The 66,270-nt window shown below is 35.6% G+C and overlaps 4 protein-coding genes across 13 annotated transcripts in view; 1 reads left to right on the top strand and 3 right to left on the bottom strand.

Annotated features, from left to right (window-relative positions):
• Nucleotides 1-11,054: 11,054 nt before the first annotated feature.
• Nucleotides 11,055-23,478, bottom strand: LOC125646393 (uncharacterized). The gene is made up of 10 exons (XM_048872638.2): nt 23,113-23,478; nt 20,047-21,935; nt 19,668-19,812; nt 18,665-18,851; nt 17,075-17,168; nt 16,841-16,996; nt 15,994-16,100; nt 15,202-15,384; nt 14,637-14,877; nt 11,055-13,559 (listed from the first exon to the last, which is right to left on the bottom strand). Exons 1-10 carry the CDS (start codon nt 23,410-23,412, stop codon nt 13,328-13,330), a joined length of 3,534 nt encoding a protein of 1,177 aa, XP_048728595.2. The 5' UTR covers nt 23,413-23,478; the 3' UTR covers nt 11,055-13,327.
• Nucleotides 23,479-32,359: 8,881 nt separating this feature from the next.
• Nucleotides 32,360-35,797, bottom strand: LOC125646937 (uncharacterized). Its single transcript, XM_048873597.2, has 3 exons — nt 35,175-35,797; nt 33,654-33,791; nt 32,360-33,080 (listed from the first exon to the last, which is right to left on the bottom strand). Exons 1-3 carry the CDS (start codon nt 35,389-35,391, stop codon nt 32,842-32,844), a joined length of 594 nt encoding a protein of 197 aa, XP_048729554.1. The 5' UTR covers nt 35,392-35,797; the 3' UTR covers nt 32,360-32,841.
• Nucleotides 35,798-45,053: 9,256 nt separating this feature from the next.
• On the bottom strand, nt 45,054-50,402 carry LOC125646902 (uncharacterized). 2 transcript variants are annotated; one of them, XM_048873502.2, is made up of 5 exons: nt 50,265-50,377; nt 47,251-47,328; nt 46,945-47,161; nt 46,586-46,796; nt 45,054-46,353 (listed from the first exon to the last, which is right to left on the bottom strand). In XM_048873502.2, exons 3-5 carry the CDS (start codon nt 47,155-47,157, stop codon nt 46,088-46,090), a joined length of 690 nt encoding a protein of 229 aa, XP_048729459.2. In that variant the 5' UTR covers nt 47,158-47,161; nt 47,251-47,328; nt 50,265-50,377; the 3' UTR covers nt 45,054-46,087. The 2 variants fall into 2 exon arrangements, with proteins under 2 accessions (XP_048729459.2, XP_048729457.2); XM_048873500.2 differs by lacking the exon at nt 47,251-47,328 and having other exon boundaries at nt 50,265-50,402.
• A 6,758-nt stretch (nt 50,403-57,160) lies between these two features.
• LOC125645862 (steroidogenic acute regulatory protein-like) overlaps nt 57,161-66,270 on the top strand; it is a 25,124-nt gene continuing 16,014 nt past the window's right edge. For 2 of the 9 annotated variants that reach the window (XM_056140197.1, XM_048871738.2), the window contains exons 1-5: nt 57,175-57,338; nt 59,257-59,360; nt 64,729-64,888; nt 65,799-65,882; nt 65,980-66,057. In XM_056140197.1, the coding sequence (XP_055996172.1) occupies nt 57,333-57,338; nt 59,257-59,360; nt 64,729-64,888; nt 65,799-65,882; nt 65,980-66,057 (432 nt within the window). In that variant the 5' untranslated portion in view covers nt 57,175-57,332. Of the gene's footprint in view, nt 57,339-57,501; nt 57,522-59,256; nt 59,361-64,728; nt 64,889-65,798; nt 65,883-65,979; nt 66,058-66,270 lie in introns of those variants that run through there. The other 7 variants (XM_048871737.2, XM_048871740.2, XM_048871739.2 and 4 more) reach the window with 7 other exon arrangements.

Raw genomic sequence — 66,270 nt, 5'->3', positions numbered from 1 at the left:
ATGGAGCATTATCATGAAGTAGACGAACATGCCTAAATCCTGACACAGGGCGTCGTTTATGATAATATTTCTTGAGTTTTTTAGGATAACATCCCGGTAATACCGACCTCACCTGTAACACTAGTACTTTTGCCCTTCGGCACCGGAATTTGTACGGCTATACCATGACATGAGAAGAATATGCAATAAAGAACCTTCTTTGTGCTTATGGTTCTTTTGGCAACTACAGGCCTTCTACCGTGTTTAGTTAGCCATATTTTGTTTCCAATTTTTCTTACTGGTTCGAAATAGTGAACTCATGTTTCGTCACCAGTAACAATGTTTGTAAATTGTCTTTGATTGAATTTGGGAAACATTTTGAGCAATTGCTTATCGGTTTGTACCCGTTTTTGGTCATGTGTCAATAAATGCGACAGAAATCTTTCGTACTTTCAAAATACGCTTATGAAATGCACCCGCGATAGCGATATGCCAACAGCTTTGGTAATATCACGAATCGTGTATCTGCCATCATTTTCAATTTTTTCCTGACTTTTGAGACATTTGTCTTGTCTGTTACAGTCACAGGTCGGCCAGATTTTGCTGCATCTTTGACGGACTCTGTGCCAGTCAGAAATTTCTTTCTCCACCTACGAACTGTCTCATAAGATACCTTTTCAGACCCATCAACTTCCCCCAATTCAGTAAAAATCTGCATTACCGAATGATTGAGTTTTGTGCGAACTTTTCAATAAGCTCTAATTTCTTCAATATTCTCAATCCGTTTCCCAACCATTTTTACAACAGTGGTCAACTATTGGCTCTATTGAAATGACTTTAAGCAGGGCCGTAAATTACATGGAGGCGGAGGAGGCAGCTGCCTCCTCCAACTTTTGAGCCAAAAAAAAATTAAAATTTAAAGTTCATTAGAATTTATGTTGTTTCCAATAACTAAGAACATGATACCTCCCTTAAAAAGCATTCCAAATCTTTCTTTTAGAATGAGTTAGTCAAGTAACATCTTAGAAGGCCCTAGAATCAAGGATTTTGCACGAAACGTGTTCAGTGTGCACAAAATGTGCTCAGCGTCTGGGGGCCGCCCAAATTGAAGGTTAATTTACGGCCCTGCATCCCCTATACAATGCAATTTATCATCGTATTTTCTCTCTCCATCTTTATACATGTATTATAGATTAAACAATCAGAAATCAAACAATAATAATAATAAAAAAACAAACAAACATAAGTTATTGGAATATTTTCTATTAATGATTTATTGTGGCTTTATTCTTTATTGGCGCAGCACATCAACTTGTATAATGGTTATATTGCCCATGCGTAAAACTGTTACAGTAGTTTAAAAAATGCTTCTGTTTGAGATACCACATGGATTATAAATGACACAATCAGAAATCAAACAACAGTAAAAAAGCATAAAGAAGTTTAAAACTATGTGGAGCTGAAGGCTCGTGTTTATACCGTTGGAAAGGTATTGAATAGAGCTATTCACGAGTATCATCATCCACGAAAGCGTTATCGCGCTGTGGTACAATACACATTACATATCGAACAGCCCTCGTATAGGTTATAGACAGGACCACAATGTAAACTAGTTAAGGTCTTCCGTAACAACGGAAGACCTTCTACTGATTGCGCTGGTTAAGATTATTCTTATTATTCTTTTTTTTCTTCTTTTTCCTAGACGCTAACTTTGAAGCTTCATATCTCGCTCATTTCTGCATGGATTTTGCTCAAATTTTCAGGGTTTATAAACTTTACAGAACGATTTTAAAATAATGTACTTCATTTCAGAAATTCCCTTCTGTTCACGAGTTATTCTCCTTTGAATGAAATTTTAGGGGCTTTGGTTTCCAGACAAAGGCTCCGAGACTGTATAAGCTTGAGAAGAAAATGCATTGAAAATGAAAAGTAGGAGCATTGTAGTTGTGCACATCGTTTTTTGGTTTTTTTTATTACAGCGTTCGAAATGGTGGTTGTAAGGGTTCAAAAATTAGGACGCCTAAAGGAGCAAAAAATTACACACATTTTCCTTTGTATCTTTTAAACTAAAAATATTTTGTTAAGACGTGTAGAACAAAAGTTGTGCAAAATGTTAAGAGCTTTCTTTTGATATCCCTCAAAAGGGGCTGGCCCCTTAAATTTGGGATCTTCAAAGTTTTCGCTTTATAACTCAAAAACGGTAAATATTTCGATATGGCTTTCGCTGGAAAAGTTGTTCCTTAACATCTTATTGATCTCATAAACATAATATTTTGCTCGAGTATTGTGTTATATATGAGTAAAATGCTTGACCCGCAAACAGGTAACCGTATCATTAGGTAGGTGAAGGGGGAAAAATATGTGTATAACTTACTTCTGCACGTGCCCCTGGCGTGAAATTCATACGCGACTTCAGTGCGCACTGTGTACATAATATACCTACATGTATTTACGCAGATAGATATTAAAGTTTAATAAAATATTCAAGATTTGAGAGCAATTTATTTGATTTGTATGTATAAATAATTCAAACTCGGTGAATTATTCTCTTCAGTCTGAATATTATGCTATCATAATTTTGTTGTATGATAAAATATTGGTAACAGCTATAAACCTTTATTGTATGTCCTGAACCATGAATTTCATAAATTTAAATAGTAATATTTTGTTCATTATTGGGACTGAAAAGTTAAATGCTGAAAGAATTTAATTCCACATACACGTGCGCCTCAAAAGACTGATTCGTGGAATGAGATCATACACGCATGTACTTAAGTAGTATAAATTTATTAAACACCTAACGATAAGAGTTTATAGTACACCTTTATAGCTTCATTTCAATGATATATATTAAATTCTCAAACTATTTCATAAGTACATACGAGAAGTCAGAATCGCCAGCGTAGCCAAACTACTTATATCGTTACAGTACTTATCTTCCTGTCACAGTACAGTTGATTATTTTCTTTCTAAAAACTTAACTTGTATTCGTCTTTTGTAAAATCACTGGATAAGTATTTCAAATAATTTTTCCCGGAGTGATGTTACGTATAACATATCAAGAGGGAAAGAAGGCGAAAGTTAGATCCCACACACACATACTCGTGTACGGTTCCTGTATTTTCATGTTAACTAGGCTGCATTAGGACCTGACTCAAGGACATATGGTCAAGTTAAAGGTTTTTATGTCACACAGCTCCGACGGAAGACCTCTCGTTGCTTTGCAACGTCTCAATTTTGACAAGAGACGTCATGTTCCTTACAGTCAGGTATCCAGTTTTAATGCTAGGTCTGCAGGTGTAAAGATTGTTCAATTTTAAAGGATTTTAGCCCCACCCTTAATAGGACAGGACCACGAAATTCGAATTTTCCGTTCAGTTTTTCCAAAATTGTTAGTTAGTAATTATGATAAAATATGTTCATTTACTTCTCAAAACGAGATAACAACTTTTAAAGTTTACAAGCAAGGAAGGGATCAATAGGTTACTCAAGTGATTTGAATTCCTATTCTCCTGAACTTCAAGGATACAATCTGCATTATGAAAAGGTGAAGAAACGAACAGTGATCAATCTCATAACTCCTATAATGAAAACAAATTTAAAAAGTTGGGCAAACACGGACCCTTGAACATACCAGAGGTAGGATCAGGTATCTAGGAGGAGTAAGAACCCCATGTTGCCCGGTTAGACCCGCCGTAAGTCTAAGTCTTGATCAGGTTAACGCAATAATCCGTAGTCAAAATGATCAGAATCATCAAGCTCGTCGCTCCTTTTGTCACTATATTCCATCTTGTGTCAGGACTATAACTTTGTAATGGAGAACTTGACACAAAGTTTACTTATGACCAGACAAGATCAAGGTCAATGGTTAACATGAGTTAGAAATGTGTGTCAAGTCACAACTTTGACTACTGACTTTAATTAAGAAGCACGTTACCTGCCAACACTTGGGTTGTTCTGAGCATATTTTAATAAGTTGGCAAATAGCATGATCACAGGGCGGTTATTTAACTGGAAGAGATTTTGAGATATCGATTTTAAGAAATCGATGTTCAATTTTTGTCGATGTTGGTTTTTTTTTTTTTTTTTTTGTTGTTGTTTTTTTTTTTGTTTTTTTTATTTTTTTTTTTTTTTATTTTTTTTTTTAGTAAACTGCGTTTTGATAAACAGAGAACAGTATTCAACAGCATGTATCAGCGTAGCCGTACATGCTTTCTTTATGTTTCCATACAAGTTGCATATTGGCAACAAGAGCGAAACTACAAGTCATTACCGCAACAAATTTCACAATTCAATAAATTCTTGAATTAAAACATAATGCTTCTAAATTTTTATCAGATAATAACAGTTTTCAGTGATACATCAGTACTTATTGAAGTGAAACAACCCAAGATGTCTGAAATCATATCGGTGACAATCAATTTCATTTGTTACATCAACCTTCGGTACTCTTGAAAATTTGAAAAGGAACATCAGATATTTATTTTGACATCGTTGTGGTAGTGGCATTTTGTTGTGGTAATGACGCTCAGTTGCGGTAAAGACGTAGATGATGCTTGCGGAAATCAAAACATCTAAATCCAGGGATATTTATTGAACTCAAAATCCTCAAATAAAATTATAACAAAATAGTAATAAATATGACGGGAAATGTACGCTGTCAAACACGAGCCCAATGGGCCACATCGCTCACCTGAGCCATCTTAGCCCTGCCGATATATGTATCGAGATACCAATTTGTTTATAACGAGATAGTTAACTCGTTATAACGAGTTAATTTTCTCGTTATAACGAGTTAATTATCTCGGTATAACGAGATGATTATCTCGTTATATAACGAGATACTAACTCGTTATAACGAGATGATTAACTCGTTATAACGAGATAATTAACACGTTATAACGAGATACTAATTCGTTATAACGAGACAGTTAACTCGTTATAATGAGATACTAACTCATTATAAGGAGTAAATCACCTCGTTATATCGAGATACTAATTCGTTATAACAAGATACTAACTTGTTATAACGTGATAGCTAGCTCTAGATAATTAATTCCTTATAACGAGTTAAGATATTTTTTTCCTCTTTCAAAACGAGCCTAGCTGGCTTTCGTAAGATACAATCAATCAATCAATCGCATTAGTTTCGGCAATGACCGTTGCGATGATGACAAAATTACGCTCAATGATATATGGGGCATCATGTATTTGGCGGATATCTTGAGTGGTAGCAATCAATTCTGTACAACTTTGCGTTAAAGGTTGTTTGAGATAAACATATGCTCAACACAATGTTTTATTCATCATTAGGTAATGACATGGAATTTGTGTACGGTCAATATAGATCTATCTAATAATTAAGTCTTACCTCAGCAGCACCAATCCTCACTTGCTTCAATTTTTCTAATTTGTTACGTCATATAAATTGCATTTACGTCATACATGTAACAAATCATGTCCCTCTCGAGAATCTTTCACTTATATGGAGACGTCACCATTGCCGATGAAGGGTTGCAAAATTTAGGCCTATGCTCGGCGCTTTTGGCCTTTGAGCAAGGAGGGATTTTTATCGTGCCACACCTGCTGTGACACGGGACCTCGGTTTTTTGCGGTCTCATCCGAAGAACCGCCCATTTAGTCGCCTCTTACGACAACTAAGTAGTACTCAGGATCCATTCTAACCAGGATCCTCGTGGGATTTAAAGAATTGAAATTTCATGTAATCTAAAAGAGCGTCATATAGAAGAGGGACAAACAGAAAACACGTAGATCGTATACAAACTGGTCCAAGAATAAATATGAAACATGCTTTTTATGTTCAATTTAATTTTAACATATATCACAGAAAAATAAAAAATCAATTAAAGTGAAATTTTATCTCAGATAAATATGTTACAATACATACTTTGGCATTATTAGGTATGGGACAGCATTTGTCGGTAAAATTGAAGAATCGCCCCACAGTGAATATCCTGTTGTACAATTAATGTGTTTTAAATCACTTTTAACTTTCCTATGACTCATCCAGACACGATAATCTACAAAACATGAAAGAAGAGTCTCGATAACGTTGCAACTACGATAAGTGGTAGCGAGGTTGCATTGAAAATCGTTGTCTATCTTCTCCTTTTCAGTCAAGTCTATGCAATGTCAAGCTCTAGTTCCAATATCCCGATTGAACATCCGAACAATCCACGAAACTCGCAGTTGTAGAAGTGTACAGCGAGAGGCACTTCTTGGTGTCTTGTCAAATCGATATTTTCCCATTTTCACTACCCAAGGTTCACCCTTGGCAGATTTAAGAATTCCGTTTTCTCGGTAAAATCGAATTTCAATAGCCGAAGTCTCAATTGTAGGTGAAAACAGAGGCTAATATGGCGTGTAAAACATTGCACTATTATACTAATCTTGTTATTCATATTCGAAAACTTGTAATTTATATTCTAAAACATATCATTCATATTCGAAAAGTTGTTATTCATATTCAATAATTTTATCATTCATATTCAAAAACATGTCATTCTTATTCAATAAGTTGTAATTCATATTCTAAACTTTTCATTCGTATTCAAAAACATGTGATTCGTATTCGATAATCTTATCATTCATATTCAAAAACATGTGATTCATATTCGATAATCTTATCATTCATATTCAAAAACATGTGATTCATATTCGATAATCTTATCATTCATATTCGATAACCATGTCATTTATATTCGATAATTATGTTTTTTATATTCGACAATCATGTCATTCATATTCGATAATTGTGCTATTCATATTCAAAAGCATGTAATTCATATTCGATGATTATATCATTCTTATTCGATATAGTCATGTCATTCTTATTCGATAATTTTTTAATTCTTATTCAATATAATTTGCATTGTGGGTAATATTATCTCTTTGTAAAGTCTCTGCTCATTGGGTACATGTATGTGAAAACGAAAGTAGATTAGGGTGTTACCATATCTGGACCACGTGTACGTAGCACATTCATAGGTAATGAATGTCTATTGATTGATTACAGAACTGAAAACTTCTAACAATGCTTACATGATAAACTACATCAGTGCATGTAATGATGCCTGATATGCAGCAACTCCCGCCATTACTTACTTTCACTTTTCAAACCAATGAAAATTCAGTTAACTTTACAACCGTCTCAAATTGCGTCATATTACCCAGGAGGCAAATTATATTGAATAAGAATAAAAAGATTATCGAATAAGAATGACATAATTATCGAATATGAATTACATGCTTTTGAATATGAATAGCAAGATTATCAAATATGAATGACATGATTGTCGAATATAAATAACATAATTATCGAATATGAATGATATGATTATCGAATATGAATGATAAGATTATCGAATATGAATCACATGTTTTTTGAATATGAATGATAAGATTATCGAATATGAATCACATGTTTTTGAATATGAATGAAAAGTTTAGAATATGAATAACAATTTATTGAATAAGAATGACATGTTTTTGAATATGAATAACACGTTTTAGAATAAGAATAACATGTTTTTTAATATGAATCATAAAATTATCGAATATGAATAACAACTTTTCGAATATGAATGATATGCTTTAGAATATAAATTACAAGTTTTCGAATATGAATAACAAGATTAATATAATAGTGCAACGATTTACACGCCATAGGCTTAAGTCTAGGTTTTATGTTACCTACATTTGTAACTCTGCACTTGAAGATGATTACAATATTTACCCGACGGGTTTTTGGAGTTTTCATTACTGTTTCATCACAACACAATGGTCAGTTTTCATTAGCTAGTGATTTCATCGAAGCATTAATGGATTTCTTCTTGGAACCGGTCCTGAAAAAGCTTGTCAAATGTTTTGCATATTATTTGTACACTCCATAAACACATGGTGCAGGCATTAATTAAATTGTTCCTAGAATATATATTTACAAGGTGTCATGCAAATAAACGTGATTCCTTTATCTAATAGTGGGTGCTGAGTGGTAACTACGATTTCAAGTTGACAAGCATTCTTACAACCAGAAGAAAGTCATTATACATGTACAATGTACAAGCGATATCATGGAGACGATTTGTTTGTCAACAAAGTTATGAAGTAGCATATCACTTGCCTATGAAAATTTTCTTGTTGCAATTATACCAAGATTCTGTTACTGTCGTGATATACCAAGATTCTGTTACTGTCGTGATATACCAAGATTCTGTTACTGTCGTGATAGTTACGTTATCCCCATCTACACCAGCAATGGTCTTCAACTCCTAGGTATAGAAATGCTTTGCAATAAATCCAAGGCTATATTGTAATGTCAACTTACTATCCCCCTCATAATGCAACAAAGGAGGAACATGCATAGAACGTTATCAATAAACTCACTAAAACTTGTTTTGAGAACGATAAATGTGATTTTTGGATAGGCAGTGAATTTAACTTGCCAAACAACGAATGACCTTCTCTCGAGGTGATAAGATCGAGGACCTCTTTCCTGGTAGATAGATGCAAGTCTATTCCTGGTGTTGGAGATCATGACACCATTTTAAATGACACCCCCATACGACCAACAAGAAAGACCCAACCAGGAGAAATTACACGATATGGGACACAACAGACAGCATTTTTCCAAAACGAGACAAATCTTTTCGTGAACTCTTTTATAACGAAAGCATTTCCATCAGCGGATAATATGCGAGTCTCCTTCATGTTCAACATTCTACGCCTGTTGGACAAAACCGTACCACACAAGTTTGTCCGCTCCAAACACTCCAATCTCTGAAAGAACACTAACGAGACACAAGCGGCGAACTTCCTACAAAGCTAAAACTAGCGGGAGCAAAAAACCACTACAAGCACATAAGTTGTCGTACCATAGATCCATCTGACAAACCTATGATAATTATATATGCGTGATATGATTAGGCTTGAAACAAAGCAGAATCTAAAGAAATTTCGGTACTGCATTAAGAGGAGAAACAGGAATCATCTGAAGTATCTCTCCTTTGCGAAGCTCAGATGGTCTCGTACACTGCGACTCTGGGTTGAAAGCCAGCATCCTTATCGCCCAGTGCAAATCGATTTTCAGCAAAAAGGACATAAAAACCATGCCAGACAAAGGTCCCGGTCCTACAAAGCAATGGTTCTCAAGATTACGTAACCTGAAACCCAGGAAAGCAACTGGACAGGACTCCATTCCAACACGCCTCCTTTAGGAGCTTTCTACAGAGCTTTCACCTGCAGTTGCCCACATATACCAGGCATCCTCAAGTGTAGGACAGTTAAGTTCATGTAGTCCCAAAACTTATGAAAGGCGTGACAAGAAGAATGGCTCCATCTACCGCTCGGTATCACCAACAGCCATGGAATGCATCCTACATTTAAACATCAAGGGAGACTTCTAACAATTTTCATTACTCACAGAGGCTCAACATGGATTCCGTAGTAAACGTTCGTGTGAGACTCAACTGATAGCCACAATCCAAGACTGTACGAGGCAAAGAAATAGGTGTCATTCAGGACTTTACCAAGGCCTTTGACAAGGTTCCACACCAATATTTGCTGTACAAACTCCGTCACTAAGGGATCCGTGGCTCCATCTTGAATTGGATTAAGAGCTCCCTCTCTGGCAGAAACAACGTCTTGACAGAGGGAGCTAATATCAATGGACGCAAATGTAGACTCTGGAGTTCCCCAGGCACTGTCATGGGAACCCTGTTTCTAGCGTTCATAAACGACCTCTCTGAAGGTGTAAATTCTCCAGTCAAGCTATTTGCTGACGATTGCCTCATATACCATACCATCAACTCACCTTATGACACTAATCTACTCCAACACGATCTAAGTGCATTAGGAAAACTGGCAGCTGTCATTCTATCCAGAAAAGTGTACTATCATCAATGTCATTAGGAGGAAGCCAGTCCATTACCATCTTTAGAGAGCATTCCCTGCAGCAAATGTCCGAGTATCAACATTAACCAAGACCTATCATGGCGAGACCACATTAATCAGACAACTGCCATACTTCTAGATATGTTGGATTCCTGCGACGCAACCTAAGGAGCTGCCCTCGGAATACCAAGGCACTGGCATACATTAGTCTCATCAGACCTGTCCAAGAATACGCCTCTACCATGGGTCCTTACCATCAACTGAAAAAATGTTCAGCGTCAGGTAGCTAGATTTGCCACTAGAAACTACATGTACTTCTCTGGAGATCAATGATGTGTAACTAGCATACTGCACCAGCTAGGATGGGAGCCATTAAATTACAGAAGCCAGGAACAGAGTCATCGTGCTCTACAAGATCACCAACTACTTAGTAGATTCCTATGCATAACCCGATTTATTACACCACCAACAGGATATGTGGTTTCTCCACCAACACCAGGCAAATCAGGTACACGGTCATTCTTACCAGCCACCATCACAACTCCACGTCACCAACAGCGAGGACACTTTCACCATTCAACAGCTTCAGAAACTTCATGCACACATCTACATGAATGTCTCCGTTTTACTTCAGAGATACTGTTTTATCTCTATAACTGTACATAAGCCTTACATGTATAAGGATGTTTAACTGTTCACCAACCTCAAGCTGGAGTATGAACACTCACCTATGAGTCAACTCCATACCAGAAGAAGAAGATACATCATTATGAAATAGCGATACTATTGTATGAAATGTTGGTCCCACAAAGATAAACTACTGCTATTAGCAAATTTCGATAAGAACTTGATTCATGAAAAGTATTATTTGCAATTGTGTTTTTCTTAATAATTGTGTGAGCATTTACAATGAATCCTCGTAGTTACTGGTCAGTGACAATAATTCGATAAAGATGTACCTGCACACCTCGCCAATATTTAATGAATGCGAATAATCAACATCTGCCTCAAAATATTTTCTTGCTTTTGAGGCTTTTCAGAAATCTGATGACAAATCTGATGACGATTTAAATAACAACAGCAAGTACCGATTACGGATACATAACCTAGATTACGTTGCTTTCGTTAAAGATCCTGAACATTAAAACTCATAAATGTTTACAATAAGACACATAACAATTTATTGAACAAATAAAATTTGAATGTCCTTCAAAAGGATAAATCAATATTGATAAAACACAACTATGTTATTTTTACAGAAAATTTTAAACTTTTATTCTGCATTATTGATGTAATGGCTACTTGTATAAAACATAAAAATAGAAAGCTCACTAAAGCATGTAATATCAGTGACTTAACTACCAAGCAATATTAAGGTCCCACCTTCAAACTAACATGGCTCTTCTAAACCAATCTTCACCACAAAAAATTTCCTCAGTTTCATAAAATCAAAATGTTTGTCTTGCCACAAAGAATGCAAATACACCAACTCAATGGCACAAATCTGATGTTGGGAAAAATGCTATGGGTCCTAAAATTCTAGATGCTTCAGGGGAGAAATGTTTTTAAAATGATTGTAACCTTTTCATTAAACGCCAGTAGAAAGAATGCCAGACATGATTTTCTTTATGAAACAACAATTGAGTTTAATGAAGAAAATAAGTAAAGAGGAAGTAGCTATGTTCTACTTTACTTTACAGAATAGATCACATCTTTATTTCAATAATCATTTCTGTTCTAGTAGAAAAAAACCCAGACATGACCTACATTGATGGAGAAAAGATTTCAAGAGGAATTACATGTACTTTTAAAAATGCATTTGGAATTTCTCTTTTCTTGGATATCTGAGCATTGTTTTGATATAATTTATCCAAGTTAGAAGAAACAGCATTGCGACAGATGTTTTATCTTTTCATGAAATGAAGATAAACACTATACTGTTGTTGAACGAGGTTGAGGACATCAGTTGATCTGCTGGACCGGAGTGCAACAGATTAAGTATTTGCGATTTTACCGGTATATAGTAATAATCTGTCCCACGATACGTATTGTGATACGACGGAGAAAAAACAATATTTTTGGACTTATATAAATTCCAGAAAAAGTACGTTTAAGCATTAGGTTTTAAATTAAATAAACAAGATGGCATCCGAACTTGTCACAGGTTGTGAGTCACTTGATTATTTTCTGATCTCCTTTTTTGTTATTTGTTTTATTACAGTTACTTATACAATCTTTTTTTTAAGATAAACTGAATTTTTTTTCTTCTGCGCTTTAACACCAGAGCAGCAATGAAAATAACGGAGAATTAAGGAAAAACAGAGTGTCCTAAAATATCACGATATTATCATGATATTGTGAAAAATTTGTGATTTATCATGATACAAAATATTTGGTAATACCCATCCCTACAACAGATCAACTGTTGCCGAGACCCCTGTCAACAATTGTTTTGTTATACCCATATCAATAACTCTTCACTATAAAGATCTTACAATTCAAGTTGTATTCAATCTACAATTGTTATTTCAGCTCAGTTACAACCTTATGGCACACTTTTACCAAGAATAAAATATAAATTTTAAATAAATGATACTAGCAAAAGGTGAATAATTTTTTGTGTCTTTGCCGTCCCCAAAGTTCAAGAACTGACTAAATTTCATCGATCGTTGCCAAAAAAGTGCATCTACCATTTTTTTTACCCATGCAACAAGAAAAGATAACTTAATCTAAAGCCTCATAATGTCATCCGTCAACAGTCTTTTTTTAACAGTCAACTTTCATAGTCCCTGGTCCAACAGTCGCCTAAACAGTCAAAATGTACGACTTCTCTTATAGGGACTTGTATAGAAACTTTTATAGGGGTATAACAATTCCATGTGTAACCTAGGATACTGACAATTCTATTTATAACCTAGGATACAGACAATTCTATTTATAACCTAGGATACTGTCAATTCAATGTATAACCTAGGATACAGACAACTCCATGTATAACCTAGGATACTAACAATTCATGTATAACCTAGGATACAGACAACTCCATGTATAACCTAGGATACAGATATGGTGGACTGGAAACTTGGCTACAATATACATGAAAGGTAATGAAACCAATCAAACTTAGGTGAAACTTTAATACATGTGTTTCATTTGAAAATATTTGAAATTTTCATAAAAGAATTTAGCTCTGGTAATACAAACATAAATAAAGAAAACAGATTCCTTCTGTGAAACAACAATAAGCACATATCAAAGCATACAAAAAGTCTGATACAGAGCATGTACAAGTATCACAAATTTACTGTAATACCTCTGTAGACAATCAAACCATTCATGATGGATCATGATGAAATATTTACACTATGAAGTATAGCTAGCATGTTTGTATATTGCTTTAAGCTTCCAAGTGATACTTGTATGTCTGGATCCAGGATTATGAAAACATTTCCTCCTCAGGAGGTTTCGATACCCAGGTTCCATAGTTGTTTTCTTTGATCTTTAACAGAATTGCCTTTTTGGCCGTCTGAAACTCCTTTGCTGCTAGTTTAGTTTTTCCGTAGGTCTGGAAATTGAGTAAACTGTTTTTGCCAAACTTTGAACACACCTCCTTGAAGCTGTTATACAGATTCCTCTTGGTACAACGAGAAAATAATGTCTTCTCAATGCTGAAATATGATTTAAGTGTTAAAAGCAAAACATCATAAATTTTACCAATAATTTGATGTCGAAACCTTAAAAGGACAAACATGAGGACCATGGATAGGGAAGAAGACAGAATTGCATTTTTACTTTACAAACTTTACTTAATAGTTTTCAATTTGGTTCAGAGTATTTCACCTAGTACATGTAGATATTATTTGAAACACACAGTGCACCCTACTCTTAAAATGTCACAGGAAATCAAGTAGATCCAGTAGTATGAAGATTAAATGACAATATCTCCTTATTGCAATATAAGATGATCAGTAACTGTAGATCAACTATTTAATAATGAATCCGCTATCAAAATTGATTTTCTTTCAAAAGTCAAAGAATATTTTAACAAAAATTAATCTATTTCACTGGATGTTCTGTTGGGTACCAGTCAACCTATGATGTTATGTATAAAAATAAGGTGGATAATTTTTCTTCGAGAGGACTGAATGGAAGGAAATACTAGTAATATTTTATGATGGTAGCACATATACCTGTATCAATGTCAGAAAATTGCAATTTTCCTTAAACAGCATTATCAAAATTTCACAAAAACTGGTTAAAACGATATAATAGTTTTCATATCAATTTCATGAAACTGTTTCTTTTAAACATATACAAAATGTTTGTGAAAAATAAAGGATATTTATCGCATAATGGACTTGATAAATAATCTAATGAAAACAGAGTTATTGCCCTTGGATTCAAGATTTTGAAATTGATTACTCATATATGACTTTTGAAACATTTTACGATTAACAAGATTTTCTACAATAGCTATTGAAAAAGACTCCAACAAAATTTATGTTCCTGTCATGCATAAATCTTATTAAATCATTGACTTTGCAAAATCTAATGACGGCACGGGAGGGTGGAACTACGTTAACATGTAACAATCGTGTTTATATACAGTTTGTAGCATAAACCAAATTTGAAGTTTAAATATTCCTCAATGATTATTGCTTCATTTTGTTTTCCCTTGAACTTTGCTTGAGAGGAGGGAAAAACAGAGAGATGCAAACAACTCTTGATACTGAGAAAATATGAACCTTGTGCAACACAATCCAAGAGTTCCATCGGTGACCTCAGGTCGAGCATCACCATAGCACCAATTAACACTGAGGGCCTTAGTCTTCTGTGTTTCCCTAGGAACATCGCATACTGTGACCCTACCCAGCCAAGGGTGATTCAAATGGTAGGGGTCAGGCAGTTGACTATTGATGTCTGTATTCCCCCGGCTAAGTCGACAACACATGGCACGGGACAGGTGGCCATGATCATACAATAACCCTATACATACAAAAAAATCAGGTGTTAAAAAGGTATAATGCAAAACGCTTCCCAAAATTTCAAGACATAACACTAAAATATCATAAGTTTTGTCAGATAATTTCCCTAGTCATAAAAACTTTAAAATATCTTTTCAGATGATAAATTTTTAATATTGTAGGCCTTTGTCTCACTTTTTGCACTTTTCAAACAAAAAAATGTGTAACCTTCAAATATGAAATACATAATTTAGTTATACTAAATACATAAACATCAGTATTATAATAAAATAAATATTATATAATAGTCCTATATACTGCTGTACCACAAAATGAATTTTGATACCTAGAGTTAATGAATCCAGATACACAGGGTCTAAGAGGTGACTCAGAAGCGCTCCCTGCATTCCTACAATGTTCCAGCGACACAGTTTGTCTGTACACGACATGGTTCGAAGTCGCTCTCCGCGTTGGATTCCATCAAATGTTTGAACTGTAAAGTCCTCCTCTACTGGAATTGTTCCCTCACCTAAAACAGTGGACATTTCCACAAAGTTGAGAGGAAATCCAAAGTGCCATAACCATTACAAATAATGATGCTCTTGGTTCGTTTTGGTTTAGTATTTAGCATCATTCAAAATGGTATAACAAAGAAATTTGTGATTCAGAAGAATCTGAGGCTTGTTTAGTGTTTTTGTACACTATGAAAAGAGGTATAATTACATTCCCTATATTTATGCTATACTTAGAGGAAATACAAAATCAGTCAAAAAAAAAAAATCAAAAAAAAGACAGATTAAGGGGGTACTCTACATCGTCATAATGGACGACTTCCTTTTAATATGATGGAAATATAAATATCAGCAATATTTGTCTATTCATTGCAAAGTTCATTGCCTTGCTGAGTAGCTCAGTAGGTTAGCGCCTCAACTGCTGTATTGTAGATTGCAGTTTCGAGTCCAACAATTTTTTTCAGATTGCTTTCTATTAGAACTGCATTTTTAGACTATATAAAGTAGATTTGAAAGTTTTTAATTTCAAAATAATGTTGTACATATCCTCCACTTTTCATCTATATCAAAATTTCTCTGGTGTAGCATACCTCCTTAACATGAAAGATTTACACCATGATCCCTACCTCCCTCCATTTTGGTTCGTACCAGACCCTGGGCAGCACTAGAGAAGGTTGGAGCATGAGTTCTGTCGCTTAGGTTACCCAAAGAAGCACTGTTGGAGGCCTCATCTCTACAAAATCAGTGTTCAACTACATAACTGATATTCAACAGTTATTTTTCCAATTTTCTTTACCAAATTCAGCACCTTTACTGTTCCCACCACTGGGATGGTACAACTTGTCCATTTTTCTGAGTACTGTACCTATTTCACAATACAGTAGATCACTTTCATTTTGTGAGACCTTATTTTTGTGTGGATACAATGTATTTATTCACAAGACAGAACTTTCACAAATCATTATTTACTGCTTAAGTCTTCTATAATTATTTCAGAGTTTATTTGTGAAATCTTTGCGAATGCCTAGTTTTGCGAAATTGCACGTAAATAATGTTCTCACAAATAAAACGTGATGTACTGTACATTCATGTCAGTAACAAGTATGCAAAACAGTTTGATGAAAAAAAAATATCTGCTAAAAATTGCAAATGAACATAAATTCAATATACAAATGATGGATCTATTTTGGTAATGATGAGAAGGCACTATATATATTTAGGATAAAGGTGACTTGCTCATCATTTGAGTTAAGCACTGCATTGTGGTTCCTGTATAACATGGACCTGATTTTGTTCATGGTCTCCTTCAGCCCTGTGATTTCCCATGCAATGTAGAGAGTATGGGTAGTGGTAGCAGATGTCATATATTTATTAGCCTTAGGGGGTGGTAACCACAACATTCTGCTCACTAAAGAAATAATCTTTGAAATTAGATATCATTGTGAATTAGATTAAGAATATTCAAAGAATTACCTTGGAGAGAACAATGCTCCATCTCCACAAGGAGCAGTAGAAATGTACAGGTGAAATTTAATGCCATCTTTCAGACGAAGTTTTCCAGTTGGAGACTGTTCAAACAGACGGTGGCTTGTAGCAGGATTATAGGTCATCAACTGCTTGTACATAAACCTGGAAAAAAAACCAGTCAACTTAATCTTCTGTCCACTCATCGCATGTTATCTATAAACTGGTTGTCACAATCAGTACCTGATGAACCCCCTCCTGGTGATGATTTCTGCATGAGAATCGTTCACCGTGTTCCCTTCCAGACTCAACTGTGGTCCTGTTATGCACCGATTTCCTGTATAAAAAAACAAATTCATAAAAACAAATTCTTCAATTCATTATGATTTCAATTAATTCTTTCTTTACCTCCATGGTAAATAATGATCTCCTCATTCATTATGTAAGCAATTTAGTGGTGTAGATCACAGGCACTCGACGTTTTAAATATCTATAATAAAAAAAATTGTCTTCCTGTAAACATAATATTATGTTTACAGGAAAACAATTTTTTTTATTATAGATATTTAAAACGTCGAGTGCCTGTGGTGTAGATGTATGTACAATGTACACAAATAAGAGGCCTTTGTCTCATACACAATAAACAGACTAGGTACAAAAACAATTTCCTGTTAAAATTGAACAATCATACAAATACATATGATGCAATACTAACTGGGCTGTGATTTGGACTTGCAGTTGAAATTTTGATTTCAATTGTCCCAATGTGTACAGCTTATCATGTTCCTGCTCTTGGCTGAATTCATATACAGGTGACTCTCGATAACTCGAAGTTCAAGGGACCTTGATAAAACTTTGAGAAATCGAGAATTCGAGAGATCGAAATTCGGAAATTGAAGGTCCGCCGGTATAGTTCAGATTTAACTATAACCAGAAATGTATACCAATAAGATCATATGATATCGTTTTGACAAGTTTTCCTTCATATTCGTCAGGTACTTCAATATCAAAATAAAAAACCTTATTTTGCATCAATAAAAACATTTCAAAGTTTATGTATTTATTTGTTCTTTAATCATGCTTAGATAGGCATACAAAACCAAGTTCCGATGACGCTTTACTATCGCAAACTAAACCGAGCACAATGTTATGTTGCTTTACCCAAAGCAAAAATTTTAACAAATGAGTAAAACGATGTTTTAGAGTAACTTTACACAAAGAACAAACTCGAGAAATTTAACAGTCTGTAGATCTCTAAATTATGTATAAAACTTACTCTCTCGTTACGTCAAAACAAATTATAGATTTTATTCATAGTCGGATTATATATAATTTTAATCATCACGACATAAAACCCCAGTGCAAGGTGTAAACTGACCAATTAGCCAATTATATACTCAAGTATGTCACTTCCACAAAGAAGCACCAGCGATGTTTAACCTATGTAAACACCTGATTACCCCTCCGACATTCAACAAAATCCTGGTAAGGCCCAAGTGGAAATTATTACATGCTTGGGTAATGATGGGTATACGCTACTACCACTTCAAGATATCGAGAGTGAAAAACAATGAAATGTGTTTTACGGGACCCAACTTCACTTTGAGAGATAGAACATTTGAGAGATCAATAGAAAATTTGCTTTGTTATATAGAGAGAAAAATCGGGACCATGATTTCACTTCGAGAGAACGAGAACTTTGAGAGATCGAAATTCGAGCCATCGAGAGTCACCTGTACATGTATAAATCAAAACGCTGCAATTTTTCAATTATCAACACTCAACATACATGTATGCAAAATATTACTTATAATGAAATATACATGTATATACCTGTTCCTATAGCAATGACTGTGCCTATATCTTCTGGGGCCATCTTCATTATGAGCCCCGCTATAACCTTTCTCCCAGAAAAGTTCTCAGTGATGTTGACTGACAGTTCATTAAAAGACCGGTGAACTAATGCTGCCATAATATCAAAGTGGGTCATCTTGTCCAATGGAATTTGTGGTTTAGATCCCTTAAAATCAACAAAAACAAAATCATGTCAGACAAAGTGGGTCAGCTGGTCAAACTGGAATCTGAGGTTAGAATGCCTTGAAGGGACTGATTCACAATTTCCCCCCAAATTTCGTTTTTCACTTTTAATGATCAAAATCTACGGTCTTGTGTGTTTAAAAGGTTTCACCAAAAAAATTAAGGTTATGCATTATCACAGAAGCTCACAATGAGTCGTTTAAAAGTTATATTTGTGACTATGCAAAATTAAGATGCTTTAAATTACAAAATTAACATTTCACTGGTTTGTTTGTAAACATAAAAAGACTCAAGTCTTTGTTTACATAACACGGTTATGGTTAAAATATTCCTCTTATCCTTGCAATCAGAGGGTCAAGTTTGGCTGTCAACATTAAATGAGTTAAATTTTTAATTTTTAACAACAAAAATTGAAGAAGAAAAATTTCCAAACAAAAAATAGTTTATGTAATCATGGTAAACCTTTCTGGAGTCTGTTTTATTCTGAAATTTTAAATAGATAGTCATGGCTGTTGTACTTGTTGCAGTGCACCATGAAATAGAATAATTGTCTAGATTTAGTATTTCACTATTCTTGGTTACATAGTATCACTATCAATCAAGCCACAAAGAGTAATATATTTAGACACACAAAAATAAAGCAACGGAATTACAGTAGTCCCCGGCCATGTATGCCTTGTTTCAACTACCTAGTCAGAGGTTCTTACTTCCTGTCCAAACTTTCAATGCTAGTGTACAGTACTTGTCAGTACATACTGTACTCTGTATGATGTACAATGCTTAGATGTACAATACTTACAGAAGCATTACTTGAGGCCTTGTAGTCTCCAGAAGCAATGAGGGCCCTCAGAGCCTTGTCAGCTACCTCTTTTCTGCCATCTTTCTTGTTGGAGCATGACACATCTGCAATCTGCTTGCCCCCAATGAACACACCCATAACAAACCTAAACAATGACAAAAACAGAGTGTTACAGTGTTCAATATATTTCATCCGCATACCCACACCAAAAAATTCAAACTCATGACATACATAAATGTAAGTATACAGAGTATAAAAAAAAACCCACACATCTAAATGCTGAATGAGATAATTTTCATTAAAACTTTAATGATGTATAATGAGATTACTTTATATTGCTACAAAAAGGAAATAGATGACACAAACTAGCATAGCTTACCTTGGTTTGTGGGAAGGTCCACTCTGTGAGATCACTCTAATTTCTGCCTCCTGGTGGCGAGATTGAGCATATTCCATGAGAGCACTAACAGGATTTTTATTCAATGCTGCAAAGCTCTCAGTGTTCAGGTCCAGAGGTAAGGAATGTAGTTGTTGCATTACTGCCCCTGGATTAGGACTTGGTCTCTGTGGCACTCCGAGTGATCTAGGGCCATAATTCTGTACATTTAACTGACCTGATGCTGTGTTAACATTGGGTACAAAATTGAAACTACTGGGAGCACTTGGTTGGTGATTGGTCGTCTGCTGTGGATTGGACGCAGACTGTGCTCTAAGTTTTTGAAGGCCCAAGCTAACATGACTTGTAGAAATGCCAACACTGGTCACACTTTCAGATTTTGATGAAATGTCTGTCTGAGTTAATTGCTTTCTAATCATCTCCACAGGGGTAGGTGGGCATGTAAAGCCACCAGGTGATGCACTAGTGTTTACAGTAGTAAAATTCATCAATCCCCTTCCTTTTCCTCTCCCAAATGTTGCAAAAGGACCTCTCTGTTGGAAATTGAAATTTGACTGATTGGAGTTCAAAGAGAGAGGTAAACTAGCATTAGGAAACCTGGAGTTTGAAGGAAGACCCCCAGAACACTGAACATTTACCGGTGCAACATTTATTGACATCAGAGGCTGAGGACCAGGATTATTCCCTGTGCTTCTAGTTAACGACTCTCCTTGAGACGCCTGCTGGGCAACTGCTTGTTCATTTTGTAGTTTTGAGATGTTTGGGTTACAGAACTCACTATTTGGGTTGTTCACTAGATTAGCAGGAACTGGAGGGGGGCCTCTGAATTCAGTTTTCATGCTTCTTGGAGGAGCACGTATCTGCTGAACTGCTTGTGGATTATTTGTTACTACTTGACCTACTTTACTCTTTATATATTTCTCGCCAGCGCCTGTTAAAATGTAAATTGTATCAGACCCCGATTTCATTGTTGTCATATAATTGAAATCTACACACTTCTGTAGAATTTCTTCAACCTCAACCTTTTCCATGTCTGACCCGATTTTTTTCGAAATAATAAACGACACACCTGTATAATTAGGACACTTTAACAATCCTTTCAATACCTTATCTATTTTTTCAGATGAAGAATCACTCATTTCACAATCACTTGAGTTTGCTTGAGTACCACTAATCTCATATGATACACCCTCAGCATACTGAACACTAGAATCATTTTCTGGACTGGACATTAAAGGTGTGGACTGATGTACCGGACCTAAATTTCCAGTAGTCATTTCTATTTCATTTTCTGTACATTCCCCTATACTTGTCAACTCACTTCCTTCATCAATGTAACCTTTATTTTTCAAAATCCTTTCCGCATCATTAATTTGATCAAAACTAAGACTAGGTTCCGACTGTGAAGACTCATAGCCAACTTCAGATAATTGGCTGATACTAATATTTCCCATAAATGGATCCTCAGAACTTGTATCAAAACCTTCACATTTAACAGTTCTTGTGTCAAATGTGTAAGGACTTGGTTGAGCAAAATTGGTTTCTTGTACCACAATACCCCCTGAGGCTATCTGTGACCCGCCATTCGCATGCTGTGGATTGCACTCTAACATCCCCATACCAACTATTCCAGGGTCATCCAGTAAAGCCATTTCTCCCGATCCTCCAAATGAATTTAAGACCCAAGTAACTGGTCCTTCACAAGATTTCTTAACTATTCCCTTTCTCTCCATATTGTACAATGTTGGATTAATTTGTCCAGAGGTTCTAAATCCCAAATGTCTGGCTATATCCATAGTTTTGACAGGCATATTCTGTGCCTGAAGAAACTCCCTTATTTTCTGCAGTAGTTGATGGTCAACTTGAAGAGTCTGTAAATACAAAGAACGATAAGAGAATAAAAAACTTTCTTTTTTATGCAACTTGTAAGACAATTTATGATTGGTTATCAAGCTGGGTGTAAATTCTGTACACCTTAATTTTGCATAGTAACAAATTTTCACTTTTAGATGACACATTTCACCCCAAAAATGCTTGAAATGTGAAAGATATAATAATACTTAGATCGATATCCATTTCTTTTGAAAATTTCGTAAACAATAGCATACCGCAATCTTTGTTTACAAAACAAATAATAAACTCTCTAAAATGAGATTCTGTGATGATGTATCACCTTAATTTTCATGTGAAATCTTTCAAACACAATAGACAGTAGATTTTGATCATTAAAAGTGAAAAACAAAATTTTGGGTAAAATCGTGAATCAGTCCCTTTAAAGTTATCCCAAAGGACCTTTAATACATGGTCAGTCAATGTCTGATAAATATTATGAGGAAAGAAGGATATTTATTGTTTATGGAAATGGAAAGAAAATATGCTTTCTAAGTACATTAGAAGTAAATGAAAATGTTTTTTGTGATATTTCTTTTCAGTATTGCAGTCTATGCCAATTCAATGAGGTCTATGTCATCTTGTTAAAACCAATTTTGTATACGAGAATTATAGGGAGAAAAACTTCGGTGATAGCTCCTCAGATTAGCACAGAGGTTAAAAGATTTTTGCTAGAGTTATCGTTCTTTGAAATATTGCTAATGCGAGAATTGAACACAATTTTCTATATTTACAACCACAATTTGGCATTTTCTTATCAAAACTGAACATATATAAACTAAATATGCTCAAATCTATACGTTGGAAGGGGCATTTCGGTAGTTTTATGGGGCATTTCGGTAATTTCTGGGGGCATTTCGGTAAATCACGGGCATTTCGGTAATTCGGGGTACCGCAAGCAGTAGTTATTCTAGAGAAAGATACAGTGTGAAAATGAACATTCTAGAAGTGTAGGCAGTTAGTGTACAAGATTAGAAAAAGAATGGGAAATCATGATGCACTTACCCTAATCTAAATGTCTATTACAAGATTTGTGGATGTCGACGCTTTTTATTGAACATTTTGCGAAAATGAAAGTAGCCGTGGGATTTTCCATTGATTATTTCTATAAATACAATTCGATCATTTCTAAAAATGCGCTCCAAAAATATACTGTACCTCTTTGTGATTTTTCAACCTTTTCTTAGGAGACGCCACACGAGGACTGTATTTATTGTTTTGGGGCCACAGTGGCACTTTAAGTGCCATTCCACGATCCCATAGTTTCCATACTGGTGGAACAGTAGAGACCTGCATTAATGCATTTTGTCGTTTCAATGCATAAAGCACCTGATTTATACATTTCTTATCTTTTCCTAAGTTTTGAGTTATGTCTTTCAGGCTGCTTGCTTTGTCTTGGGATTGGTGTAAATATTCCACAATGCGTTTTCGTAAATGTTCTCGTTGAGCCATGACCATATCGTCCTTTCATTTTGTTTTCGTCGTATATATCCGGTAGCTAGTTCCCATAAACTGGTTATCATCTCGATTTACAGCGCGCCAAATTCAAATTTTGCTCATTTTGACCCTGCACAAAAATATCAAAACTTAAGTTAACTTGTAAAACATGAAATGTAAATTTTTTTGAAGACTTTAAAATTGAGAACCGGTCGCAGAGGCTCGATCACCTATATATCGATAGTGTTTATTAGATATACATATTTATATGCGCTCTCCATCGATATTTTGTACAATAATCTATATATAAGTCTATGCCTCTCTACTATAAAATCAACAAACTTTTATGGTATAGAGGGGTACACATGTATAGAATTATTCGTCATAATTTTTTAGGAAATTAAATGAGAACACCCACGAACCATCAGACAGTGGTGGTTATACATCTATCTCTAGAAAGCATCTAGAAGTCGATTGACGTAGATTATATTTTTGAAATACCCCAGGCAAGATAGACGAGAAGCTAGAATAATTACATGTATAGTAAATTCTATTGCCCAGTTTACTCCAGGACCAGGTAGTAGCAGACGGGACTAAGCATATCATGATAGCGGTTCGCAACATTTTACGCAGGGTCAGAAGATCAGTATGATTTTGAAAGGTCAACAAAGGATTTTTTTCATTTACAGATGAATGTCTCCAAGAACATGTCATATCAGACAAAATTAAGGCTCCACTTGCCTCAGTGTGTACGGCCAATTTAAACCTCCTTGTCGAAAGTGCGTAAACTAGTAAGGACACAGGACAGGATTGGTATCAAGTAATGTCATACGTGTAAGGCCCCGATCATCAAAGACAGAGGAGAGTCCTCCTCAACCAGTCAGACAAGATCAAGTAATGTCATACGTGTAAGGCCCCGATCATCAAAGACAGAGGAGGGTCTTCCTCAACCAGTCAGACAAGATCAAGAAAGACTTGATATTCAGCCTGTACCAGTTATGATGTTTGTACATCGAGGTTACACTTGCCAATTTATTTGCCAAGTGAAAAAGGATTAATTATATTAGTTAATATGAAACATTTGCAAGATGATAGCTTCCAGGTTGTTTATATATATATATATATATATATATATATATATATATATATATATATATATATAATGAAATTTCCTTGTCCCCAGTGCAAGAAGACAAAGGTCAAAGGAGACTAGCTGACCAATGTCAGACCATCAGATGAATATGACAAAAACCTTGAATACAGATACTCTAACAGACCAGATGGAGGGACTGAAGGCTTTCAGTCAGACTGAGACACATGGTAGTGTCGTAATTTAATCCAGTGTGTAAAAGGAGCAAACTGCATCAAACAAGACATCAAGTGTCATGAATGCAACAGGGTACGATCAATGTAATTATCCTCAATTAAATGAAGATCAAAACATCCCGATGGCAGACTAGATTCAACAAGTACAAGCAACACATAACCATATCTAATCGCACTAACACAAAGATAACACGCATAGGATCATTAATTGACGAGTTTGATTGTAATGGATATTAAAGTTTAAAATTCACGAGGAGGCAAAGTATCTAGTAAGAACAGGTACTGCTGTGGCTGGAACACTTGTTTCGTGTCAGAGTCTTTGTACTGGAGATTGCCTATATTAGTTTTAAGTATACTGTCAGCAAATAGAACTCCACTTGCTTACCAAGGGAAGGCATTGGTGACTTAAAATGTTAAATTGTGGTTAATTGTTAACGTAACTACAAATAACATAAAAGGCCTTGATTTTGCTTATATTTTCAAGAATATGTACATGACTCCGACACAATGCAAGTAGGTTGCTGAGGTACACAAGTTTGTTTGTAGAAAAAAGATGAGTAAACAAGACAGTCCCTTACATTGACGAGGGTATATCATGCATGATTTAAATCTCAATGAAAATTTCAAGCAAGCTGGTCGAGTGGTCTAAACCGCTGAACATAAAGATGATTTGTACTTGTAAGTAGAGCATTTTGGGTAATGAGTTCAATATTACAAAATCTTCTTACTGAAAGGTGAAGATAACGAACAGTGTAATCAATCTCATAACTCCTATAACCAATACAAAGTAGAGAGTTACTCAAACACGGATCCCTGGATATAACACTAGGGGTGGGATCAGGTGCCCAGAAGGAGTAAGCATCCCCTGTCGACCGGTCATACCCGCCGTGAGCCCTGTATTTTGGTAAACGGACTTATCCGTAGTCAAAATCAGTGTGTCAAAAACGGCCTAACAATCGGTTTGAAACAAGTCAAACAGCATGTAAAACTTATACGGTACCAATTTTGATGCACCAGATGCGCATTTCGACAAATAATGTCTCTTCAGTGATGCTCAGCCGAAATGTTTGAAATCCGAAATAACAATGATGTTTTAGAGCTATTATAGGGGAAAACAGTGTGCCAAAAAAGTGGAGTCAAATTCGTCTAAGGATAAGAGCTATGTGTGAGGGAGATAATCCTTAATTTTGAAATGGATCTCTAAATTTTATACCAGTAATTAAATATACATCCGTATTTTCAAGCTAGTAACGAAGTACTTAGCTACTGGGCTGTATAGACCCTCGGGGACTAACAGTCCACCAGCAGAAGCCTCGACCCAGGGGTCATAACGTAAAACTTATACGGTACCAATGACCCAATGATAGGATGTATATTGTCAAACTAGATTGTTATAACGATCATAGAATTTGCGAAATGCTGACTTTAAACAAGACTGTTGAAACCCTGCATTGTCAACTTATTTCTCAGTAGTCTGCCTCGATTTCAAACTGATCATACACAGAACAAGCTCTTGCGTACCGAATCAGTTGAAAGATAAAAACACCATATACAGGTGATGATGGAATATTGCTACATAAATATGGAAAGTTGACGATGGAGAAGCTGAAATCATCCCGTTTGTCATAAATCGATTGAGTTCGTAGTTTGCCGTTAATATCTATTTTCAATGAAAAATTTCAGTATGAAGCAGAAGTGGATGCCTCTGTGGTATCATTTATTTCGAGTTCACAGGGATATATCGAATCGACATATGAATGGAAATTAGCATTGTTAATAGATAAAACGTCGTCAATATATCTAACTGTCACATTGAAGGCCTCAGCAAGAGATTTTTTCTTCTCACGTAGACTTTTTTGAAAAATAAATCCTGCTTCATTTGAATATAAAACATGTCAGCTAACAAAGAAGCACAATTCGTGCCCATGGGAATTCCAACAGACTGTTGGATGACCTGATCACCAAAGACTACGAAGCACATTTTTTATTTCAACTTCAGGGTACTTTTGCGTGGAATCAGAATGGTTTAACGAATTTTTTGGATGACTGATCACTGGATATGAATGTTTCCATTTTCCAATTTTGTTGAAGAAGCAACTGTCTATAATGTCAAAAAGTCTAGTCTTATCGCAAGGAATGGTCGTGTAAAGTGTTGAAAAGTCATCCGTTTTGATGTTGATTTGAGAAAATTTTGCGATTTCAAGTTTACTAAAAGTTTATTAGAATGTTTTAGAATCCACATTTGATTTACACCATTTCTGGCATATGTAGTGGCACATTACGTTTGAAGTTTCTCTTTCACAGCTGTTAACATTTTCGCGAGGAGCAAAGATAGTGGCTTGCTAAAACACTTACTGGATCCAGCAATATATCTCTGTTTATAAGGTTTTTATGAAGTTTAGGAATCCAGTATAGGTACGGTAACTCATATTCATCTGATCCATTGACTGGGATATTTTAAAAATGTGTCTAAAACTGAAGCATGGTTTTGACGAATTGCATCTATTAAAAGGGCAGTTGGAGTACAAGTACGATTACTAAAAGTGGAATTCATGCCAAGATTGTTTAAAATACAGTAGTATTAATGTGCTTGACAAACAAAGACAATGTTGTTACAAGCTTTGTCAGCTGGAACCAAAACATATTCCTCATGTAACCTATCTAATTCTTTTATTACTTCTGGTTTACTAAACACTGAAGGATAGATGGTACATACTTTTGTTTTGATGTGTCTAATGAGGGATTTTAATATTCCTCTTACACCTTTAATCCATTCTGACAATGTCAAGTTATTTTTTTTTCATATTTAGCCCATCGTCTGGCATAATCCTCTACATAATTCATAATAGAGATGATGCTCTGTCACCAATTGAAAGACCGAGGTTCTCTGTATTTAGGACCTTTTAGGATAAGTGATTTGAGGTCCTCATTTTCAACTACGGTATATCAACATCACCAGTAATGACATGTCCAGTTTAAAGAAGGCGAAGAACAAGAACACGTAGGTGGATTAACTATAAGATGGTCGTTTATCTAGGCACTGCAAAAGTTTGTTTTATATAATTAAAAAAAGTTTCAACGCAATAGTAGAAGTATATTTGTGGGAATTACTGAGTGTAGACATGAAATAAGTTGCAATACACGTCTGAACCCTTTTATGACGAAGAATGTTGCTTATGTTGACGGCGCCTATTTCTTTGTTTGTAAATTTGAGCTTAAGGTACTGTCGGTATGATTCGTAAGGAATATCATTGGTGACCCGCGGTGGTTTAGAGCCTGTGATTGGCAACATCCATAATCAAAGAGTTCAGTCTATATTCAGGTGTTGAAAAATCCAAGTATAGACTAGGTGTAGCTTCTTCAAATAACGTATGTAAAATTCTCAATGGAACGGAGTAAAGTTTTGAGCGAATATGATGTGGACATAATTGTCTGTTGACGTAAGGTAAAAGTGAATCAAATGTGACATCATTTATACTTGGTCTTCTATATGAACGATGTCCATGATTGCGGTTCCGTCTTTGAGTATTTGGAAAGAGTCCCATCCCATGCACGTTATTTCCTTGTGGACTAGTCAAATTTCCTACATCATATACATTATCATTGCATCCATATGGAAATGCAGTATCTAGATCCAGTGATCGTATCGCTGTCTACGAAAACATGTACTAAATGTTGGAATGCTTGTGTGATGGTAATTGTTTTCCCAAAATCCTTACCTTCATCCAAAGATGGAGTGGTCCGGTGAATTGAAATGCTTGTAAAGAAGTACCCCGATCCTTTGTTAGGTGAATCCTTTGTTTCTCCCACATAAATTAAGCCACATAGGTTACACCCATTAGCGTAGACAACGTTAGAAGATGTACATTGTACGAGTCAAATCATAAAAGATACTGGTGCAGAACTACGTCTGATGAGATTACCACTAAATGAATTTCTAGTGATCAGTGTTTTACAACATTTAGAAATCGATCACATCATCATGAAAAATATCTGTTAAATGAACAGAACAGTCTTTAATTTGGGTATAAGGATTTCGTTTCTGTACCAAAACTGACAATTTGACGATTATACACAAGACAAATCTTTGATATAACAAAGGATACTCCGAGGGACACCAGCCGATCTGATAGAGTCCCCCTTCCGTATAGATTCCACAGAGTGACACCTTTTATACTGGACACCGTGTCAGCGAGTATTGTCTTGTTATTACATTCATGAAAGAACATATATCAAGCGACAAGTATCCTAGGGGACGGACTGTCCACCAGCAGAGATACAAGCTCGATGGCTAAATGAAAGGTGAGGATAACAAACAATGATCAATCTCATAACTGCTATAAGCAATACAAAATCGAGAGTTGGGCAAACACAGACCCCTGGATATACCAGAGGTGAGATCAGGTGCCCAGAAGGAGTAAGCATCCCCGTCGACCGGTCACACCGGCCATGAACCCTATATCTTGATCAGGTAAATGGAGTTATCCGTAGTCAAAATCAGTGTGCCAAAACAGTCTAACAATCGGTATGAAACAAGTCAGACAGCATATGACCCAATGATAGGTTGTATTGTCAAACTAGATTTGGTATCAATAACGATCATAGAATTTGCGAAATGCTGATTTTAAACGAGACTGTTGATACCTTGCACCATCAACTTACTTGTCAGCAACTTGTCTCGATTTAAAACTGATCATGCACAGAACAAGCTCTTTTGTATCGAATCAGTTGAGAGATATAAACAACATACGCAGGTGACAATGGAATATTGCTTAATAAATATGGGAAGTCGACGATGGAGAAGTTGAAATCATCCCGTTTATCATAAAACTGAGTTCTTAGTTTGCCGTTAATATCTATTTTCAATAGAATATCTAAGTAGGAAACAGAAGTGGATGACTGGTGACTTTCATAGATGTTTCCTGATGGCTAATATATTCTATTTCATCACCGACATTTTTAATATATATTATCAAGGAATAAAAATGTCCAATATCAGTTGATCACAAGAGATAGAAATGTATTGTAGTATCATGTCGATGAATTGGCATTTTCCTCACTTTCATCCATCTAAACTCCTTTTTGCTTTATCAAAAGAAGAATAATTCCACATCTGGTCACAATCGTCCATTTAATTAAGCACCGTCCAACAACGAGTGTCAGCTCACTGCACAGAAGAAACAGATAATGATATCAATAATATTTTGACCAGAGTAGTCAATGAGATTCCGACAGTCCGTAGTTGTCCGTGTCAACTTATAAGTCTAAATAAGATCCTCTACCAATTAACAACTTTCTTTATCAGTTGTCTGATTTATTCACCACGGCCATTTTCACCAAAGCACCGCTAGACTTAGATAAATTTGTCTCTGCATGCCTTATACTCAACTGAGTGCAACTGCCTCGATTGAGAATAGAGTTTCATCACCAATGTGTGTACTTACATGTAGTTTTGCTCGTTCAGAAAAATATGAGCGAAATTGCAGTTTTTAAAAACTTTCATCTTAATCGTGAAATTGTTTTGTGAAAATTTAAAAAGGTCACAACCCTTTGCCCAGGCTAGTGAACAGTGGAAGTAACAACCTCAGACAAAACAATGTTTACTAAGAAGCAAAACCCGTGCAATATTAAATCTCATATCTGCCGATTTTCAAAGCATGCACTGCTTAATTTACATATGTCACATCATTGTCACTGATAGGACCTAGTTTTTGTGTGGATGGTACCATCACAGAGAACCTCTACGCCATTGCTACATGTCTTCACTCACGCATCGTCGGTTACTCACGGGTGCTTCTTATCGATTATCTCCAGAGTGTGCGTGGACTCAAAACCGTGGTTTGACACAATGTCTTACGAATCAAGGAAAGTCCATTTATATCCTTTCGATGTCCGGGCACTTTGGAACCCGCTTGGGTATACAGGAAAAAACGGATATGAAAAAACCGGGTTCATATTGCCGAGGGTGATTTCATGACGGACATTCGTAGTGTGATTAAACGGATATTATTTATAGCCATAACGTAGTTATGTATAATAATAATTTTCTTCATAATTTATACAAATACCCATCCCCCTCTTTTATATCTGTTTTTCACGCTGCAGGGATCCACGGGGAAATCAACCCTGGTCATATTAATAAATGAACCCCGCTTTATTTAATCCGTTATTTTACGCTGCGGCAGCGGAAATGATATGGACCAGTTCGTGCACGTGCCAAGTGTAATTCAAATTCCCATATTGAATACCCTTAATAGCTTGTATTCATGTTGTATCAGCCTCATACTAAATACGGATTCAAGTGACCTGGCATTATGTGCAGTACTGCATTTATCGTAATCGAAGTGACGAACAGCATATATTAGTCTATTTCACTATGAAGTTTACTAAATGCAGGAACTCTTAAATATTCAACAAAAATACCTGGTAGGAATGCAATTTGTTTAGAACCCTAGGTTTTTGCCTTTACAGCACTGGCCATATTTCAGTAAGATTTGTCTTACAAAATTTAAAGATATAGAAATACCGATATCTCGAGCACAGCATACAGAGGACGGTAAAAAACCAACAGTGCAAGTCTAAACACACACACACACACACACACACTCGCGCGCGCGTGGGGTTTCAGAACAAACAGGAAAGTCATTCACTATCTACCTAAATTACAGCAAAGTTGCACTTCATTCTAGTCATCGATTTGATAACCCTATCACGTTGTATCCGACTGAAACTAAACTAGGGTGTAGGATTACAAAATATCCTGATTGCCTTTGGTGTTACTACAACATAGACAGGGCTTCAGGATGGGAAAAAACTAACTTGAATATAGCCTGTCCGGATTTCGTGCTCTTGTTCCTCAATAGGAAATTTTAAGCTTTTTTACTGTGTCTAAATGAATCGACCGGGCATAAAACGACACTCACTGCAAATGTAACAATCCGTTTCACATTGCAAGTGATTAAAACTGGAGAGTGAACAATATTTGCATACTTCTTTTCTAGTTGATTTGTTCTAAGAATACCACATGCCTTATTCACTTCCAAACTTCATGCACGACAGTGATTCGCTTGCATTCTATCTTTAAAAATTTCCTTATTATAAGGAATAAAATTACTTCAAATATAATTCACAAATATAACTGAGATTACAGTTTCTTCAGGGTTTTTCTCTAATAAAAATATCCGTTACCAAAACACAAGCAATCAAACGAGGACATATACAATGTAGCTAAACTTGCATGTAAACATTGCGGAAAAAAATCAGAATACTAGTAGTTTGCTGTAAAGTACAGTAAAATTACTGCACATTTAAATACAATTACAAGTATAAAACGGTTATTAAAATACGTTTTCATCACATACATGTGTGATGCAATAGCCAAGTTAATTTCTTCACAGAATATCGTAAGCCTTAATCAGCTCTCATAGTCGTATATGGAAGTTGCACATAACGGATGTTTTACTGATACAATAATATAAAATTGAGCTACAATAGACATGGGCATGATTCGTTTTTCGATTTCGTCAATGAATGAAGAATGTCACTTACATAAATGAAATAAAAAGCAATATAATTGTACGAACTTGCGGAAGTTAATTGACACGTGTAGTATATGTCATAATTACACTGTACAAGGAAAGCATTTTGTTCTTATTTACAAACAAATTTTATTTCAATTGGCTAATTTTCACAAAATATTCAATTGATTAATATGTTCCGTTTTATCAGCATATACCTTGTTCAAGCCAGTATATCATTAATAGACGTAGAATAATGTATGCACACGTACCGGTACATATGAAATACATGAATATGTAGATGTGCAAGTAAAAACCCTCTACAAACACGTTTTGGCGTTTTCTTACACATCACCCCGAAATATAAAAATCCTCACAGGGTATAATATGTACAGGTACTGAGTAAACCTCATGAACACACGAGGCTTGTGAATTATATCCCTTCCGTAATTACCAACAAGGTTATGACGCAAAACTTCCGAAAAAATTCATTTATCCCACGACACAGAAATTCATATATACGTAAAAGTATATTCAATATCATGCTCTCGTGATTCAATACCATGAAGCAATAAAAGTACATTCAAGATTTGTTTTCAATAACTTTCTATTTTCTTCTCATTTGAACTTCAGAGAAGTCTAAATCGTCATCGTCATCAAAGTCCCACTGATTGGCCTTTTTAATGGTTGCTACTGCCGTAACTATGGACGCTGCTACGGTGACAATTCCCGCTAAAATGCATATTCCCCAAGGAAACCCGAGTGTCTGCAGGTCAGATTTGAGATTGGTGGCCAGTTCTTCATGGAGTGCCACAAATACTATAGCTCCCCCCAGGATAAACAAACCTGAAAGACAATGGAACATTTACCAATCAATTAAAGTTTAACGTACATATATCATTCATCATACGGCAAAATAATGGATAGTTACTTCTTTCGAGTTTATTGAAACGCGGGTCAATATTGGTCTACTGAGAGACGATCCTTATCGGTTACCTGCATGAGTATTAGTTATGAAATATATGATAATTTTCCTGTTCTGAATATCTAAGCTAAATATTCAGCAGCACTGGTCAGTGTAAAACAAGAACAAATGCTCCGAAAGCGTCCATGATTGACTTTACATAATACAATGCATGTTATATCAACGCTATATTGTTCAGCTGTTACTGGTCGACAGACGAAGAACGATGCCGGATGCAGACCATAGCAATAGGTCATCTGAGTGACTCAGGTGACCTAATAAACCCAAATAACCAAAATGTGAAATAATTGAATAATGATATTGGAAATTACATGTATGTACAATAAAAAATTACAAGGAAAATAAATACTAGTACTGACATGTGTAGTGCTTGAGTAGGATGGTAGTAAGCGTACTTCAAGTCACAGATTAAAACATCTCAAAATACAACTTACTTGAGGCACCCAGAAGGTAAATTGACGCAGATCTCAAACTGTCACGTCTATTGCAGAAGTATATCAGATGGAAAAGTAAGGACAAGAGGCTTATCAGTATTCCAAACGCACCAAAGGCGCGCGATATGAACAACCACTCTGAAAGAATAATACGGTTAAAAATATGTTAATGTTAAACAAAGGGATCGTGCAAATCACACTCGTACAGCGTTTGTACATCATTTAAAAGCATTTCATTTGGTTTTTGATTTATCTGTCAATTCCACATGTTTCCAAAGGAGAAGTTTTCACATTTTGCATTCAAGCATGATACATTTACGTAACTGAAATCTGGCACCTACCGAAACACGTTGATTTGAAACCGATGAGCTGACTTTGAAACGGCTAATCGACAATACCAGTACAAAATAGAAAAAAGTGTCAATATCTTGATTAACCGGGTTAGATTTGAATGTGACTAAGACATCTATAATCAATACGATACTTGTGAAAGCAAGGAAATCAATACTTCAAGTTACTCAGGGTTTTTTTTTTTCTTTCAAAAGCAGGATATTTTCCTCAAAACAAAATTCATTTCAATGCCAAAAAAAAACTAAATAAATAGCGACATAAATTCCGCTAGAGCTTCAGATTAGTCTGATAACCCAAGATGTCTTGATGTTAAGATTCATGTTAGAGGGCTCTGTGTACTTAATCGGTTACTTAGCGGAACATGATCCTCCTGAGGTTACATTTTTGAAATATTTACATTTTTGATCGTAATGAATCATGTGTTATGGTCAATTGGTCTTTACGTAGAATGAAGCGAGGAAGTTTTTAATTCGCAGCAACTCATCTAGCATTCAAAACACCTAAAATATACATCCATGGGCAGTTATATATCGCTTAGGTTCGAATTTACTTCGTACTCAAGCCATATAATTGCCTATGTACAGTGTATACATACATCACTTAATGCCGTGGTATTTCTGTCTGTTGAAAGGCTGAGTTACAAAATAAGTTACAATTTCCGTCATAATACACAACACTCATTTATACATGAGTTGTGTAGATAAGCAGGAAATTTTTATGTGTAAATACTGACACACGCCTCAGTCATTGAACTTCACAGATTGTAGTACTTTATACATACGACGAAGAATGACCGCATCATTGGAATTGAGCAGATACATATATTGTTATATGCCTCTGGTTTTAAAACCTCTTTAGTTGAAAGATTCATTGATCTCTTCTCTGTTTTCTAACGCCCAAAACGGATGTAAAATTCATGCACATTGTCTTTTGTTTGTTATCAAGTTAATGCAAATGAGGTGTAATCGAGGCAAAATATTTGTCGATAAGGTTAAGCGCAACCAAACAGAATGTCACGAAACAAGTAAACAGAGATCAATATCACTGAAATGGATTGCTGGAGGAAAGTTGATACTTCTGTCGCCATCCAGTAGAACAAAAATGTTAAGAGGAATAATAAATATAGATATATATTTCAAAAATAAAGTGTCACAACGGACTGAGACTCACCCCGTCCTCCTTCAATCTCAATCACTGTTTTAGTTCTTTCCACTTGAGCTTCATTCTCCGTGGAGCCTAGCATGGACACCACAATCTTATGTTGTGCCTGGGGATCATTGTAAGTCCACCACGTGGGTATAAAATAGCCCGCCACCTGTAGCAGAAAGGCCAAAAGAACAAGAACAAATGCGGCGAAATCCCAAGCCTTCAGTCGCTTTCTTTCCATGGTTAATAAGCCTTGTAGTCATCAGGAAACATCGCTGTACACGGATGTGAAGAAACACCGGAAGTCGTGCGGGATTGGAATGCTCGATGTCAGAGCCATAGTAGTAAACTCAGACGTTCAAGCAAAACTGCCTGCTAGTAGTGAGTGTGATATCGATACAAAAACATCAATACATTGCCGCGAGGCTGTGGGGGATAGCTAGCCTGGAGGACTGTATTAAAGTTTTATACGTTTTGCATTGTATCAACTATAGGTTTTGCCTTACATCGTTTCAAGTACAATATGTATAAGCAATCATGACTGGCGTACTCAAATAGCATTCGTCCTTCTCGTGCTCATAGACAGGAATAATTATATTGTGTTTGTATTGTGTCATTAAATCAGGGATATAATACTAGTAGTAAAATTACATTGCAGGTAATATTTTCGTCGGTTTGAATGGTGACAATAGTACAGGATATATATATATATATATATTGATCAAATACACATATTGAACAAAATTTTCAACTAAATTTGCTTTTCGGGTGGGTGTTTGTTTGTAATTTGTTTTTCTGGTGTATATGTATAAAAAAAATTATTATTTTTTTTACCGATTTTACACTCTATTTATAGACATCCGACATTAATAAAACAAGGCTATGGAGATTAATATCACTGAAATCGACTGATGAAGGAACTTGATCTATGTCGCTATTCAGCTGGAGGAAAACCACATTGAGGTTCTGTCACATGGAGTGAATGAAATACGCGAATTTATTGCAGAAAGGAAGTTTAAAAAAAGATACGTCCCGTTCTCCCTCGATCTCGATCACTGGTTGGTTCTTTCTTATTCTTAGTGGAGCCTAGCTGGGGGTCATTGAAGTTTACAGCAGGTTGTCTCCGCTAATTTATCATGTTTATTTGGAGTAACATTACGTATAACCTGTAACTTCTTGTTTACCAAAAAATAATAATGCCTAACCACCTACTCAATTATTTTGCTCTTACCCCCTTTGAAAAAGAAGGGCATATATTGTCTTTCACCTATCGATCTGTCAACAGTCTGTTATTGTCTTTCACCTTTTCGGTCTGTCGACAGTCTGCTATTGTCTTTCACCTGTCGGTCCATCGACAGTCTGTTATTGTCTTTCACCTATCGGTCTGTCGACAGTTTGTTATTGTCTTTCACCTTTCGGTCTGTCGACAGTCTGTTATTGTCTTTCAGCTGTCAGTCTGTCGACAGTCTGTTATTGTCTTTCAGCTGTCAGTCTGTCGACAGTCTGTTATTGTCTTTCACCTTTCGGTCTGTCGACAGTCTGTTATTGTCTTTCACCTTTCGGTCTGTCGACAGTCTGTTATTGTCTTTCAGCTGTCGGTCTGACGACAGTTTGTTATTGTCTTTCACCTTTTGGTCTGTCGACAGTCTGTTATTGTCTTTCACCTTTCGGTCTGTCGACAGTCTGTTATTGGCTTTCAGCTGTCGGTCTGTCGACAGTCTAATGGTCGATATACCAAGTGTTGTCTGCTCAAAGTCGTGAGAACCCTTTATTTGAAAAACATAAAATTTGGAATGTATACTTTGGAGAACACGATTCCTATTGATTTTGAGGTCACAATGTCATTGGTCAAACTACTCCAGACGCAAGGAAATATTGTCTGTTCAATATATTGAGAACCCTTTGCTTTATCAAACTTGGTACACAAATAGGTAATCATTATTGATTTTGAGAAGCCAGACGTCGAATTTTTTTTGCACAGTAAAAATATTTTCCCTTAATATTTTGAGAATCCTTTGCTGTATAGACTTCAAACGTGGTACACTGATTCCCCATAAGGAGTAGGTGACCCCTGTTGATTTAGAGGTGACAAAATCAAACTGCTCCTGACATAAACAATTGTCCACTCAATATTTTGCGAACCCTTTAGCTGATAGACATTATAAATTGATACACTGGTACCTTCAATTTAACAGTCAATATAGGTATTCGAAATCTAAATTTCGTCTTTACAAAACGAAAGGGTGGGGGTAGGGGGTTAATGTACAAGGGATTTACATATATCATTGTTACTAATTATTCCATATTGATAAAAGTTTAAAATTCAGTTACATGTAGAAGTAGGTCTTTATGTAAAGGTTAGGGCTTCATTTAGTATTGTAACAAAGACTAATAGAGTCCCAGACAGCGAATCTAGTCTACCCCAGAAGTAGAATTCCCAAACCCCACACGAGTAAACACTGAGATAGTATTGTTCTCGCACTTTATCAGCAGTTTAGTGCCTCACTTGTAATTCAGGAACTTTAACAAAATTCAAACTAACAAGATATGATATTATCATCGGTCGATTATAAAGTCTCACGAACGAAGCATTATCTATTTAAGTTATTTTTATAATATGTGTACCAGATTGTTGTGTAAATTAATTTGTAGGACCTATTGGTCATTTCATAATCTTTGTTGAAAACCCCATGTCTCTATCGGCCCATCCTCAGAAGCTATACTACCTTTTCTGACCAAGGTCATGAATAAATGCCAACGGAGTAACTTGACCTTGATACTAGTTTGTAGTCATCATCATCGTTGAAGATACCATGCTTCTATCAGCCCATGTTCTTAAGTTATACAAGTTTTTAATTCTCAAGGTCAATGGAGTCACCTGACCTTGATACTAGATTGTAGGTTTCATCACGCAATCATCATTGTTGAAGATATCATGTCCATAACTCTTATCACTACAGGTTCTGTAGATATGCAAGTTTCTATGATCACGGTCAAAGGTCACTTGGCCTTGATAAAGTTTTGTTTTGTTGATTTTTTAATTTGACAATCAGAAAGATCATACCTGAAAATGGTCGATATGTAAATAAAATATTCCAAGGCTGTCCCCCCCCCCTCCAAAAAAAAAAACTACATCGAATCGAAATTTAACGAAAACGATACATTTTTTACGCCCATTAACGTAAATCACAGATATATGACGTCGTATCAGGGTAAGAAATATCTTAAATGGCTCTCTCACAGGTGTAATGTCGGTCTCGCAATGGTGATTAGGCCTGTGTGAGAAAGTTGTATAAATCTAGAGAGAACAAGATGTGTTTGTGAAACACCGATTCCCCCCCCCCCCCCCCCCCCCCCCCCGTATGACAGCAAAGTTGACAATGGCCAAGGTTAAAGTTTTTCAAAAGTAGGTCAAATTCCAAGGTCAAGAGATCAAAAACTTTGATACCCAAAGATTGGTATTGTCACAATGAATACACATGTGAAATATGAAAGCTTTAGCACTAACTGTTCACAAGTTATAATCAAGGTTAAAGTTTTCAAAAGAAGGTCAAGATCAAGGTCATGGGGTATTAGGTGTGGTACGTAAAGGAAGGTTTTTTCGCATGTGAACTATGAAAGCCCAATCAAACATCAATCAAATGTTATAGCCAGGGTAAAATTTTTAAGAAAATAGTTCAATCCCAAAGATCAAAGTCACAAGGTCCAAACTTGGGACCAAAAAAAAAAAAACGTCTGGTCACAAGGAATACACATGTGAAAGTTTATATGAAAGCTATATCACTATCCCATCAAAGGTTATGGCCAAGAATAATGACAAAAGACAGACTAAATACTATACGCCCCGAATCTCCGATTATGGTAATCTCAGAATGGTCACTAAATGCATTTTCCAACAACATATCTTGACCACAGAGTGTTCTTCAGCAACAATTCTGATGAATCTTAAGCTCGGTCCGTTTTACCGCGCAACAACCGAGGGCGGGCATATTTCCGATATTCAGTCAATAACCTTTAAGGCCTAGGGTTAAATATTTTGATTTTTGTTTACACGTTAACTTTAATTCAATTGTGACGTTATGTCTGCATTCATAACTGGTGATGTTAATCTAAACCAAACGTCTGCCATCAAAAATGTAAACGATCGTGCGCTCCTAGAATTAGATGTACTGTACATAGATTTTTAAACAAAAGTGTGTAATAACGTGAGTCCACGGGTCCTTCTCAGTCACCTGAAAATTAGTTAAAAGGTTTCACTAGCCCCAAGGCTATAAAATAGAAACTAATTTTCCTATTCTGCATGTCTAAGCTAAATTCTAATATTCAGCAAGAGTATAAAACAAGACGTCATACTAAAGAAATTTTTTTTAAATGTTACATGTATATCAACAATATATGACTTTTTGGACCCACAGCTAGGGTTGCAAAATTCCTAATTTTGGTACATTCCTTTCTGCTTTTCCTAAATGCACTTGTACAGTATCAGCAAAAACAGAAAGGTAGTATTTCATGATAAACACAATGAACATTCACTATAATAATTTTGGTCCCCAGCCTGAAATCCCTACTCCTAGGATCAGGAAATTTACAACTTTGGTAAAGGGTTACCTGCTCCTTCTAAATGGCCACTTACTTTCAATTTAAGCATCATTAGCATTGAAGATGTTATCTAAATGTTTAACGCATAAACAGTATACCAACTTTGGCCGCACTCTAGAGTCAAAACATCTGCCAGAGGCTTTCCTGCTCTACATGGCTATACAATTAGGTTTTTCTTACAGATCACTGGTTGTAGATTCGAAGAGTTTTTAAAAATGGTAACTTTTAGGAATTTTGCCCAGCCCCTAAGGTCCCGGAATCCTGAAATTAACAAGTTATGCCATCCTTGTCCCAAAGATGCTTCATACCAAGTTTGAAAAGAATTGGAATGATAGTTGTCAAGAAGTTAAAAATGTTCAATTGCAACACGCATATTTGATCACTATGACCATATCATGTTGGCCCCACACTGATACCAAAACCCTTATCCCCTGGGAACACGAAATTTACAATTTTTGGTAAAGAGCTACCTACTCCTAAGTATTCATTTACTTTCAATTTATTATCAATAGCATTAAATATGTTTTTAAATGTTTACACATAACCACTTCATAACAAGTTTGTCAATACCCCGCCCCCTAGATCAAGAACCTCTATCCTCGGGATCATGAAATTTACAATTTTGCTAGAGGCCTTCCTGTTCTACATGACGATATATCTGGTTTTTTCTTTCAGATGTGCACTGTAGAGACGAAAATAAATTGTCACTTTTGGTCCCGCACCTAAGACCCCAGGGGTGCAGAAGTACTGAAATTTACAATTTATACCCCCCTTATCCCAAATATGCTTCACACCAAATGTGAAAAGATTTTTCATTACTATGACAATGTTGGCCCCATCCTGGTACCAAATCCTCTATCCCTGGGAACATAAATTTACAATAATTTTCGTAACGGACTACCTGGCTCCTTCTAATTATCCATTTACTTTCAACTTAGTATCAATAGCATTAAATATGTTATTTTAATGTTTTAAACATAGGCACGATATACAAAGTTTGTTCCCCTACTCCACCCCCTGTTCAAAGTCAGTTACAATTTATATCCCCCTTGTTCCAAATATGCTTCATACCAAATGTCAACAGAATAATAGAAAGGTAGTTATATTAAAAATGTTCAATTGTTAACCATAACAAATGTTCAATTGTTAAATCACAGTATCCGTTGCTTGTCGTAAGAAGCAACTAAATGGGGCGGTCCTTCGGATGAGACCGCAAAAACCGAGGTCACGTGTCACAGCAGGTGTGGCACGATAAAGATCCCTGTCTGTTCGAAGGCTGTAAGCGTCGAACATCGGTGTGGCACGATAAAGATTCCTCCCTGTTCAATGACCATAAGCGCCGAGCATAGACCTAAAACCGACAATGGTGACGTCTTTATTTGAGTGAAAAATTCTCGAGCGAGACGTTAAACAAAATACAATCAATCATTCATTAAGTCTCCCAAACCAAGTTTGGAGACTTATTGATTTTGCTCGGTTCTTATCATTCTTCCGCTTCTTTCTCGCACCTAAAATTGTCCGACATCGTTCTCCATAACCAGTTGATGAAAGTAATAGATATTCAAGGATATGATAGGCCAATGTGTCTAGATGAATTGTGCAGAAATGTTTTTGTTTTCAGATTAAAGGGGGTTAGGGTACATTTTGGGAAGATCAAATGGAGGGTGGTGTTTAACATTCAACTTTATGGGGAAAATTAATTCCAAAATTCAACAGATATAATTTGACAAATATGATAAATAGAGTTCTAGGGTCTTCGGAAATGAAAAGAAAATGACAGGGCTTACAAATTAGCATCAAGTTCAAGCGACTCTGGACAGTGACGTTGACCTTAGACCATGAATATAACTTTAAAACCGGGACTAATGCAAGAGAATGACAGGCCCTGCAAACAAGTAACAAGGTCAAGTGACTCCAGTGACTTGACCATATGAACTCAGATAACTTTAGATTGATTGTTTTGCTATTTTCCGCCACACTCAACAATTTTTCAGTTATCTGGTGACGCCCAGTTTTTATTGGTAGAAGAGAGAACCCAAATACAATGTACCTGGGAAGAGACCACCGACCTTCCGAAAGTAAACTGGGAAACTTTCTCACTTACCGGCGCGAGTGGGATTCGAACCCGTGCCGGCCAGAGGTGATAGGCCGTGTGATTTTAAGCGCGATGATCTAACCACTCGGACACGGAACCCCCCCCCCCCCCCCCCCTCATATAACTTTAAAACTGGAATTGAGAGAGATATGGGACCTTCAGAAATGTTAAGAGGATAAGATCTACAAACTAGTATCAAGGTCAATTGACTCCAGTGACCATTGTTACACCCTAAATCGTCTCCCACCCCAAATCGTCGCTGGCGACGATTTTGGAAGACATGGCGACGATTTGGGACAAGATTGCACTATCATTAGCAGGGGCGGATCCAGAAATTGTGCTTACGGGGGCGTCACTTTATGAGGCTGGGGGACGCCTTGAGGCCCCCAGTGGGTCCAGGACGAAGCCCTGGTGGGGCCCCAGACTAATCTGCGGTGCACAAGACTTAACAACCTCGTGATTAACAGAATGACCCTACAACAAAAGGCAAAATGATTTGCACCCCCCTCTTTCTCTCTCTGGAGGACTGGACTAAAAAAATCATATAGACAACAATGACACCACCACCACCAACAACAACAACTCTTTCAATAGTAACAACACCACTACCAACCAAAACAACAATAACAAAATACTGCGATCATAATCAATCTTGTTAAAAAATTATACAACAGAACAAGTAAAAGACGAAGTAGAAGATTAATTAAAATGTCTCGCTTATAGGGTCCAGAGAACTTTGTACATAACTTTAGAACCGGGCCATCGACGATGGAGAGAGGAACGATTAGCGTAATCAACCGTGGATTTCCGTCGATGGAACCGGGCCTGAAGGTTATAAAACTTTTTAAGCACGTTTAAAGTCTAAATCGTACTCATACTAAAAAGTGAAGGTTATAAAAAAAAATTTAAAATCATTCTTATACTCCAAAGAAGTACATGCTCAATATTTTTCGAAACTTGCTCAGAGTTGTACTCAAAACAAATATGGCTGAGTTTGAGTATGAGTACAGTAAAAGTTTTATAACCTCCAGGCCGGGACTGATCGAGACATAGGCTCATAAACGGACATCACAAACACATTGTCTCGTGATCATCGCCTAGCGTACATCACAATTATTGTCTCGTGATCAGCGCCTAATGTACATCACAAATATTGTCTCGTGATCAGCGCCTAGCGTACATCACATTGTCTCGTGATCAGCGCCTAATGTACATCACAAACATTGTCTCGTGATCAGCGCCTAGCGTACATCACATTGTCTCGAGATCAGCGCCTATCGTACAACACAAACACATTGTCTCGTGATCATCGCCTAGCGTACATCACAAACACATTGTCTCGTGATCAGCGCCTAATGTACATCACAAACATTGTCTCGTGATCAGCACCTCGTGTGCATCACAAACGCATTGTCTCGCGATCAGCGCCTAGCGTACATCACAAACATCGTCTCGTGATCAGCATCTAGCGTACATCACAGCATTGTCTCGTGATCAGCGCCTAGTGTACATCACAATTATTGTCTCGTAATCAGCGCCTGGCGGACATCACAAACACATTGTCTCGTGATCATCGCCTAGCGTATATCACAAACATTGGCTCGCGATCAGCGCCTAGCGTACATCACAAACACATTGTCTCGTGATCATCGCCTAGCGTACATCACAAACATTGTCTCGCGATCAGCGCCTAGCGTACATCACAAACACATTGTCTCGTGATCAGCGCCTAGCGTATATCACAAACATTGTCTCGCGATCAGCACCTAGCGGACATCACAAAATCTTAACACTGATCTTCTGCTGTTGAAGATGTTTCTTTAAATGTTCATTTGGTGAGGAGTTTGTAAATGCGCCAATTTTATTGAACATTATAATACAAAAGAGATAAAAACAAAATACTAATTGTAATAGCAAAAACCTATATCAATGTACATTGAAAAATTTGACGATAAAATACAACCAAGAGATCGGCAGCACTAACAGCTACTGCACCTATGTGAGAAATAAACTGTAGTACATTTGTAAATTTAGAAATGATGTTATCTACATCTAAAGCAATTCTCTATATTCCTCTTTCCTCAAGAGAATCAGACATGTACATGTAAAATGGAGGGGTTGGGGGTGGGTGGGTAGGGGGTGTATGATAAATAACATTCCATTTCCATTATTTTTGCATGATGCAAAGTTAGAGTTAGTTATTTTCATATGCAAAGTAAGAGATATTGGGAAACTGATGATAAAGATAAATGTATGTCATGAAAGACCCCCCCCCCCCCTTCATTTTGAAGACTGTGCAATATAGATTTAGTTTTTTTTTTAAAATTTTGCTAGTCAATGTGAAGAAGTTGCTTCATCTTCACCCCCCCCCCCCCCCCCCCCCCCCCCCCCCCCCCTTTGAAGACTGCCAAATAGATTCATGGGTTTGTTATGTTTTGCTTGCAAATAATTGTAGACAACTGTGAAGTCAATTTCACCTTCTGCTGCCTCCACCCACACCCTCCCCCGAAAATCCATGTTATGTGCCTGATTATATTACATGTGATATGTTACAATCCAAAACACCGACCTAGGAATGTATCAGCTTCACTTGCACATGCCATTTTTTACATACCTCCTTTCTGAAATTCATTTTGTTTTCTGGTGAAGGATATTCATTTAAAAGTTTGTCATACCAAGCACATCATAATTCATTAGATGGTAGCTCTACATAACCAGTATCAGTTATTGTGTAATATATCAAAAGGAATTAGAAGTCTGTGTATCTTAAAATACATACAACTAAAACGCACAAAATGGACAGAATAAAATTGAAAAAACAAAACACAACTACTATGTATTAAAGTACAACGTAAATAAATTTTAAAAAAAGTTATCTGACAATGATCAATCAAACAAATCTATAGTAAAATGTCGCTAAAGCCTAAAGCAAGATCATCATGACACATGGAAATAGCTAATTTGACATCTGAACTGCATTTTCATACAGCAATTCCACTTACAGATTCTACCGGTACAAATGTAATATTTAGGTCCGGTATATACAGGGTAATTATTAATCAGAACCAAACCACATATTCCAAAATCTACATAAAAGTTATTCGTTGAAATTGAGTCAATCCATCCAAATATGAAAAGTTTTAAAGGCAATAATAACATTAATTTGACAGATAACTGTAACTTAATATTAAAATAAATCTTGCACTATGGTTGGTGGTTAATTCCTTGGAACACACTGGGTCATCTACTTCTAACATAAATATAACAAGTAGACTAGAAAGAATATTTTGTAATTAAAAAAAAAGCCCACATATTTGTAGTATGTCATCAATTCCTGTTAGCAAGCCATATGATACAGGACACCCCCCCCCCCTCCCTCCTGTACGACCATTTTCTGTCTATAATTTCAAAATGTAGACAAGTGGTAAAATTCTGGTGACTGAAACATCTTACAAAAGTACAGCTGTTTCACATGAGTAGTTCTGTATATAAAGTTTGTTTCAATATTAAACCATATTCAAACCGGTTTCATGTCATCTTTGTGAAAAAAAAATCCAAAACACCCCCACCCCCAAAAACAAAATAAATTGATATTAACTTTTGACACAACCACAAAGTATACAAAAGGCATGAACACAATTAGGCATTCGAAACGTCTATGTACAAAAAGTACTACCAATTTCAGTATTACAGTCAGTTATCTCAAGGCAGACTTGGACTAGATTTAAATAAGTTTATGAAGCATATATACATATACAACTATATCTATGTTTGAGATCACATAATTGTAAAATTGTCAATTCATATGGAACACTTGTACAGAAAAATGAAGATGTGTTCATTGCATAAAACTGATCGTCAAAAAGTATTGCTACACACAGTATAGATGGCACATTAAAATTTTCAGAGTGCATTCAATGTTTCAATACTAACACTGGGTACCTCCTTCAAAATAAAATACACAGGATGTCCTTAATACCTTAACTAAAATATGGGGTAACATTGTAATGCTAAAAGAAGATATACTCTGGGTGTAGATTTTTTCACAATTCATTGGAATGTCACAGAGTGACTATGAACTATTGATATTTGGGTTGGTTTTTTTTTTTATTTTTAAATTCAAGGATTTTTATAATTTCAGTTAATGATTGATCAACCTCAGATGTCTTCTGGAATTTTTTTAAGGAAGTTAAAGAAAATAATATTTTCCCAAATATCAGCTATTGTACTAAGAAAGACCTCCTCAGCTGTCCTCTGGAATTGTATGCAGGGGGATTCGAATGGAACGGGAGCCTCCCGAGTCCTCCGATTCAAACACATCATCCACGTACTCATTCATGAGGCGTCTCTGTGGACGATAAATCCTGTGGCTGCGGTAGAAACGAGAACGTCTGGAGGACCGCCTCTGGGGACTGAGTGGTGGAGATCCCGGCAGGATTTCTGTAGGGGGTGGGTGGCTGACTACATCAGGAAGCCTGCACATCACTACATACTCCCCTTCTCCCTCAACTAAATGCACACAACAATATCAGATTATGTTATTAACAGATTCACTTCTGTAGACTGTAGATATTAAGGCAATTTAGCTCAGCACATGTAAATCACACATATTCTTTGAATATTTTATTATCATATACATTTATGTGATTAATCAAAATAACTCTGTCAAATATAATTTGTTGCATGCATTTTATAAAAAGTGATTTTTACATAATACAAAGAATGGATACTGAAACTTTACCATAAATTCTATTTATAGCTGCCTTTCTTTTGTTAATGCAGTGCCATGACAACAACAGACTCACAATCACTGTCACCACCAAAACACACAGTACACCAATTAGAATGTATGCCAAGAGTCTCCAGGTATCATTTCCTCCCTCCATATACAGGAGATCTTTTTGAAATGGCAGTCGTGGAGTAACCATTGGGGAAGCATCCCCTAAAAAACTCTACAAAAGATTTGGCATTTGTATAACGATATAAAAGGTGTATCTATAAACTGAATATGATAGATTCCTTATTTTACCCCAGTACTGACAGCTGAAGATTGCATGCCAAAATATTGTTACATGTAACTGGTTATATACATGTACTTACAAAGTTAAGGTGCTTCAAGCCCATGCAGACCACATCTGAATCATTTGTGCATGGAGTCCCTATAATTTGTGGAAGCTTACAGTGGGAACAGGGTTGGCATTCCTCAGCAGATTTATTCCAAAACTGGTACAGAGCACAGTTCCTTACACATGTACAAAACTTCACCATCACAATGATGATGTACACTTTCCAGCAGTCTCGCAGCATGGTCATCAGGCTTTCAGAAAACAAAACACCATAAACAATAAAAAGAAGTGTGTTCTGCTGATGTGATCAAACTTATAAAGCTGTAGGATAATAAAATACCTTATACAGTGGAGCCTCGTTAATCCGGACACTTTGGTTCCCGTCAAAATCGTCCGGATAAATGAAGCGTCCGGATAACTGAATCACATTTTTTTTTATCTTTACAAAAGTAACCAACATGCTTACTTTATTGATGGGTGGTGAATTAAACACATTCTATCATTGGATTCAACCATTTGCATTAGTAAATAAATCATGATAATGTTAACATTTACATGCATTTCAAAGCTCTAAAATTGAAATATACGTGTGCAGTATATTTGCCTATGCTTACATTGTACATGTATATTAGCACTACAAATAAATATACAAAACTGTGTACCGTATGCACTAAAACAAATAATGAAGCACTATATGTAACTATAAATAAATCATTAGTAACTAACATAATCATAGCCACTCACATATTTTCATGATGCGATAATAACGGAACAAAACTCGAGTGAAACCAACATTACGGGTACATACAAAATTTAATTGTCATTTTCCTTAAAATGGTAATTTTCTCACTTCAACCCAGAGTTTAAAAAATTGAGAGCAATAAAACTCTACAACATCGTAACAAGAAACAATCGTACACAGGTACATTCTACATGCGTGACATTCTAAACATTAAAAACTTACTACATATATTTCACGCCAATCAGCAGTATAAGATCCATGATGTTTAATTTATTTTAAAATACTATTAGGCTATTGATCAAGACTATAAAATAATATGCTACAGATTTATTTACAAGATTCAACACTACATGCAATACAGATCTTATGTGCAAAAATTGGCAATACAATGTCTCGACCGGCACGTGCTATCTACCTGACATATCATCACACACCACCTAATTAAAGGGAGGTGTTGACGGGGTACAGGTAATCACTTCAATTAGGCAGTTTGGTTTGTTTTCTTTAAAATTTATGCCTTGCTAAAATTGTCCGACATAGACTTTCCCTTAAAAAAAAATACCGTCCGGATTAACGGTACAATTTTCAATGCATTTTAACATTTTGTAGTAAAAAATGACTGTCCGGATCCGGAACGCGAATTTCCGGATTAATGATGCAAAATAACGTATAAAAAATCCGTTCCCTAGAAAAATCATCCGGAAGGTGAAGCGTCCAGATTAATGGCGTCCGGATTACCGAGGCTCCATGGTATATTAATTTATACATTTAGTTATATACTATTGTGTGAATCAGGAACTTGAATATGTCACATTATTCATATCTCAAAACATGTACTGTGGGAGATCTTTCTTACTTGAACAAGCCCAAAGAGGTCTAAAGTAATCCTGATTTACTTTAGATACAGTAGTCTACCCATATTTAAAGTCGATCATATATTTTATCGTCTTTTAAACTTGATACCTAGATTGATAAGACATCAATCGGGAGTACTGTCAAGACTCTCACCATACCATTATACTAGTTTACGTACTCCGGGGTGGACTCTATGAACAGCTCACAGAATTTTCAGTGAATACACGGAGATTGTCTCTATTCTTTTGCCAATTTCGATCTTTTTTTCTCCATTCACATATTACATGTTAATGACCTTTAGCTTCGTGTACGTCTGAGCAAACATTTCATGACATACAACACATTGCTTTGAAAACTGTCAGACAGGTTTTTCATTTGTCTGTCATGCTGCTATACAAAATGTTCAACATAATCAATTTGCATTAAAAGATGGACCCCCCTTTGCGCACAAGTTTTATCATGTCATAAGACAATGGATTATGCTGCAGAAGCTGCCATTCACTTTTTAAAAAATGAAAAAGAAACCAAATATTCACTGTGAGTAGTTTAATGACAGTTCTACTTCTGGTAAAAAAACGATGTGGGAAGTTTCTAGTATACCAGTCCCCAATAGCACGCGACTGTGCATGAGCAGTTATTCCCCTTGCCATTGTTAAGCCGACTGTAAATACGCCACCATTTGCATTTTAGCTTCGGATGCTGAAACGTGAAACTCGCCAATGTTTCGGGTAATAAAATTGATTAGAAAGCTCAGCGGCGTTTGAGCATAATTAAGTGGGGGCTTGGGGGCAGCAGCCCCTGATAAGTCAAGCTGATCATGTGAGCCTATGACATAGATTTTTTTAAAAATTAAGTGAGGATGTTGGGGGCAGCCTCCATTTTAGAAGTGTCTTTGGGCTAAAATGACGATTGAAACGTTTTTAAAAGTTTTTTCGAATGTCGAACTGACTGAAAAATATTTTTTGTAAAATAAAAAGAATCAATATCCTTTCTCAATCCCAAATGAAATTCAGATGACACTCAACACTGAAGAGTTCCGATATACTATTTCATGACAGGAAATACAGAACTTACTGATTGACAATTACTTTGTACAAAGCATTTAAGCATAAAGATTAAAAGCAATAAAAAGAAAACTGCGTAATATTTAATCAATCTATTTGAAGGCATCCTAAACTATTGGAACTCTTCAGTGTCGAGAAGGTAAATATGAAATGGTGGCCATTTGCAACGGCTTTGAAAATAGTCAACTTTATCAACAGTGGGATTTACACCATGTAAAGGTAAGAAATGCATGTTTCATTGTGATACTAAGGGAGTTAATAGGATCAGAGGATGTCTAAGGCGAAAAGTTGAAGCGGACAAGAAATTCAGTTTAACCCATTTTAATCGCAACAAGCGACAGAAGTTCAGGCAAGATTTCCCGAATCACTTTGTGTGACACTGGTCTGAGATTCGGAAGAAAATATCCAGCCTCGACGAATCTCGCTGAGATTAATACAGATATATACTAAACCGTCTTCGGCGGAAATAATTTGAGCGCCATATTTTGGGGATCGGTATATTAGAAGTTTTCCAACAATATGAACTGAAAAGGTCAAAACTGACTACCGAATCAAACTCAAAGCATGACGAAGAAATTGACAAAAAGCGCGGTCTTAAAAACGTTAGAGTTTTCGGACTAAATCAACTGTAGAACGTTGATCAAAAAATAAATGTTATGATGAACTTATGTGTTTTTTGCTGAGGATACATACCGAATTAAATAAACCCCTTAAGTAACCATTATTTGAATACTTCTTTCCCTCTTGGCTCTTCAGTTCAAGCTCAAGTCACTGTCAAGGAGTTCTTGATGAAAATCAAATCGGAAATTATAAGTTCTTATGTAAAAGAAAACCGATTCCGAACAATATCGAGAAATCCGGAATATTATACATGAAAGTATTTGATAATCTTTAATTCTTAAAATTAAATCATTCAATGATACATTGGTAAATATCTCCCGTTAAATATATTTCCCCACCAAGGGTTGAAGATATCACAGTTGACCCACGGGCACCTGAATTATGGATATTACTTACTCAGCCTGTTTTGGACATTTTTTTTTTTTGTGGCAATAATTTCTCTGAAATGTGTGAATAACCTGTCTATCGCAGCCCTCTTTCGATTTATATAATCGTTTCACGCTTTTTTGAGCTTTAGAGATATACCTTCTACACCTGTGTAAAATAAAATACACAAGGTGTGAAACACAGGGTTTTGACACAATATGAGCAAACTGGTATATATACATGTAGTGTCAAAACCCTGTGGTATGAAACAAATATTTGTAAACAAACAGGGGGTCGCCGCTTACCGGGGCACATTTTTCAAGTAATTACAGCGTTACCCAAGGAATTTTGGCGAACGGTAGGTCAGGGAGATGTCATACTACAAGTCTTTTCAACTCAAAACCCATCTCATCCCTCTTATTTGTCGCAATCTTGTGTGCATTGATCCGACAGGGCTTCTTTTACGCGCCGTGTGATTGGTTTGCAGACAATTGTATAGTCTCTGGATCATTCGCGGACCAATCTCAAACTAACAACAAAGCGTTATGACAAACGGGATGTAATTCAGCTTCTTCCATCGTTCCAACTTCCCATACTTGTGTAGCAATATTCCATTCTCACTTGCACGATTCGATTCGCGAGAACGTGTACATGTTCTGCGTATGATCAATTTTTACGTCGAGACAGCCTACTGACAAATAAGTTGATGTTACAGAGGTTTCAACAGTCTCAATCAAAGTCAGTCTTTTGCAAATTCTATGGTCGTTACAATGATCTAATTTTCAAATACAAGCTATCGCTGTGTCGAATATATATGCTGTATGTTGTGTTTAATACCGTTGATTGCACACTAATTTTAATTAATTGATTGATTGATGTTTTCCGCCACACTCAACAAATTTTCAGTTATCTGGTGGCGCCCAGTTTTTGTTGGTGGAAGAGAGAACCCAGATTCAATGTACCTGGGAAAAGACCACCGACCTTCCGAAAGTAAACTGGGAAACTTTCTCACTTACCAGCGCGAGCGGGATTCGAACCCGCGCCGACAGAGGTGAGAGACCGTGTGATGTTGAGCGCGATGCTCTAACCACTCGGCCACGGAGGCCCCACACTCTGATTTTGAATATGGGTAACTCTGTTACCTGATCTAGATATACGGCTCACGATGGGTGTGACCGGTCAACAGGATATGCTTAATCCTCCAAGACACCTGACATCACCAGTCGACAGAGGATGTTTACTTCTCCTAGGCACCTGATCGCATCTCTGGTATGTCCAGGACTCCATGTTTATTCTTCTCTTAATTTTGATTGTTTTATAGGATTTATGAGATTGATTACTGTTTGATATCTTCATTTGTTCATTAAATAGTTTACGTTGCATAGGTTGTGATTTATCGCCATTATGAATACAATTAACCATGTAAAATCGGAAACAAAATACACGTATCTTGATTATTAGTACATATGTACATGTACCTTTAATGACAAAAAGAAATAATATGATCAAGTGGCTGATGGAAATCTAAAGTAGACGCGACCCTCTTTCCCGTCAGGTCCATTTGTTAATTACCTTCCGACATTCCTGGGCCAAACCTCCGCCCGAGTTTGTTTGCACACGAGATCTCGGCGGGGAGTTTAGTCTCTGGGCTTGGATATGATTACTAAAGTATATTGCAGAGTTTTACCTTTCCCACTATCAACTCTTCTTCTTTCTTTCTTTTTTTTTTTTTTTTTACCAGAATCTAGTTTGTAAACAACACACCTAAATATTCACAACATTATTTTGTTTCGATTCTGACTCTTTTACTTTGGACCTTTCTTGCAGAACCATATAGAATGCTTTCAGGTTTCTTAGATGTAACGATAGCTTTCTTTCTACCAATTAGTTCTGCTAATATTCAAAATTCTAACATTCCTAAAAGTTATTTTTAAATAGCATATAAATCTTTATGAGAAAAAAAGAATAACAGTATCATCAGCATACAGTAAAATTTTGCATTCTTGATCAATACATAATTGTAAGCCATTGACTTAAATTCAATCTGACTAAAGTACAAACCTATAATATAATATAGGTCTGTACTTTAGTCAGATTGACATAAATCAAAAATTGAAGAGGCCCCTTCCTTGTGGTACTCCATATAAATGTACATTAAAATTCGTGTTAGGTACATTAAAGGTACATATGCTTCAACTTGTTAGATTCTAGTAAATTTATCAATACTACGGTATTTTCATCTTCCCAAGTCAAGGGTTTCTGATTACTTGGGAAGATGCGGTATTTTATGAATAAAGTGAAACAATTTTTGTAAGACAGTTATTTGTAGGAAAATTGTTCTTGAAGCCAGATTGAAATTCATGTAAAACATTGTTTTCTGTCCAAAAAAAAAATCAATTGTGTATATACATGCACATACCTTTTTCCAGCATTTTGGAAACAATGTATAAATTACTCACAGGTCTATGGTTTTCTGACCTTAATCTATTGGACTATCCACCCACTTTTCCGTGTGTCAAAATACTGTATGCATTCTACTATACATGTAGTGATTACAGACAAAATATAACCTATCTCAACGCGTCCAATAGATACTAGTACGAGAAGAACTCGCCCTTAAATCAAAAGTCCGGACAAAAGGGCATACGGACGAACGGACCATGTGCAAAGTATCAGTTCTCTTTGGTTTTGCCGAAATTAGGGAGGAACTATATAAGTGAAGACGAATAATCACTATAAGTCATTAACATCGCTAAAGTCACTAACATCGCTAAAGTCACTAACATCGCTAAAGTCACTAACATCCATGACATCGCTAAAGTCACTAACATCGCTAAAGTCACTAACATCGCTAAAGTCATTAACATCGCTAAAGTCACTAACATCGCTAAAGTCACTAACATCGCTATAAGGTGAGGAATTTGTTAGTCATCGTAAAATAAAGTTTCAGCGACTGTATTTCATCGTACTGACATTTTGTTTTGTTTCATTCTTACTATAAAGCTGTACCAGAAATAGATGTTATAAAAGTATATTGTAAGCTAGTTGTAATTGATGACACGCGTTCGTAGGTTTCTTGAACAAAATACCTACTACACTGATTCATCAATCATCAATATAAGCCTAATTAACACACCACACCCAACATTCAACTTGCAGATCCTCTTGACCAAACACGGAATATTGGACAACATTCCCATCACTATACACTGAGAAATCTCGAGCGAGATCTCTAATAGTATGTAGTAAAAAATCAATCAAGTGATTTTGAATGACAACACCAGAGTCTGAAGTTGGGTGGCCTGTTGTCTATTCATAAATGGAGGAATCAAATAATGCATTGTTTGATGATTGAATACTTATAAAATATCACATACAGATTGGACATTGCTCACTGCATGCACATTAAGGCCAGACGGAATTTACCCTGCCTAGAATGTATGCACGTGCAAGTTTCAACATTCCATTGTAAACGAGTTTGTATTTAAAACATAAAATCACTAGTTTGCATTTTTCAAATTGTATTATATAACATGCATCGAACATATTAATGTATGCATATATATGAAATGGAATTTTATTTTTGTTAGCGGTTCCAGATATATTTGAATAATCTACTAAGTTTCAATATTTGTACTGTCCGAATAAACCTTCTGTATATAGGCATGATATACATATATTACGACAACATTCCCAATCCCAATCAGTGGCGGATTTAAGGGGGGGGGGGGGGAGCCGGCGCCCCCCCCCCCCCTAAAATTTTCAAATTTAAGGTAAATCGTGGTATCTTGTTTCGAAAAATGTACTAAACGACAAAAGAAACAATAATCTCTACCACTCCCGGAGAAATCAATGACAAAATCTTTCGATTTCTTGAATCATTTTAAATATTGGGAGAACTTAATTTTTTCCAAAAAGCATTAAAATTTGCGTCATTTTACAAATCACCCTCTCAAAAATGATAGAAAATAGTACAAATGACTTAAATAGGAGACATATTTCAAGCCCTATAAAATCTGTAAAATCCAGGACCCACTGGGGGCCTCAAAGCGGTCCCCTGATTCCCTGCCTCATAAAGTGCCCCCCCCCCCCCCTCCGTAACCGCAATTCCTGGACCCAACCCTGCCAATATCTGAAGCCATAAAATGGCTAAAGTATTGCCAACACGGCGCTAAACCCAAAAGAACCAATCATGCAGTCAACCCAATATCCTAAATGTGCATTATGTGCATCGAACTAGAATTATAGTACTGACTAAAACCCGGTCTCGGCCTCGGGTTTTAGTCAAGGGACCGAGATCGGGACAAGTCTACCCTACATAATGTACATCAAATTATACCTGTTCACTTCTCTAAAGAGAATAAATTGAAGGATGTACTGTATCTGAGAGAAATGTGACTTGTTTTATTTTCTTTTATTCGGAAATAAATGATCGATTATTCATGTTTACATTAAACAATCCAAAAGATCGAGAAATAAACCAAAAGGCTCTGATACTTATCATACTTGGAATTTTCATTCACCTCTCACTAAATGTAACGCAATGAGAGCGATATATTGATATACAAAGGCGGATCCAGAGAGGGGTGGGGGGTGGGGGGTTCCAGTGTTATTCAATTTCAACAAGTCTGAGAGTCAAAATGACATGAAAGGTGGATACTTACATCATTCAAATTTATCAACACCTGTATAACATTTAATTCTAGGATTAATAGACGACACACTGATAGTATATTTACGATATTTTCGTCAGATACAATTAATTAAGTATCACTTAAGAATTCTTAAAAAGTATATGTACACATAAAAAGTTTTGTTTAAGAAGTAGACAATTTGAAAGTGAAAAAGAAGTGCCAGGAAATGCTCAGAATGCCGGATTTTGCATCATATTAAATCAGTTTCTTTTTAATATATATATATATATATATATATATATATATATATATATATATAATTTCTGAATATGCTATTAGAATGACTAGAATTTTAGAAACAAGTAATGAATAAACTAAGCATTTTTATGTATATAATAAGACTGTCTCAAGATCTCCCCAAGATGTTATGTACACAACCATAGGGGGTAAATGGGGTAGGGGTGGAGGTTGTGAAAAGTACGTAAAAGATCAAGTGCAAGAACCCCTCCTCACAGTTTCCTGAATCCGCCTATGGATACATGTATATAAATCTACATGTATCAGTCTCGCTCTCATTACGTTACATTTAGAGAGGTGAATGAAAACCCCAGATATGATAAGTCATATACCAGTCATAAGAATAATAAAGGGGAAAAAAGGGGGAGGAAAGAATTGAGTATTGAAACAATTATATCACACGCGTAATGAATGTCGATACAGATCGAATATTTGTTTTTACTTTATTTACAAATCACACATATTGCAATTTCTTTTTGTTTCTATCACGTATAACTTTTTACCTTCAGTGTTAGTTATTTTTTCATACCTCCCACTTTCAATTCTGAGATTGTGAGCACTTATTCTATTTGCATATTACCTTTCTTTGTTCATAATTTTTCAAAAATAAATACTTTTCAATATTGAAGTTTTGTTTGAAATCGAAATATGTGGTCAAATTGCCAGTGATGCAGCCTTCCTCTCTTGTCTTAAACCAACATTCCAAAACATTCTCTCTCGTATTTTTTTCAAATATCTTTTGATCTTTTGAAAGTTGATATTTTCATTGATCTACAATTGGACCATGAATATAAACAATGTTGAAGTACATGTAACATGTTGCAGAGTTAGACCATACAAAATATATGTAAACAAACACAGGTTTTATACGTATTCAGTACAACCCTGGTGCGTATATTTATATTCTATACAATATAACAGTAATATAATTAGTAGAACAACATTCACAGGTAAGCTCAGAACCTTTTACATTTTAACAAGAATTCTTGGACTAAACATTAAAAAAAAAGATGTTATTTTCACTTTCATATAAATTATCCTTGTCGTATAACAATAATTCAACATTAAAATGAAAATGGTGAGTACTTTCAACTTCCCTCCATATTGAAGAGGGGAATTGCAAAATTCCGATCTTAATTTGTCATCATGCCACATGGATAGTTTGTTTGATTCTTGTTCCTAACATAGGGGCTCGTCACGAATTGACCCTCTCTATTCTATATTTACAAATATAGAACAGACGATGTCAAATTTTAATAAAACAAATATTTCGTGACGAGCCCCTGTGTTCCTATTTATGGCATTGATTTCCTTGTGACTGGGTGATGTCGGATAAATAACTAGACATCCTATTATGGTATATCTTTCGGATGCCCCCCCCCCCCCCCCTCCGCCGTAACTATATTGATTAGCTATTCTGCTATATTGTCCGATATAATATCAACGTATTCCAGGACCGGTCTTACAAGTAAAAACTATATTTTTTGCACAGTGCTCCTGGCGCGTGCATGCATAATATTTAATAGGCTTTTTTCACAACATTTCCAAGAATGACCCCTGACTGTTCTGAAAATCCTATGAAGTATGTGCACCTTGATATTTATTGGTAAGATATTCCAATCATTCTTGTACCACTTTAAAAAAAATCCGAAACATATGAAGAACGACTTATTATTCTCAGCATTGTCACATGATCATCGGAGGAAGATGGCCGATGGCGTGATGTAAACATACACTTTGGACTAGCATCTGAGATGCCAATCATGTCTATAAATGCGGTAGGTGATTGATGTGGTCAAGGCACGTGCATATTGTACAATGGTTGACCCAATTTTAAAAACATATGTCGGTAAGTGGGAAAGTTGTCATATATATTCATACAGTACCTATCAGCTGATGCAAAAGGAAGTACTCAAGTAGGTTTAATATTGGGGTTATACCATTTCAGCAGTTATTGGAGGCTCGAGGAATAAAATTGGATATTTTATTTTATCACAGTTTCAAAACAAAAGTATGATTTCAATCATGTAAGGTAAGACACAGTGACAGTGTTAGGCCTCAATTAAACAATTGTTGGTTTGGCCACAGGGGCTTCTTATCCATTTTGTTCTCAATCTCTATATAAATTTCTAACAAGGGATGACACGAAAATAGGATACCGCCTGTAAACAAATCTCAAAATCACCTTAGTTCCAAGAAACAGATCAAATTTTCCTATCCAAAGGGTGTTAATGTCATCTCGTAATACAAATCCAACGTAGTCCGATCCTTTCATATTCAATTGAATGAGTTTTATAAACGAAAATAATTCAAGCTGTCTGCATTGTCGTCGATCATGTACAGGAAAAGATAACTCCTGCAATGAAACCAACGTAGTCCAATCCTTTTATGTTGGATTTAATTAGTTTTATAGACTGGAATGTTGTAGATCACTGCATTTAAAATCAGGCTGAAATAAAATAATATGATTACAGTGTGACCGTTGGGGCGAGCGCAGCATATCTGAATACATTTTCAAAAAATTTATATTGAAAACAAGGAAAACTGCAAACTCCCCATCGAGGCCTCATTACGTCACCTACAAATTTGTGAGCAAACGAACTCTGGTGGAAGTTTGGGAAAACTGATCTCGTTCACTGTCAATACGTAGGATTACTGTCTTGCTCTTCTCGCCAATGTAGGAACCAGTTTAGCGGGAAATGCAACGAGCGTGTTGTGACGTAATCTGGTAGTTGTGACGTGACTGTTTACATTTCTATAGACAATATTTTAAAAAGAAAGGGGGGAAGAATATGATTTTCATCCTTTCCTTTCAAATAAGAAAGGTTTGTAATACTTTAAAGATTTTTTTTTATTATTATTTTACGAATCGAACCATCTGCCATTTTGTACGAGGGACTTCTGGGATTGGCGTCAAAAAAAATTCTTGTTAGAGGTTGAGATTTAGCTCAGATTATTTCCCGCGCTCTAGTCATTAGAGCTCGCAGTACGAGCCAGCGCTGCGCTCGCTACGCTCGCTATTACATTCCAAAGAAAAAAATCCTGTTTTAAATACCGTCATTTGCTTAAAAAAATTCTAGGTTTTTCGTTCTAATTATAAACACTCCTGAGAGTTTCCAAAAGCTGGAAGTTATTGCATTTTGTTTTATTCCAAGAGTGAAATGAAAGACCTTGTGAATTAAATGATTTGTGATACAAAGAAGAATTATCCAGTGATTGAGATTAATATCACTGAATGCCAAGTTCTCGGTAAACTGGCCACCCCTGTCCATTTTATTCAGTATGGCAGCCAGTTAGTTTGAGAAGTTTCACTGTAATCGTAAAAACATTATGAATGTACATGCTCGGCTATACGTTCAAATAGAACTAAGAAAATGTGTTTCATAATTTGTCCAGACTCATCTTCCAAATATTTTTTCAGTTCATAATAGCATGCCAACTTACCGTCTGAGTTAAAAGATTAATCCAACAACTAGCTTGTTTATAAGAACCAGACAATATATGTAAACTTATATCCAATTCATTGTTTTAAAAATTTGTATGTAATGTTTTAAATTGCGTATGACACAAGTATATATTTTCAATTATTTTGTTTTAGCATAGGTATGTAAGGGGTTCTCTCAGTGACTGATTTCAAAGTTATTAGTTAAGTTTTTAGAAGTATCTTGCTTTTGGATCATTGAAATAAATTTGTTCTGAATATTTACATGACACAGTCAATAGTATGACTGACCACAAATTAATAGTTTTTACTTGTTTGTTTGTAGACGGGAAGTGATATGGTGAGTGTTGGTAGCTCTCGGGAACAGAAAGCCAGGCAGGCCGGGACTGCAATGTACGGCAGCATTCACAACCAAAACATGGCACCCAGGTACTGTAATGCACATACACATGTAGATGCTGGAACTGAGTATTGGTAATTTCTTATTGTAGTATATTAATTGTAACAGTTTTTAGGTTAGGCACAATGCCCCCAAAGAGTGAGATTATCTATTTGTAGCATGAACTTGTAGTGGTAGAAAATTACTCCTGCTAAACAGTGATTTTCATGTAAAGAATGTAACTTGATTGTCAGAAAAAGGGGGAAAACCAGCAAAATGTTAAGTCATGTGTTAGTTAATGTTACATAACAAAGATTCTTAAGTGGTATACACATTGTTTCACTGTACACAAACAACAATTCAACAAAGAATGACAATTACTCAGTTATACTGTATGAATATTATATATTTACAGTTTACAGTTGATATATCACTTTCATTTTCCACACCCAACACCATATATATTACCCTTATGAATTACCTTTAAAAATCAAAACATTTAAAAAGATGTAATTATTCACAACAATATGTGATAATAAAATCTAGTAAAGAAGTATATGCAATGAAAATTTCCCCATTTTAATTATTAAATGAATGATATTGTTTTATACATCAGGAGAGAATTGCTCACTATCAGCTGTAAATTTAAAAGGAATAGAAAAATTTAGACAAAACATAGCATTGCATAAAGGCAATTTTTGTTAAGACACTATCTTCTTCCACTTTTTGTGAAAAAAAACTCCCACAGAATATTTGTTATACAGTACTTTCAAACAATACATCATACAGAGGAATGTTTATTCACCTGTTAATGAGGAAGGTTTGTGTTATTCTGTTTTTGTTTCTTTGTTTATGAGGAGTTTACCCTAACTGCATTACTAAATATTGATTTTTATTGTATTACAAAATAATTGACAACTTTTCGGTAACCTTTTCACTCACAAAATATGAATATATAAAGTAAGATGATTTCAAAAAATTCATTTGATTAAATGGGTGAAGGTGTTAATGTATAGTTTTACTAGAAAGCTGTCGTCAGTAAATCAAAGGTCTGGTAGAGGGAATTTAAAAAAAACCCCATCAGATGAACTATGTTAAGGGTTGTGCACAATAATTATACTGATACATATATTCCAAAAACCTTTAATTGGGAGTGATTGTACACCACTTGCATCATATTATTGCCAAGTTCTGGTGTAATGTGTGACTTGTACATTGATGAGAATGAAAATTGATTGATTGGTGTGTGCAATGCAGAATTAATTGAACCTCCAATATTGAGCAATTGAAAGCACCTGTGTGCAATAGGAGACAAATGAAACATACTGAATGTATACAATTATATTTCACACTGATCTTGTAAAACAGTTAAAAAGGAGGTGGTTAGTGGACTGTAAATGAATGCCATTGATAGTATGGGAATTTTCCAAAGGAAATTGAGTGAATCTGGGGAATGATTATTTGAAAATACCCAGAAATGGACTTCAATGAGTGAGGGGTGGGTTGGTAAGTACATGTAGGTATATTCTTTCCTCCCCTGTAAACTGAAAACTATAAATACACATATACAGTGTAACACTACATGGTATATTCATGTAAAATTCATTTACATATATTTACATTTCTGTAATTTATTGTTTTTCAAGGTCAAAGGTCAAGGTTGTAGTATCAGTTAATACGAAAACTTTGTACAGGCAGAATACAGACCGAAATATTGGAGCTAGGATCTTACAACATGGTACATTTGATTACCATGATGAGAGGAAGATACCTATTGTTTTTCAAGGTCATAGTGTCAGTTAATAGAAAAACCCTGTATGCAGAATACAGACTGAACTATTAGGGCTAGGATTGTAAAACTTGGTACACATACTCCTCATTCAAAGTGGAGGACGCCTTTTATTCTTCAAGGTTCAAGGTCATTGATTCATTTAGTAGGAAAATCTTGTAGGCAGGATACAGATCGAACTGTAGGGCTAGGACTGTCAAACTTGGTACACATACACCCTATGCCAAGCAGAGCAAGGGTTGAAAATATTTTTTCACATGCTCAAGTCTTGGACTTGAGGGGCCAATTTTTGCCAAGTCCCACAGGGAAATATTGAAGTCCAGCTAGAATTTAGAAAATTGTTATTATTTTTATATTACATCATCAAATGGCTAAATATAAACAGTATTTAAAAAAAAATTCAATCTTTTTATTTGAATTGGCGTATTCGGCGATCTATGTCGAAGGGTCACATGCAAGAAAACAAAAAATACAGAGTTGTGAACTTTAACTTGTTAAAGATATTTTATTCTGAAATGCAGTCATTTTTATTTTCATTTATCAATTATTTATACAATAGGTAATAGGGAAGTCCCTTGGACTTACAGCATTTCTAATTGCCGAGTCCAAATACAGAATTTGCTAGTCCTGGACTTCGGACTTGAAGAATTTTAAACCCCTGGTGGAGGATGCCTTTTGTTTCTCAAGGTCAAAGTCATAGTATCACTTGGAAGAAAAATCTTGTTTTTGTTATGGGTACAGATATTGCCATGAAATTTAATCACAAGTGTCCTCTTGGAGGAATATACAATGTAAGTTCAGTTTGCAGTTCAGCTGGATTGGTGCACCATAACCTTAGGTGTAAAGTAGGTCAAACAGTTTTCCAGATTATTTTTCATTATGGATACAGGTATTGCCCTGAAATTTTGTCACAACCTCCCTTTTAGAGAAATACGTGATCAGTTCCCATTTCAAGTTGATTGGTGCACTGTGACCTACTTTAGGGCTAAAAGTAGGTAAAATAGATTTCTTGACTTTTTCTCATCATGGATACAGATATTACCTTGACATTTTGTCACAACCTTCCTCTCAGATAAGTACATAATCAGTTCACATATTGGATAGATTGATGCATCATGACCTACTTTAAGCTTTTCTATTCGGAATGTGTATGATATCAATTCAGAGTAGATAATGTGCTTACAGGTCCAGCAGGTGTTGTGTCATTTGCTGTACTCTTATTCAAAAAATTAATGAAAACTGAAATTTGACATACCTTAGTTGACTGAACATTCTTTAATATTGGTACATTCATATTATACAGCATAAGTACTCCTACCAAGTCATTCTTAATTTTACTCTTTTTGAAAGGATATATATAGGTACATTTACAATCATACCTTATTCTTAAGTAATTTTATTGTATTTCAATTTTTTTTGTAATACAGTAACTGATTTCTTAGAACACACATATGATATACATGTAGTTGTATCATGCCCTTTCAGCAAGAAAGTAATTTGATTCACCAAATTTTGATGCGATTGCATATTTAACCTGTAAAAACAAATCTATAAAAAAACTTTCCAGATATACAGCATGTAGTCACCGGCACATGGGGTCTGGATACTATACATGTATATCACAAAACTCCTTCCTCCAGATTATGTATTTTTGTATATTTTTTCCATCAAATATATATTATTACTACAGTAACTTGATCCGAAGAGTCGGATCAGGTCGAGTTGACAGGTGCGGATCATCAGATCACACGAGACGCGAAGCGTCGAGTTTGATCTGAAGATCCGTGCCTGTCAATGAGACGTGATCCAACTCTTCGGATCAAGTTACTGTAGTAATGATAAATTTATTATATACCCCCTTCTGCATTTTAAATCCACATTTATAAGATAATAAATGTAATCCAAATTATCAAAAACACAGACATACCATGAAATTATGTTTTATGTACACAGTTTCGTTTGTGATGCGGCCAATATTTTCCACAAATAACCTTGCGTTGATGCATTGTGACGTCATTGTGACGGCATCAGTTTCAGAGGATACTGATAAGGAATCAGAAAACCACAGTGTGGTGATCCGGAAAACCGGATCACACGCTGTGAAATCCACAGTATCAACAAATGATACATTGATGGGTATATAATAAATATGTTTCATATGCTGTTATCCAATTTTCATTTTTGCGTGTGAGAAATCTTAGTGAGGCTCATAAGAATTTGTTCTTGTGAATATTCTTTGCTGCGAACCAGTCCTTTATGTGTCTCCTATTTGTTTAAAATTATCGTGGTTGCGAAAATTTGTTACCACAAACCATGTAACTGGTGAACCACAAAATAAAAGGTTGGACTACAGTATGACATATACTACAAATGTGCTTCTCTGCCTTCTCATCCCTGTAAAGGCCATCTATAGATTTACCATGTAGCCATCTAAATATTCATGTATTCAGTCAATCACGGTTATATAAATTAGATTTCTAATGCTCAACTGCATTAAGTACTTATGTATTGGGCATGTTATTACGTGAAAGGGAATCAACCTACATTTGTCATTACATAATTATGTATAATTACAAAAGTACTTGGGTACCAAATCATCAAGGTTGAAATATTGTATGTAAGGCTATACATGCACCTTTGCTCTCGTATAAACATGGCAGACATGTACAAAATGGCTCTACTGTAAATGTCTTGAGGAAGTTTATAGTATACAGTAGAAATTTTGTTTGGAGAATATCAAAACATGATCTGATGTTTTCAGTACAAATATTTTGTGTTATATTTCCCGTTGTTGGACGTCATCAGTCCTATCAGGTGCTTAATTTAGATTTATTAAGTAGATATATATACCTATATATTTCTAACACAACAATCAAATAAAAGAACAAAGTACATGAAAGTTGTATGATTTGATGGTCTTTCTAATGGCCAGCAAAAATATGAATGTCAATTGTCGAGTTACAAGAGAGATAAAGAGCTCACAATTGTTTGTTATGTAAAGAAGGCTCAAATTACAAGTTAATTCTGAACACAATTAAACAGTTTCTAGTGTTTTCACATCTTATTTTGTTTTAAATGTGATATTTTCTATTAAGCAATCTCTAAGTAAACAAAAGCAACAAACAAAAGCATGGCACGGACCTTGTTTACATATCAAAGAATCTCGCTTTTATCTCAACAACTGACATTCAGAAATGTCAGACCATTAGAAATACCTTAGTTAAGAACTGTAAACATTAAAAATGGAAAAATAAGATTTGAAAATTTTCAGTTCAAATTGTGTCCATGCCCCTTTATGGATAATGTAAATCTTGCATGAATTTTGTCCATATAAATCTTTGCACTCTTACCTAAAGCTGGTTCTTCATATTTAAGTTGATGAATGCAAAACCTGCAAGTATTCCCCTATGTATTGATTTCTGTGGAATTGATATTGATTTACATTGTTAAAAACCCTTATGATATACATTGTAGATAGTTTTTCTGAGTTTTTGACTTATTTGCGTACAGTTGACTTTCTATGATGATATACATGTATATTGAGTAATGTTTTACAGGCTGGAGGATGATCACAGTACCTATGAGTATGTTTATGATGATATACATGTATATTGAGTAATGTTTTACAGACTGGAGAATGATCACAGTACCTATGTTTATGGATCCGAGAGAATCTCAACTCATCGTTATTCGCACTGCTCCACCATTTCATCTGTTCGTAGAACTTTCTGTCTCGTCGCACTGTTTGATCTGTGTTTCTGCTTTATTCTTTGGGTCATCTATACTCAGGTAAGAGTCAAAGGTCATGGTACTTATAAATTCAGAATTCATTTAGGAGAGCTACATGTCTGTACTGGGAAATTTATTCATATGCACAAGTAAAGGATTGGGAATATTTTCATTATAGAATTTGAATATCAAACATACAAAGACTGCAGATTGCAAATGCCAATGTTTTGGGATCCCCTGTGAATTGTCTAAAATTATGGGCATACTCATATTATGCTTTTTCCCCAAGTATTAGGTGTTACAATGCTTTGTTACACATTAGTACATGTGTTTGCATTACTGTACACACAGGAATATTTTATTATACATTAGTACGTGTGTTTTTATTACTGTGTACAGGAATTTTTTTCTTATTGTTAATGTTATCGTTGCCCACATCCATCACCAGCATTAAACCATCAGGAACGTTAGAGAGGTGAATTAATTTAGATTTGTTTAAATTTTTTTGACTTGTTTGATAATGGCAAAATGGACAAAAACAAACAGATTGAAAATTTCTTGTATACAGTGTTTTTAAGTGCTTGGTGTAGTAGAGATACTTGTGTTAAAAATTTAAGACAGATGTACATGTTAAAAAGCTATACCGATAAAGTAATATTGAACTTAGAAATAATGGTATACTGTACTGTTTCAGCTTACAGATAAAGTAATATTGAACTTAGAAATAATGGTATACTGTGCTGTTTCAGCTTACAGATAAAGTAATATTGAACTTAGAAATAATGGTATACTGTACTGTTTCAGTTATACAGATAAAGTAATATTGAACTTAGAAATAATGGTATACTGTGCTGTTTTAGCTTACAGATAAAGTAATATTGAACTTAGAAATAATGGTATACCGTACTGTTTCAGCTTACAGATAAAGTAATATTGAACTTAGAAATAATGGTATACCGTAATGTTTCAGCTTACAGATGGCAATACAGTGTGGAAGGCATTTGAACAGCAGGTTGCTAATTATCATTTTGAAACATCCTTGTTTGACACAGTGGTAAGTCGTATTGTTGATTGTTCTTAAGGTCGGGAGTGGTCAGTATTTAGCCATTTCTACCCTGTTTTGACAGACTTTTTATGTTTTATACTTGTAGATGGTAGCAGCATTTCGATTTGCCTTGATAGAGCTGGGCTATGCTTTATTTAGACTGAATCACTGGTGGCTTATAGCTGTGAGTACTGAGAATACTGCTGATTTGAAAGTGCAGAAGATTTCCCTCACAAACTGGATACTGATAATATACAACCTTCCATCTCCGATCTCTGTTTCTATTCATTATTGTTTTATGAATTGTAATTTAAATTCATATTTATGTAAATGTTAGTAAATTGAAAGAATTTTGAAAATGACAAAATTAGCATACCATACCATGAATACCATAATC

Source organism: Ostrea edulis, chromosome 6 (assembly GCF_947568905.1).
Source record: "Ostrea edulis chromosome 6, xbOstEdul1.1, whole genome shotgun sequence".
Lineage (NCBI taxonomy): Eukaryota > Metazoa > Mollusca > Bivalvia > Ostreida > Ostreidae > Ostrea > Ostrea edulis.
This window is presented reverse-complemented; position numbering and strand designations above follow the sequence as displayed.

Coding starts and splice junctions, on each gene's coding strand:
- LOC125646902 (XM_048873500.2), bottom strand. CDS start 47,157: ATGACCATGCTGCGAGACTGCTGGAAAGTGTACATCATCATTGTGATG. Junction 46,797..46,944: donor GCTTGAAGCACCTTAACTTT/GTAAGTACATGT, acceptor AATCTTTTGTAG/AGTTTTTTAGGGGATGCTTC. Junction 46,354..46,585: donor AGCTATAAATAGAATTTATG/GTAAAGTTTCAG, acceptor GTGTGCATTTAG/TTGAGGGAGAAGGGGAGTAT.
- LOC125646393 (XM_048872638.2), bottom strand. CDS start 23,412: ATGGTCATGGCTCAACGAGAACATTTACGAAAACGCATTGTGGAATAT. Junction 14,878..15,201: donor TCTGGATTCATTAACTCTAG/GTATCAAAATTC, acceptor TTGTATGTATAG/GGTTATTGTATGATCATGGC. Junction 13,560..14,636: donor CTTGGATTGTGTTGCACAAG/GTTCATATTTTC, acceptor ATCATATTTCAG/CATTGAGAAGACATTATTTT.
- LOC125646937 (XM_048873597.2), bottom strand. CDS start 35,391: ATGGAAAGAAAGCGACTGAAGGCTTGGGATTTCGCCGCATTTGTTCTT. Junction 33,792..35,174: donor TGAGATTGAAGGAGGACGGG/GTGAGTCTCAGT, acceptor TTATTCTTTCAG/AGTGGTTGTTCATATCGCGC. Junction 33,081..33,653: donor TTACCTTCTGGGTGCCTCAA/GTAAGTTGTATT, acceptor ATTGTCTTTCAG/GTTTGTTTATCCTGGGGGGA.